The sequence below is a fragment of the Lissotriton helveticus genome, chromosome 2_2, assembly GCF_964261635.1.
Source record: "Lissotriton helveticus chromosome 2_2, aLisHel1.1, whole genome shotgun sequence".
NCBI lineage: Eukaryota > Metazoa > Chordata > Amphibia > Caudata > Salamandridae > Lissotriton > Lissotriton helveticus.
This window is the reverse complement of record NC_136060.1, coordinates 38,423,077-38,495,165: the sequence shown is the minus strand read 5'-3', so window position 1 is coordinate 38,495,165 and position 72,089 is coordinate 38,423,077.

The following is a 72,089-nucleotide window of genomic DNA, read 5'->3' as shown; positions in this document are numbered from 1 at the left end:
GCTGTCAGTGCCACTTCTTTGATGAATGTACTAGCAGGTCAGGGGTTCTCCTCCAAATCTCTCTTTTATGCAGCACTATAATTAATTGGTGCCACCTCTCCATATGACGATGCATGGTATAGTTACCATAACTATATTTTTTTTCGGTTCCTCTGGAGAGTTCATCGTGGCAGATGAAGCGTGTAACGTACCGGGCATTTACCTTTTTTTGCATGTACAGGAAAGGAAAAAAAATCGAGCGTCCGAGTTCTAAGGTGTCCCAGGGCCATTTTAGTGGACCAGGCCCAAATCCAAAGAACAGGCCGCCATTTTGAGAGTCCTGTTGCAGCCGCCTGTCGCTGTAGCATCAAGAGCAGCCGAAACTCAGCTGAATGGCAACTGAAACGGTAAAGGGGCGCCCCACTACAGCAGACGAGCCTCCACCTAGGAAGGCCCGTTCACGCCGCCTCCCCCCCCCCCTTCGGGCACCCCACGCCGTTATTCGGAGCAGTATTGTAGGATGGCCACACCAGTGCGGCAACTTGCTAGACATCACCTCGGTGGTAACCGAATCTCAACGCCTTGTGGTGTCTTCTATTCAGAAAACATTGTTATGCTGCCTTCGACCTATTTGCCGCAAGTGCGCACACAACTCAACTGCATAGCTTGCTAGACACCACCTCGATGCCATCCGGATCTTGGAATCTCAGCGCCTTTTGGTGTCTTCTCTTCAGAAAATATTGTTGCGCTGCCTTTGGCCCCATTCGCACATCGGTCCGCTACTGACGCCATCTCACAGGCTAATGGGGCGCCCCACGCCGACTTTCAGCATTGTAGGATGACCACACCAGTACAGCAACTTGCTAGACATCACCTCGGTGCCATCCGGATCTCGGCGCCCCACTGCAGATGAAGTGCCTCTCAACTATGAAACCACCACGGTGACATCCGGATCTTGGCGCGTTGTGCTGCCTTCGGCCTATTCGCACATCGGTCCGCTACTGACGCCATCTCACAGGCTAATGGGGCGCCCCACGCCGAGTTTCAGCATTGTAGGATGACCACACCAGTACAGCAACTTGCTAGACATCACCTCGGTGCCATCCGGATCTCGGCGCCCCACTGCAGATGAAGTGCCTCTCAACTATGAAACCACCACGGTGACATCCGGATCTTGGCGCGTTGTGCTGCCTTCGGCCTATTCGCACATCGGTCCGCTACTGACGCCATCTCACAGACTAATGGGGCGCCCCACGCCGAGTTTCAGCATTGTAGGATGACCACACCAGTGCACCTTACTAGACACCACCTCGGTACCATCCGGATCTTGGCATCTCAGCGCCTTGTGGTGTCTTCTATTCCGAAAATATTCTTGCGCTACCTTTGCCCCATTCACACATCGGTCCGCTACTGACGCCATCTCACAGGCTAATAGGGCGCCCCACGCCGAGTTTCAGCATTGTAGGATGACCACACCAGTACAGCAACTTGCTAGACATCACCCCGGTGCCATCCGGATCTTGGCATCTCAACGCCTAGTGGTATCTTCCATACAGAAAATATTGTTGCGCTGCCTTTGGCCCCATTCGCACATCGGTCCGCAACTTAGACATCACCTCGGTGCCATCCGGATCTTGGCATCTCAGCGCCTTGTGGTGTCAGTCAGAAAATATTGTTGCGCTGCCTTTGGCCCCATTCGCACATCAGTCCGCTACTGACACCATCTCACAGGCCAACAGGGCGCCCCACGCCGACTTTTACCATTGTAGGATGGCCACACCAGTGCCACAACTTGCTAGACACCACCTCGGTGCCATCCGGATCTTGGCATCTCAGCGCCTTGTGGTGTCTTCTATTCCGAAAATATTGTTGCGCTGCCTTTGGCCCCATTCGCACATCGGTCCGCTACTGCCGCCATCTCACAGGCCAACGGGGCGCCCCACGCCGACTTTCAACATTGTAGGATGGCCACACCAGTGCGGCAACTTACTAGACACCACCTCGGTGCCATCCGGATCTTGGCGCGTTGTGCTGCCTTCGGCCTATTCGCACATCGGTCCGCTACTGACGCAAACTCACAGGCCAACGGGGCGCCCCACGCCGACTTTCAGCATTGTAGGATGGCCACACCAGTGCTGCAACTTGCTGGACACCACCTCGGTGCCATCCGGATCTTGGCGCGTTGTATTGCCTTCGGCCTATTCGCACATCGGTCCGCTACTGACGCCGCCTCACGTGCCAACGTATTTTCTCCGCATTTTATACCCTATGCCGCATAACAGGTCATGTGACTTGTTTATAAAACTTTTCATTGGTTCATTTTACTTTTGGTTTCCTAATGATGGAAGGCTTGATCATATGACCTAAAAACAACACTTTTCATTGGATGAAAACTTTTTTTTTTTCCCAAACGATGAAAGCCCCACCTTGTTTCTGGATGTTTCAGACTGAAGCTGGCGTCAGCATGAGAGCACCACCATCTCGTAGCTCCGTCGTGGTCATTCCGCGAGCAATCATGGCAACCGCTCCCCACCAGAAGCCTACAGGAGTCGGGGGCCCCCAAAACTTTTGATGAATCCTCAAGGCGGAGGGGACGCTTTCGAGAATGGGGTCCAAGACCTAGCAGACAAGCGTCCGATTTCCAAGGTGTCCCAGGGCCATTTCAGTGGACCAGGCCCAAAAAGGAAAGAGCCTGCCGCCATTTTGAGAGTCCTGTGACAGCCGCCTATCGCTGCACCGCAAGAGTGGGCGCAACTCAGCTGAATTGCGGCTTTTGACACAGTGGACCAAAAACGGACGGAATGGCAACTGAAACGGTAAAGGGGCGCCCCACTACAACAGATGACACTCCACCTGGAGAGGCCCGTTCACGCCGCCTCCCCCGGGGCGCCCCACGCCGTTATTCGGAGCAGCATTGTAGGATACCAAAACCAGTGCGGCAACTTACTGGACATCACCTTGGTGCCATCGTTCTGCTGCCTTGGAACTATTCGCACAACAGTTTGCTACTGATGACCCACCCCCCGCGACGCCCCACGCCGGAAATCTGGACGTTGTGCTGCGTTGGGACTATTCGCACAGCCGACCGCTACTTCGTTGTTTTTCCCTAAAAATGTTTATATGTTATTACTATTTTTGTTTTCTTGTATATATTTATAAGTTATTAAAGTTTTATAATCTTACTACTTTGTCGGAGTGCTATATATTTTTAATGTGACACATAATTGTAAAAACTTTGATATACAAAGAGTCATCCCTGGAATCTTCCGCTTCAGGCTCGGTCCCCTCCCCAATCACAATACAGGATGGTTTTCAGATAATAGGAACGCGTCTGCTGTGACGGATCTCATCGAGTGTGGGCCTTGATCTACTATAACTCCTTTGAAGAGGGGTGATTCTTTACAGCTGGGGCCATAAACTACATCTGCAGGGCTAGCTGATACCCTAGGACCAGCCTGGACAATCGGACACAGAGGAAAAGGAGTGTCAGAGGGTGCGGTAGTGAATAGGGCGAAAGGGAGGTGTCGGGCGGGCACAGGGTGTGATTCTCAGGGAAGAGCAGCGCAGATGGGGGGAGGTTTATTACCCATGCATAAGACAGAGAGCGGGGGTGACCACTGCCTGGGGGAGATGCTTGCGAGGGTGGGGAGCCATGCTAAGGATCGACAGCGTGCACAGAGTGGGTCTGGTCAAGGCATCTAAAATGGCTGCCGTGCACGACAAAAGTGTGGCATTTGAAAAAAGACAAGATGGCGCAGACAATGTTTTTCAACACTTCCTGATTTCCTTCTAATCGAACGTTAACAGACGTTGGGGCATATTACCAAAGTTAAGCGATATTTATCCCTAACGATGCTTAGCAACGATTTTTTTACCGCTAAGCATCGTCAGAAATTATCGCAGATAAACCTTGCTATTATCAAGGTTTATCGCAAATACGATAATAAACGACCGCAATGCATTAATATCGCTGAAAACTCAGCGATATTCATGCATTACCGAGCTAATGCTCTTAGCCATGTTATCCACCTCCCGTTGGATAACATGGCTAAGAACTGCTCAGGGCAGGTGCTAGCTTTTGGAGATATTCGCGCTTATCTCGAATATTTCCAAAAGTTGATAATAGGAGATAGCGATGTTAGCGACTGTTTCCAGTCGCTAACATCTTGGCATGCCCACTTTGCATGTCATTAGTGATAAATATCACTCACATGCAAAGTGGGGCCCAAGATGGTCGCTATCTCCTACTAGCCGTCGCTAACTGGTGTTAGCAACAGCTAGGTAATACAGATATAATTTTATCTCCGCGAAGCGGAGCGCTGTTACAGATATATATCTTGTTTTTGAACGTTAATTTCTCAAAATCCACTGAAGCACATATATTGAGACCTAGCAAAGGCACATCGAGCTACCAGTCCCTACAATTTTGCCAAGTTTCGTGCAAATCCATTCAGCCGTTCGATTATTATTATTATTTTTTTTTTGCCCCGCGGGGCCCTTTTAAAACCTGCACATCAAACCTAAGAGGTCAAGGAGGATCTACTATGCCCCCTTATGGTCATTTGCCCCTTCGCTTTGGCCTCCTCTTGTCTCTCGATCCTACCGAGAGACAAGATGGCGGCCGCTACGGACTGTTTGCAATGTTTACAGACGCCGGAGAACCAATCAGCTTCGCAAACCTCCGTTACGCGAAGCGGAGCGCTGTTACAGATATATATCTTTTTTTGAACGTTAATTTCTCAAAATCCACTGGAGCACATATATTGAGACCTAGCAAAGGCACATCGGGCTACCAGTCCCTAATATTTTACCAAGTTTCGTGCAAATCCATTCAGCCGTTCGATTATTATTATAATTTTTTTTTTTTGCCCCGCGGGACCCTTTTAAAACCTCCACATCAAACCTAGGGGGTCAGCGAGGATCTACTATGCCCCCTTATGGTCATTTGCCCCTTCGCTTTGGCCTCCTCTTGTCTCTCGATCCTACCGAGAGACAAGATGGCGGCCGCTACGGACTGTTTGGAATGTTCACAGACGCCGGAGAGCCAATCAGCTTCGCTACGCGAAGTTCCGTTACGCGTAAAGTCCGCGAACCGGAGCGCTGCCCGGTCCGCTGTTACAGATATATATCTTTTTTTGAACGTTAATTTCTCAAAATCCACTGGAGCACATATATTGAGACCTAGCAAAGGCACATCGGGCTACCAGTCCCTACAATTTTGCCAAGTTTCGTGCAAATCCATTCAGCCGTTCGGGCTAAAAGTGAGGCCAACCGCCCTATGGAAAACTCAATGTTAAAAACACGTTTTGGGACCCCCCTTTTTTCTCGGCCCCCCCTTGACGAACCCCCCCCCAAATTTTCAAGGGCTGCTCAGAAACGAAATGTGCCATTTTCCTAATAATTTCAGCCAATTCCGTCCACAAACGCCAAAGTTATTAGACATAGAATTTTCAAAAATCCCATAGAGAAAAAATCCTAACTATATATACCTACTGGCGACCGCCAGTAGGTAATAAACAAATGTATGTATGTCTGTCTGTCTGTCTGTCTGTCTGTCTGTTTGTCCTTTATGCATTACTACACCATTCATCCTATAGGCATGAAACTTTGGGAAGTTGTTGAGTACACTCCCGCAAAGGTTTCTGGCATAAATTTTTTTAAATATCGGCTCCCCAGGGCCCTCATAATCTTTCGAATACTGATTTACGCACAAGACGGAAAAACAACAAATTGTGTATCCACAAGCACTCGCATAAATAAATAGAATTAAAACACCATTCATCCGATCGCCATGAAACTTTCGGAAGATGTTGAGTACACTCCCGCGAAGGTTTCTGGCATAACAATTTTTTTAATATCAGCCCCCCAGGGCCCTCATAATCTTTCAAATACTGATGTACGCACAAGACGGAAAAACAAAAAATCGTGTATCCACAAGCACTCAAATAAATAAATAGAATTAAAACAGCATTCATCTGATCGCCAGGAAACTTTGGGAAGTTGTTGAGTACACTCCCGCGAAGGTTTCTGGCACACATTTTTTTAAATATCGGACCCTCAGGGCCCTCATAATCTTTCGAATACTGATGTACGCACTAGACGGAAAAACAAAAAATCGTGTATCCACAAGCACTCAAATAAATAAATAGAATTAAAACAGCATTCATCCGATCGCCAGTAATCTTTGGGAAGTTGTTGAGTACACTCCCGCGAAGGTTTCTGGCATAACAATTTTTTTAATATCAGCCCCCAGGGCCCTCATAATCTTTCGACTACTGATCTACACACCAGACGGAAAAACAAAAAATCGTGTATCCACAAGCACTCGAATAAATAAATAGAATTAAAACAACACTTTGAAATGTTTACCATATTAAAATAAATAAGTTTCAATAAAAAATGACACAATGTAAATTGACTGTTATCATAACGAGTTTCCTTGAATTTCCTTTCTTCGGAGATCGCAGCAACGCGCGACGGGTAAGCTAGTCATTTATAAATAAAAGAGATAGCTCACTTCTGTCTCCAAATTTTGGTATCAGTAGCCAGAACCAGACCCTAGATAAAAATGTATGATCAAAGTCTACCTTTTCTTATTAGAGCCTCCGTTATGGCATACTGGACCACATTAGACACAATTGGTTGTGGCAAGAATTGATTTCACTGCATGCCACATAACCTACTCCTCAGCAACTAGTCTCTGGCATGGTTTAGAACTGTTACAGTCTATATACCATGTGTTGGTTTTTAAACTTTGACACCTTCCATTGTCAGGCTGGGGGCTTGCAAAAGACAGGCTCTTTCCAAAGTAACTGAAACTGCCTTGGGTGGGGAAGGGCTATAGATTTTAGAAGAGGAAATAGATACAAGGCTGGGGGAGCAGCATTACAGAGCAGTAGTTCTACATCAAGATCAGGGCAAAATACAGCAGGATGTGTCACAGTACATCAGATGACATTTCCAGAACTGAGGCCCTCGGAGCTGGAAGCCGTAAACTAGATGTAGCATTTAATGGTGGTAGCAATACTGCAGAGACGGCATAGAGAACTAAACACAGTATTCTGTGATAGCTCCTTGGACCTTCATACGGTACTCCAAATGAGACATTAGCAATGGCGTGCACACTTTACAGCTCTAACACAATATCCCTTTACGGTTCGATACATTGTCTCTTAATCTGCACTATAATATTGCTTTTCCTCTCCCTTCTTCTCGTCGTGGTATTTACCCACTTTGCGATCATCCAATTTCGAAATACAGGGATACTATAAGTGCCGGGGCCTTCGTGATGAGGCCACCGCACTTTGCACCACACATGTCCTCTGCCAGCGCTGCCAATAACAGAACTTACACAACTACTGCTCATCACACTGCTACAAGTGTGAGAATTCAGACTGTTCAAGTCTCCAAGATTTAAAAATGGTTTAGGTGGCTGGTATTGGTTGTTTTTAAACATGTATTGAATTAATAAATAACTGTTTTCCTGCTCATCTTTAAATGAGCAGCTGTTCCAAGTGCCAGTGCTGGCAATTAAGTTCAGGGCCGAGCACCTGCTCAAATTAAGCACTGATTTTAGAACAAAATAATCGTGCTCCGACACTGTAGGGTAGTTGTCCTCTCAGTGCTGCATCTGTTCTGTGTTTCCAAGGAAAGCTTGCACATTTGCGTACATTCTGTAAATGTGCTGTTAATGTTAATAAAAAGTCACAAATGTTTTCACCATACACAACCCAAAGATATTGACACTGACTGCTTGTTATAGCAGCGCTCGTTTTACACACAGCTGTTGTGTGTTTAAAATGTTCCTTTCCCACCTATATCAAGATCTAAACCGCATTCAACCCTGAATTTAGAAGCCCTTCACTGTTAACATGAGAATCACTTGTATCCTTCCTGCATTTCATGTAGTGCAGTAACCTGACTCGTTGGCCTGTAGCTCACCTCAAAATGTTGATGCTTCACAGTCTGTTTTTGTGTTGAGGGTAATGAAAAAGCAGCATTCAGCCGTCAAGTTGAACATTCCCACAGATACTGAGCAGCGCTAATAGCAGGGCTTTAGGTGGCATGTCTAGGGGGTCTCTCATAGGGGCGTGGCTACAACAATTAAGGGCGTGGCTTAAAACATCTAGGGCTAGGCTAAACATCTGTGCCTAGTATAGTGTGCAGCCCGACTGGTACTTTGCTGCTTCTGTCCTTTCACCCAGATATATAACACAGCAAGTAACACTACACCTACAACACGCCATAACATTTGACTTTGTCAATGGTTGTAAGTTGCATAAGATAAATAAGCAACAACTATCACTTAGTTGCATATAATATTAAAAATGTTTCCGTTTTTGTGGGCGAGGTTGTGGCGTATGGGTAGAGCAGCTGAACTTCGAGCTGAGAAAACCGTTTGGAACCTGTCATCCTGTGATTCAAAAAATAAATATGCCCCTGTGTAATGTAACTGGTGTTCCTGTAAAGCTCTCCAAGTTTGCCCTATATAAAACTGCAAAACGAGTCTCTTTGAAGTTACATCAAAGGCAATGAGGGGTTGCACTATTGCAGAGTTAAGGTTTTTTATTTTCACCATGAGGGTAATAATGGAGATCCCGATAGGGAATCGTCTCGGCACCTGCTTTTAAAACAAGCATTAGAAATGCAATCGGGCTCGGATTTATTTGAGTTTGAGCTAATGGCATTGTAAATGCCAATGTATTGTTGCTATGTGTTATGGAGTGTGTTCATGTGGTGTGTACTGCCAGTGATCTCCTTGTGAGTGTGAGAATATTGCACCACTTGCCTGTGATGTCCTTCTTGTGAGTGTGAGAAGCTTGCACCTCTGCTGCCTGTGGTCTCCTTGTGAGTGTAAGAAGCTTGCACTGCTGCTGCCTGTGATGTCGTTCTTGTGAGTGGGAGAAGATTGCACCTCAGCTGCCTGTGGTCTCCTTGTGAGTGTATGCACTGTCATCGCTAGCCTGTAGATATGCACTGTCATCGCTAGCCTGTAGATATGCATTGGCTTCACTAGCCTGTAGATATGCACTGTCATCGCTAGCCTGTAGATATGCATTGGCTTCACTAGCCTGTAGATATGCGCTGTCATTGCTATACTGTAGATATGCGCTGTCATCGCTAGCCTGTAGATATGCATTATCATCGCTAGCCTGTAGATATGCACTGTCATCGCTAGCCTGTAGATATGCTCTGCCATTGCTATCCTGTAGATATGCGCTGTCGTCGCTAGCCTGTAGATATGCATCATCATCGCTAGCCTGTAGATATGCACTGTCATCGCTAGCCTGTAGATATGCTCTGTCATCGCTAGCCTGTAGATATGCTCTGTCATCGCTAGCCTGTAGATATGCTATGTCATCGCTAGCCTGTAGATATGCACTGTCATCGCTAGCCTGTAGATATGCATTGGCTTCACTAGCCTGTAGATATGCGCTGTCATTGCTATCCTGTAGATATGCGCTGTCATCGCTAGCCTGTAGATATGCACTATCATCGCTAGCCTGTAGATATGGTCTGTCATCGCTAGCCTGTAGATATGCTCTGTCATCGCTAGCCTGTAGATATGCACTGTCATCGCTAGCCTGTAGATATGCATTGGCTTCACTAGCCTGTAGATATGCACTGTCATCGCTGTCATCGCTAGCCTGTAGATATGCATTGGCTTCACTAGCCTGTAGATATGCACCGTCATCGCTAGCTTGTAGATATGCACTGTCATCGCTAGCCTGTAGATATGCACTGTCATCGCAAGCCTGTAGATATGCATTGGCTTCACTAGCCTGTAGATATGCACTGTCATCGCTAGCCTGTAGATATGCATTGGCTTCAGTAGCCTGTAGATATGCGCTGTCATTGCTATCCTGTAGATATGCGCTGTCATCGCTAGCCTGTAGATATGCATTACCATCGCTAGCCTGTAGATATGCACTGTCATCGCTAGCCTGTAGATATGCGCTGTCATCGCTAACCTGTAGATATGCTCTGTCATCGCTAGCCTGTAGATATGCATTGGCTTCACAAGCCTGTAGATATGCACTGTCATCGCTAGCCTGTAGATATGCTCTGTCATCGCTAGCCTGTAGATATGCATTGGCTTCACTAGCCTGTAGATATGCACCGTCATCGCTAGCCTGTAGATATGCTCTGCCATTGCTATCCTGTAGACATGCATTGTCATCGCTAGCCTGTAGATATGCACTGTCATTGCTAGCCTGAAGATATGCACTGTCATCGCTAGCCTGTAGATATGCATTATCATCGCTAGCCTGTAGATATGCACTGTCATCGCTAGCCTGTAGATATGCATTGGCTTCACTAGCCTGTAGATATGCGCTGTCATTGCTATCCTGTAGATATGCGCTGTCATCGCTAGCCTGTAGATATGCACTATCATCGCTAGCCTGTAGATATGGTCTGTCATCGCTAGCCTGTAGATATGCTCTGTCATCGCTAGCCTGTAGATATGCACTGTCATCGCTAGCCTGTAGATATGCATTGGCTTCACTAGCCTGTAGATATGCACTGTCATCGCTGTCATCGCTAGCCTGTAGATATGCATTGGCTTCACTAGCCTGTAGATATGCACCGTCATCGCTAGCCTGTAGATATGCACTGTCATCGCTAGCCTGTAGATATGCTCTATCATCGCTAGCCTGTAGATATGCACTGTCATCGCTAGCCTGTAGATATGCTCTGTCATCGCTAGCCTGTAGATATGCATTGGCTTCACTAGCCTGTAGATATGCATTGGCTTCACTAGCCTGTAGATATGCACTGTCATCGCTGTCATCGCTAGCCTGTAGATATGCATTGGCTTCACTAGCCTGTAGATATGCACCGTCATCGCTAGCTTGTAGATATGCACTGTCATCGCTAGCCTGTAGATATGCACTGTCATCGCAAGCCTGTAGATATGCATTGGCTTCACTAGCCTGTAGATATGCACTGTCATCGCTAGCCTGTAGATATGCATTGGCTTCAGTAGCCTGTAGATATGCGCTGTCATTGCTATCCTGTAGATATGCGCTGTCATCGCTAGCCTGTAGATATGCATTACCATCGCTAGCCTGTAGATATGCACTGTCATCGCTAGCCTGTAGATATGCGCTGTCATCGCTAACCTGTAGATATGCTCTGTCATCGCTAGCCTGTAGATATGCATTGGCTTCACAAGCCTGTAGATATGCACTGTCATCGCTAGCCTGTAGATATGCTCTGTCATCGCTAGCCTGTAGATATGCATTGGCTTCACTAGCCTGCAGATATGCGCTGTCATTGCTATCCTGTAGATATGCGCTGTCATCGCTAACCTGTAGATATGCTCTGTCATCGCTAACCTGTAGATATGCATTGGCTTCACAAGCCTGTAGATATGCACTGTCATCGCTAGCCTGTAGATATGCTGTCATCGCTAGCCTGTAGATATGCATTGGCTTCACTAGCCTGCAGATATGCGCTGTCATTGCTATCCTGTAGATATGCGCTGTCATCGCTAGCCTGTAGATATGCATTATCATCGCTAGCCTGTAGATATGCACTGTCATCGCTAGGCTGTAGATATGCACTGTCATCGCTAGCCTGTAGATATGCTCTGTCATCGCTAGCCTGTAGATATGCTATGTCATCGCTAGCCTGTAGATATGCACTGTCATCGCTAGCCTGTAGATATGCATTGGCTTCACTAGCCTGTACATATGCACTGTCATCGCTAGCCTGAAGATATGCATTGGCTTCACTAGCCTGTAGATATGCGCTGTCATTGCTATCCTGTAGATATGCGCTGTCATCGCTAGCCTGTAGATATGCACTGTCATCGCCAGCCTGTAGATATGCTCTGTCATCGCTAGCCTGTAGATATGCACTGTCATCGCTAGCCTGTAGATATGCACTGTCATCGCTAGCCTGTAGATATGCATTGGCTTCACTAGCCTGTAGATATGCACTGTCAACGCTGTCATCGCTAGCCTGTAGATATGCATTGGCTTCACTAGCCTGTAGATATGCACCGTCATCGCTAGCCTGTAGATATGCACTGTCATCACAGGGCATGGAGAGGAGAGGGAATGTTTTCATCTACATTTCAGAGGTTGGCAGAAAGGGGCCCTGAATGTCTTTTTTTATTCGTAGTGGAAATGCACATTATGGCAAGGCCACTGAAATTATGAGATTGTGCGATCGTTGTGATTTTTGCATAATTAAAAATGTACTACATTTGCCAGATAATCCATCATCTATTGCATAATCTGCAGATTTTAACAACAACAAAAGTTTGTTACTAGCTCAAACGGGTCAAAAGTTACTAAAACGCAGCATCAGTGTTGCTGCACAGTGGAAGGTCCTTTGCAAAAGTTGACTAGTCACATTTCTGTAGCTTCTTGCTGTGTTTGGGTGTTAAACTGACTAATGAGGTGCAAACCTATGCTCAGACAGTATTAACTTTAAAAATGACAAAATATGTCATAATACTATACCAAAATGTGCTGCATAATTAGCCTTTTCTTGCCGCATAATTTACTCAGCCCTGGTGCATAATGTGGCCCTACCCTACAGCATAATTCCAGCGGCCTTGATTAAGGTTTATACATTCCTTTTTTCATGTTTTGCCTTCTGGTACTGGTAGCCTTGTACCATAATAAATACAGAACTTCTCATCCCAGAATGCAAAGCAAAGTGGGTTATGCTTTTCATTTGTAACGAGAGGCATTGACTTTTTCACATACCTTAACATCTGTCTCCAAACCTGCCACACAGGGACGTCCACCCCTCGGGCCAAGAGGCAAGAGGGTGATTTACGGTCCATTCCCGGTCAATCCTTAGCTTTTCTGCTTTGATTACCAATTACTGTCAATTATCCCTGTAAAGTTGTTTAGTACTCCTTCCTAATCATCAACTGCATTTTTTTGCTCATGCAGAAAACCGGTAGCACGAGGCTGGATTTACCAGCGAGCAGCATCTAGAGAAGACCACATTTAACTATGCACACGACTAAACGCATAACTTTTTAACCCAGAAATCAAGATTAACCCAATCTTGCCTCCAAAACTCTAAAAAGGTACACGTGTAGGCTAGAAGGGCTGCGAACATAGGTTTAAAAATCTAACACTACAGAGATGGCTCGTGACCTAAGGTTACTCCCAGGACAACTGGCAAAAGCACATTTATTTTTGTTTGACAGGTGCCAGTTTCACAAGCGTCAGCTCGGTGCGGCTTCCCCAATTTAAATAAACTGACCTCAACATAAAGGCTGCCAGCAGCCTTAAAATTACACCCCATTTAGAGAGTCGACAAGGTCACCAAAGCAAGACCAGGAAAAAAAAGATCGCTCAGCATGAACAAAGTCGATCTCACACTTGTCAAAGTTAGATGGAAGCTGCGTTGGCGTGAACATGCTGACGCACCTTACCTTTTGTGATTGGCAGGATCACATTTTAGAGAAATAACGTCGATTAATTACTTTGTAATCTAGAGCCTGTTGCGAGTCCGGGGACCCTACAAAAAATGCCCATGGAATAACATTCTAGAAACAAGTCATTAAAAGATAGCTTGGAACAGGCGGTTGACAAGGCCAGATCTGTGACTCAAGGGCGCCTTCCCTTCATCCCTCCCCCTTGTGCTTTTGATGTTGAAGGAACAAAAGGCCTCACTCACCCCCTTCTGAGGTGCTCAGGAGAGGAGGGGCTTTGCAAAAGGGATTTAGGGGGAGCTAAGATTACTTCTCCCCCACTGCCAGCGCCGACAAGTTCCATGAAAGTGAAAAGAAGAAAAAAAAAAAAACAACGGCAGCAGCAACCGCATACCAGCCTTTCAATACCTTGCTATGCAAGTTAAGAGAGCGCAACAATAGTCAACATTTAATAAAAATCCAGTTAGGAGCGACTGAAGTGGCGCCGGTCGTTAACGTGTGTTAATAATGTTTTTTTTTCCTTTTCATTCACGGAGGAAGAAGAGACTTCGCATAACTAAAACATTGAAATACTCGCATTTTTAAGCAAGGATGCAACAATTGTAAACATTGCACACACAAAAAATGAGATACTCGCACACAAGAGTTTGCAGGTATGAGTGTGCCAGGTTTGTTGCACCCCAACCTCTTAGATGCTGCAAAGAGCGAGGAAAAAAGAAAGAAAACCGCCCGCACTTGTTTGCATGTCCGCCCCACTTTCCTGGGCAGCATATGTAAGTCCTCTTTTATTTCAATGGAGACTGCAGTAGCACTACCCCTCCTTCCCCCATGAAAGCAGCAGCCACAAGACAGAACAGGCATTTCATTCAATGAGGGGGCGAAACGTTTATTCTCTTCCTTACAAAAAGGTGCATGGAGTACTGCTCTGAGCAGGATAGCTCAGCACACCTTTCTGACGTCACGCAGAACAAGCCACCCCTCACAACACTGCCCCTACTGGGGCCGGTGTTGTGCAGTTACACGTATCCCCTATCTTGACTCTTTTTCGTCCTTGAATTAAGACTGAGCACCCCCGCAATGGATTCCTGCGCGGAGCCCGACTCGACCTCCCTGCTTGGCATCGTTCATCCCGCACGCTCCCTGCAAACAGTCATAAAAGTCCAGGTCCGGCCAGTCAGAGCCGACGGGGATGCATCTGTGAACGGGCAAGTGCGCCCTTTGCTTGCGGGGGCCCCTCAGCCCCTGCTGCGTGCTCCGGAAGAGCCCCTTGTCTCGCAGGGCAGACCCCTTTTGTAGCAGCAGAGATAAGGCAGCAGCCGGTGCGGGCTGCTCACAGTTAGGTATCCCATACGCTTGTCTTGCATCCTCCTCCTCTTCCCCCCTCCCTCCACGGGGCTCCCTCGTCGCGCCTGCGTACACCCAGTACACACAGGCCATGCTTCCCGACTCAGAGGGGGTGGAAGGGGCGCTGAGGAGAGAGGGAGGACATCTGCGAGCTTACCGGGTCACTGTTCTGTTGCATGCAATGGTGAACGCGCTCGCACCATCTGGATTGCATTACACGGGCACTCTGACAGCTCGTAATTAAGATTAATCACTCTGCCGTGCTCGTTCTCGCACACAATATGCCACATCGGGCACGCGTAAATTACTTACAGCCTATCACGTCAACGCTACTACATACACAACACAGCGAAGACGAATCACTAGGCAGATGACAGAATACACTAAGGAATGTGTCTGTTCAGAGCCCTAGAGATCCTTTCTTTCTTCTTTAGTATTAGGAGCTCGAAGCTCCACCCCCTTCGTGGGCGTAGGCCGAGCCCTAAAAAGGACCCGGCCCACTTGATGCCCTGGCTAAAAAAAGTTAGTTACCATAATGCTAAGTGGTGAACTGGCTGCGAGGTGAAGCAGTGTGCTCCCATCCCCCTGTTGTTTTAAAGGCTCCCTTGAGCCATTGAGCTCACAAGCTTTTGGAGATGCATCTATGCGCCACAGAGAGGTACTGAGACCTGAGAGAATTGTGGCAGCTTTCTCAGCAATAAAGATTGTATTATTTCACATGACTGTTAATCCCTCACTGAGATTGAACAAATCAAGTACAACGCAATTGTTTTTGATTTATTGCAGATTCTGCCCCCGAAGAAGGGCCAAGGGCCCGAAATGCATAGGGCACTACAAAGAAATGTATATGTATTTCACGTAATAATTGAGAAAGTGATAATGTAACCCAATGATGTATACAATTGGTGTATAAATGTGAATTCTTTCGTCTAAAGTATTAAGCATTGAATAGTAAAGTTTTTTTTTAAAAGATTTTTTGCTTTGCAAATGTTGATTGAATAACGTATTGTCAGACATTGTTTGTTAAAGAGGATTGATTATTTAAACAGTAGCAACCCAGCAGGTAAAGCAACTGTGCGCATTAGGACAAGCGGTTTCGCTTGTAGTATTGTAGCTTTCTCAGCAACCCCAGATGAATATTGTTATTTTTTAAATCTCTACTGATGAAGGATAATATCCAGAAACACATGTGTCCAGAGATTCACAACACTAACCTGCACCAACCTCAGTGCTTAATTTGTGCCAGTGCTTTCCGGTGCTTAGCACCAGCACTTATTTATCAGGGCCGGGTCTACAATAACACCATGTGTCTGCAACTCTGCAAGTCACTCATAAGGCAATGTGAATGTGGCGTAGACTAGAATCTATATAAAATTAAATTACCTCACTCACTCGGCGCGCACATCACGTATGATCATTACTGTCTCTGATCCAGACCGTCCAACTCATAATTTATTTATTCCAATATGTCTGATCAGATCAGTCCACGTCCACGTCACATGATTCAGTAATGGTAATGCGCATTTTGAATTGTCTTTAGGCGGCCCTTGGTTCAGGGTTGCTGCTGGTGGGTGGGACTCTGATTGTGCAGGGGGCTGGATTTAGTTCTGCGGGGGTAGGGCTCTGAGGCAGGCAGCGTGTGTGTAGATGCCACGCCCGCCCCCACCCCCCCGCACACACCCCGCACCCAGCGTCATCAGTGGTTCAGGCAGACAACTTTGAGTGCAGGCAGCAGCAGGCCTGTGCCACCCGGCCTTTCAAGTAAAGGCAGGCAGTACCACCACCAACCGTAAGTACTGTAGCAGCCATTACCAACGCTGCTACTGTACGTCCGAAATCAGATTTAATTTATAAGCCATCATCTCTAAACTCTGGAACTCCACAGAGAGGGCCACTTTATTGTAATGGGCAGAGAGTGTTTATATATCACTGCTCACCCCTCCCCATTTCGTCAATGTTCTGTCTTGATATAGCAATAGATATCCTGATGGCATCACATAGGCAGTGACTGATCCATATCGAGCAAATAGCTGGGACTCAGATATCAAGAAGATATCAAATTTAGGGTGCAGGATTAAACCATTGATCTGGGCTTGATGATTGACTGTGGGAAGAGTGATACATAAAGCACAAATAAATGCAGAATACAATTCAATACAAGTGCTGGACGTGGCTTTTTTGCAGGGTTATCCCTAAATGTTTTGCCTTTCTCCTAGCCTTTCTGACATGGTGTTGGTGGTTTTAGGACTCTGGGCACTTTAGCTCTGCTGTCTAGTGTAAAGTGTGTGTGCTCTCTGTGATAAATATGGTAAGATTGGTCTACACCTGTTTGGCCTATTTAATTTACCTGTCAGTCCCTTGTAAAGTGGTATTTCATATACCCAGGGCTGGTGAATTAAATGCTACTGGAGGACTTGCAGCGCTGATTGCGCCACCCACCAAAGTAGCCTTTCAAACCTATCCCAGGCCTCTGTCATTGCAGGACCTGTGCGTGCAGTGTTACTGCTGCTGTGACGTGGCACCTAAAGTGTGTTCCGTGTCCGTGACCCCCCTTTCACTACATGTCTTTCACCCCTAAGGTAGTCCCTAGCTAGCCCTATGGGCAGGGTGCATTTTAGGTAAAAGAAAGGACATGTACCTTAAGTGTGTGACATGTCCTGGTAGTGACAAACAGCCATTTTGGTTTCTCACTACTGTGAGGCTGCCTCCCATATGAATGCATTGGTGATTCCCTGATAAGCGTTTCAGTGGTAATTCTTGATATGAGAGGCGCAGCGTGGTCACGTTTGTTATATTTGGAATAGTGATCATAAATGCTGCGCAATGGTGTGCGCAGATTAATTACAACTATTTTAGAAATGCCACTTTTAGGAGTTGGCATTTCTGTGTGCTATGTGTCTGCCTGCCTGATGTGAATTGCATGTCTGGCTTTTGAGTGACAGGGGCTGGTGAGGTGTGTGGGGCTCCAGGAGGGTCAGGGTGAGTCAGCGTGAGGCTGAGTAGGACATCTGCATTTGGAGTAGTGGGAGGAGTAGTCCCCTGACCCTGAATTGGATTGTGCCTACCCTAATGAATGCAGGCTCTGCACCCGGTGGTGTGTCTGATCACCGAGCCCTCACCTGACAAAGGGGAAGAGGAGCAGGGTAAACAGAGTTGTTGCAGGTTCCCCCAAGCCCTGTAAGGCAGACAAAGAGGAATGTTTAATATAAATATAGGGGCTGTGACCCCAGGAGTTTATGCTGTTCCTGGACTTGCAGGGGCTTGTTGCTGCTGGGGGCCCAGGAGGAACCGCCATGAGGGCTTGCCGCCCTGCTGGAGGGCCCTGTGTGCTGGCCTCCCTGGGTCTAGCTTTTCCCCCCTCAAACTGTGGACCTTAGCGCCTCGTGAGCGCTGCATTTTTATTGCTTCAAAGAAGAGCGTGAGGGCTCTGCAGAGCTGTGCTGTGAAGTTTTCTTCAGGGAGAGTCCCTCGTGCTGTTGGGGAGCAGGAGCCCACCCCACATTTTGCCAAAAAGAGCGGGTGCCCACCCCACACTGCCGGAGTAAGATGGTGTGCACGATAAGAGCGGGAGCCCACCACGCTCTCCTGCCAGTGAATTGGCGAGAGCCTACCTGGCATGGATGCTTTGTTGTGGCGGGGGCCCACCCCTTACTTTCAATTTGCGCAAAGAAGTGGGCCGCCGCAGAGACGAGCAGCGGCCTGAAAGCCAGGCAAGAGCTGCCTGACTATGGGCGGAGTTGAGGGAAGCCCAGGAAGTGTCCCGACGACGCGAGAAGAGGTAGGGTCGTGATTGGGAAGCCGGCAAACATGTGCCGGTCTGTGCGGGGCTCCCGTGAGGAAAGGGTGAGCCCCGCGTGTGGTGAAGAGTCTCAGAATAGGAGCCTCCAGGGCTCTGGTGGCTGCAAGAGCGAGCGAGGCTGATCTGAAGAGGCCCCAGGAACGCAGCCTATTGAGGCCCATTGCAGTGCCTGAGGCCCAGCGGTGAAGTTGAAGAGAGGTCCTCAGAGCAGACCTATCGGGGCACATTGTCGGTACCCGTAGATTATCCGGCAGGGTCCCCCCAGAGAGCCCGGTGAAGTTGTGTACCTGGTGGGGGGGAGGTGTCGAGGACAAATAAAATTACCTAGGTCTTGTAATTAACATGATGCCCAAAGGCGTCAAACAAACTTGCAGAAGGTTGTTTAACCCGTTCCATGCTTGCGTCGGCCAACGTGAGCACTACCTCACGGGTGGTGCGTACGACCGTTGGCGGACGCAGCCCCGCCCGCGCAATAGAACGCCCGCATCGCGGCAGATAAACAGTTGAAATCATCAAGCCACAAAACTACACACTTGCTGGTGCGACCGCAACTTGAGCGTTTATCGGAAGACATCTAACAGAGAGAACACGCTAATGGACTTCACGAGAAGTAAGTCCTCCAATATGCCTTAAGTAAGCGGCAACTTGTAACGTCTTTCAGAATGACTATTTGTCTTAATCGCCCCTCTTAAATTGTTTCATCTTAAAGAACTGAGTGTTGCTGGCATTTTTCAATACAGAAATAGAAATGTTCCCTAACCGTGCATGGTGATAAAAAAGTCTTCTGTTTGTTTGCTCTCCCCTCTTCTTAAAGACTTACTTGGCAACATTGTTATGGGAAAATTCAAAAGTGAAATACAAGGCTACAATGAAGCTGCGCCGCGTCTAAATTCCACTATGAAGTAAGTCTTGAATCTAATGCATTGAGTAAAAAGACACAAACCTCAAAGTGAAAACTTCAATTAATTGAATGTTTTTCCACGGTAAACCCAGGAATTGAAAACCTGAGAATAATTGCTCTGAAGGACTAAACCAAGAGTATTCACAGGACTCTTCAATCAAAAAGTGCAGCAAACACAGTAGAAGCAACTCATGTAAGGCACACTACGAATCGATGCCTTTTGAAAACACAATGAAGAACAAAACTGTTTTTTTAACCACGAGTGGAACACAAATCATAATAAAGGTAACTTAAATCAACTACGAGAGGCTCTAGTTAAATGATAAATGCCCACAAAAACAATGAGAATTTCAAAAATAAATGTTTTCATTTATTTTATTTTCAGTTATAGCCAGTCTTGGTCCTGAGGAGACCCCAAAATCGCGTTGACCTCCACGTATTATGACGTTTTTGGACTTCTCAACTACATATAGACAACTGTTTTTGTAAAATGTGGTGCTTTGTCTTGGTACAATTAATGAGTTGGTACAACCCCTGTACACGCTTATCCTAGGAGGACAGTTGAGATACAATAAAGAACTCCTTATGTTTAAAACTGTGGACTGGCACATTTTGTATGTGTAATGCACTGTTAAACACTGTTTTTGTTTGTATAAGTAATGATTTTGATTTCTGAATCAAATGTGGGCTTAACAAGCTCATAATACTTTTTGCTGTGTCACCCATTCTTTATGATTTTATACGTAAAATAAGTTCAAACAAAGATTGAACATTTATTATTTATATGATACGTGGTCAAGTTAATTAAATTTCTTGATCATTAAGGACTGAATTTTAGTGTTAGTTAAATAGTTTCAGACAGCATATATTATTTTTATTGTAACCTTCTAAAAGTGGCATTTTCACAATTGAATGAATGAATGGAGTTATTATAGCGAACAGCTGTTCTAGGAGTGTCCTGGTGCTTCAGCAACATAGGACCAGCAGAAAGAAGAGCATAAACCAGCATCTCCCCACTCCCTAGATGCTGAATCGGTAAGTCTTCAGACCTTTCCTGAAACAACCTTCTATATTCATTAATCTCAGCTGTATCAGTAGTTCTTTCCCCAATCCTGAGGCCAAGACCATAAAGGAGGGGCCCCCTATACATTGCTTTTTGAAGCACGGAACCTGAACTAAAACCGCCTGACAAGAGCCTAACTATCTCCGCGGCTTGTAAGCCTTGTTTCTTTTGTTCAAGTTCAAAGGTCCCCTATCATGTAGTGCTTGGTGAGGCCGAGTCTGGACATTATTTGCGTTTGCACAGGAAGCCAATGCAGCTTCTTGTGGTAGAAGGATACAGGTGAGTACCTAGGAAGCTTGTATAGTTAACAGCCCACTGCATTTTTAACCACCTGCAGGCACTGGATCCGATATTCTGGAATGCCCAGGTATAGAATATTAACATAATCCAGCCAGGATAATATCAGTGCCCTGACCACTGAGACCTGTGCCCCCATCGGGCTCAGATATCGGAATTTCCAGAGCAAGCAGAGAATTCAAAAGCAGGATTTTACCACTAATGAAACTTGCGTCCAATATCAGAATTGTGACTTAAAATCCAACTTTACTGTAAACGAGGGTTTGAAATTCCAATTACTCAGACTCCAAACATGACATTCCCACCTGCTCATTACCTAAAGTTATCACTTGCTAAATGTAATAAGGTAACTCAATGTTTTACCAAGGGAGAGATAGTGCTTACAATGATGAAAAACAAATTTTAGAGTTGTTCACTACTAGGACATCTAAAGCTTAAACATATGAAGGGGCGAGATTTTGATCGATACCTTATATCTATTGATCCAAACCTCGATCTGGTCGACTGAACCTTTGTTGCCTGTCTTGGAAGAAAACAGTACACCTATCTGCAAGTTAGTTCACCCAATAAAGGACTCTACTCTCAAAGATCACGGACAACTTCTAGGTTTCAAAAGTTTATTGTAAAGATATAATGAGCTGCAAATACAGACATCTCAGAATGAGATTCACGAGATACACAGGTCCAATTACATACATGTGCTCTCGAAAAGCCCTCAGACGAGCAACAGAAATCACTAACACAAGTTCTAAAAATAGTAAAGCTATCAGCATAGACGCATATCGCTCCTTCATTTAGATTGGAGGAAAACAAACACAGGTTAGGCGTCCCTACCCTGTTCTAGATGGTATCCCTACTTAACCAAATCCCAACCTAACAAAGGTGTCAGCAATGAATGACCCCCAAGGGAAGTCACCCACTCTAAGTCTCTTGGTGAAAACCTAAAGTTCTCCAGTCATGACCCCTCACTGCCTACCCATCCACTCTCTTAGGGGTCCTCAGGTCTCTGCTCTAACTCCACCCAGGGGTGCTGTCCCTAATACAAAACAGTCAACAACATTTGAGACGCCCCTTGTGGAACGCCCCTCACGTGGTGCAACTTCTGGCTTTTTCCATGATGCTTTGTCTTGAGCCTCAGACGTTAGAGTTGACCTTGCTTCTCAGATTCTTCTCCGGCCCGCTGATACCCCTTAAACATTCCAAAACCCTCCTCCATGTCTGGGCCGTCTACTGAACAGACCTCTATTCATTCATTTATAATTGGATCCCCCCTTTCCTGTTGCAGACAGATATCAGTAGCCAAGAACCCAACTCTCATATACTTCTAAAAGAAAAAGGCTTGCAACATTTCTCAGCCCAGACATGTACGTGTAAATCAATGCTAAAACATTTCAGGCCTACAATATTTCTCATTATGATTATAGCATTCAACTTCTTCATTTAATTAAAACATGTTAATACTCTTATTCTATTATTAAGTAAACATTTCTATAAATCATGGCCTATTTAATGCAATGGCCAAAAACCTTAAAACAATCTGTGTCGTGAAAAGAACCACCTTCCCTTTCCCTCCAGCTCTGGCCCTGAGGCCTACCACGTTCTGCGTTTAACCGCATACCATCTCATGTTTTAGCAGCTTCACGACATGGATTCAAAATAATCACGTCTAATAAAGTCATATAATGTCACACCTTTCTGTATTAGTTCCACTTCTACTTAAATCTCTACATTAGCTATACATTTTAGGATATATTTGCAGATACTATTAGCACTCATGGCATTTCTCCTCATGATTTGTGCTTACTACAGGTAAGTGTGATGTACTCATATATTTAAATCAGTTTGCGCTCTCTCAGTTCCCCCCTTTGATGACCTCTCGGGGTCATCACTAACATTTAAACTGCAGTTATTGCTGGCATTCTCTGCGCTTCCAGAGCTCTCAGGCTCCTGTACTGATTATCTTGTATGGCAGCCAATCTCTGCAGCTGCTCTCTTTGGGCCCTTTCTGCCTTTCTTGCTCTGTACCATTTGAATACCCTCACCAATCCCCACAATATTATCCCACAGATCAATATTATGATGATAGGCTTTAGGATATACCATATAAAGCTTTTTCCTAAGGTGGAAAACCACCCTCCAACTGCACTCATTCCGTGGCCCACCTTTTCCCAGACATTTTCTCTACTCAAGTCTTCGATCTCCTTGTGAATATTAGTTATGTTCTTAATAACTTTCTCAAGGGGTTTCGAAAGGTCTGGAATGTAAGTGCAACATTCCTGGACCTTCAAAGCCTTACAGACTCCGCCCTCTTTTGCTAATAGGACATCTAATGCAAGACGATTTTGAAGAACCATAGCCCTTATCGATTGCATCTCTCCTTCTACCAGCATTAAGGACTGAGCAGTGCTGGCAGACAACCTGTCGACAACTGTTGCCAATCGTCTAATTTTAACATCATTAAGGATTATTCCCAAAAGAGGGAACATAGCTCCAAAGACATCTCCAACCATTTCGGCATCACCTACATCTCTCCTTCCCCTCGATGATGTCTGACCCTCAATGATCACTAAGTCTTGTGCATGATATATTTTGGGGAAGACAATTGCCAAGTAACATGATCCATACCAGTTGTCAGGTAGTCTCACGTAAGCATTTCTTCCACATACAAAATACACATTTGGAATCACTTGCATTCCCTTCAGGAAATCCTTAGTGTAGTACTCTAAATTAAAAGCATGTTCACAGTCAACTTCACCCACGTATACATTTTCATAATACGTTTTGGCTCGGTGAAGACATAGCTTTCCTCTCTGCGCTTTATCTAAAGCTATTGGACCACTACTACCCTTTCTCTTATGTGACTTCTCTTCCTCGGTCCAATCTAATTTCCCTTGTCCTGATTTTTTCAAAATCTTTTGTCTCCTGTAACGATCATCCACCTGCCCTATGAACTTTTTCTCGACTTCTGACATCTTGCATGTCAGATTATTTCTACGGGCATGTGAAGTATCTAAGGTAATCCAAGGAATGAAGAACTTGGCCAATCTGTCTTCACTCTTCCAGTAATCCCATTTGTTCATCTGCTTATAATTTGGGACTTCTGGCAACACTGAATCATAATTTGAGAAATAGTATTCAAAACTATCTCTCTCATAAAATATACTAAGCAATAAGCTACATGTAATGCCATATGTCAGAGGGAGGTGATGATAGCGAATTCCTTCATCTACAGACGCAGGCAACTGCATGCAGACGTAGCAATCCTTAACCTCCATGGCATCCACGTATTCATATAAAAGTTTAGCATAAGCATTTGACCTAAAGTCTCCTTGGGACTCGTCTACATGTAACCTGCGGGCTTCTGCAGCCAATAACGCTTTCTCCTGAGTGTTTTCCCTTTTCTCACCAGCAACAATAGGTGTAAGCGTTACTACAGAACTCACATCAGTTACCTTTACCTCTTCTTCATGTCCCTTTATATAAGAAATTGTTACCACTAAAGCTATTAATATTATCACTCCTACTATTAGTGTACCTATTATACATTTAGCTCTGCGGTTCGGGGTGCCGGCCTCCATTTCGTCAGATACTATAGCTCTCTCTCTATCTTTGCAAAAAGTTCCTTTACTCTCGTTCCTTTACAGTCTTTTTTTTTTTTAAATCCTTTTTGTCTTTAGAATCCACACAGCTGGAGGCTGACAGCCTTTTTCGCAAAAGTCCTTTAACAGTTCAAAAAGACAACCCTAGCCCTTCTCCATCAACTCAAGGGATTCCCTAAAATTCTCTGCTTCCTGGGCGCTAGGTAATCTTCTTTTTCTGCTTGCTTTATTTACAAAATCCTTTAACAGTCAACTATCAGATTTGTGGTTGCAGCTTCAATAGCATAGTTCAATATTTCCAAGCGAAGAGTGTGCTCTTCATGTGCTGTTATCGTTGTACCAAAGTCGGGGAATTGCAATTCTGTAAGAAACATATGTTTTAACTTGCTGAGGCGGGGAGGTCTGGGGAGCACGAATGTTAGTGACCCTTCTTGTTCGACACCGGGTACCAACAGTCGTATTTCCACGGTGATAATGGGCTCAGAACTGGACACCACCACCGCTCGGATCCTCCCTGTCTCCGGTTTCACAGACATTTGTCGCCAGATATGTCCACTCAGGTGTGGAGTATCTTCTGTTAGGCACACGCACTCTTCTTGACCTTCTTCGGTCCGGTGCCTCAGCGCCCTGAGCACCTTCTTCTGGGTCTGAGTCTTCTGATATCGGAGGAAGGGTTGCTTCTGGAGTTGACCTCAGGCTAGAGCTCCTTCTTTGCGGCCAATTAGCTTCTCCACGTGCCCTTCTACTCCTTCTCCTTCTGGTCTGTTCTCGCTCTCTTTCAGACCTGTCAGGGTCAGACTCGTACTCCCAGCTACTTTCTCCTTCTGTAGCGTCTTCAGTTTCGCTGTTGTACTGACCGTCTTCAGCTTGGTCAGACTCGTTCCCTGCTTCCGCGGGCACCTCTACAGCTTGACTAGCCCCCTCTATGGCTTCTTGGTCCTCAGCTGGACGTCCATCCGAGAGAGGAGCTGTTTCCAGAGGTGCTGGAACCCTTTTCGTATGTGACGCGTGGATCCAATTGGGCAGGCCTCCCACCTTTACAGCCGTGTTTGTGATCAGGATGACCTGGTAGGGCCCACGCCAACGAATATCCAAGCAGCTTCTTCTCACATGTTTCTTCACCAGGACCCAGTCCCCAGGATACAGGTCATGGCAAGGGCCCTGGCACGCTGGAACCTCTGCAGCCTGCACCTGAAGGGACACAGAACGCATGGCGTCAGACAGCCCCTTACAATAGTCCAGGATCATATCATCTGTGATATTTAACAGTGCAGTAGCTGGAATAGATGGCAGCCTCATTGCTCTCCCCATTAACACCTCATGTGGTGACAACCCTGTTCTTCTGTCTGGGGTACTACGAAGGCTCATGAGGACTAATGGCAGGGCATCAGGCCAACTCAGGGTCGTTGAGGAACAGACTTTAGCTATTCTGGACTTGATCGTTCCATTGATCTGTTCCACAATTCCTGAGGCTTCTGGTCGGTAACTGCAATGGAGCTTTTGGTCAATATTTAGCGCAACACAAATCATCTTCACAAGCTCGCTGTTAAAATGTGTTCCCCTATCTGATTCCAAAAAGGCCGGCACCCCGAAACGAGGGATAAGTTCTCTAAGCAGTAACTTAGCCACTGTGAGGGTGTCGCACCTACGTGTAGGATATGCCTCAACCCACCTGGAGAACACACAAACAACCACCAGGACATAGCGAAGGCGGTTGCATCTTGGCATTTCAATGAAATCTATCTGCATTCTATTGAATGGACCTCCAGACCTTCCTATGTGACTTAGTGCAACTGGTGTTCTTTTTCCTACGTTCAGCTGCTGGCAGGTCACACAACGCTGACACACTGCTTCTGCTGCTATTCTAAACTTAGGGTTGTACCAAGTCTGTCTAAACACTCTCAGCATAGCATCTCTCCCTAGGTGTACTGGACCATGTATGAGTCTAGCCATTGGACTCACCATCTCATTGGGCAACACTGCTCTGCCGTCTGCTGAGACCCAAAAATGGGTCTCACCCATTACACATCCTGCCTTTTCCCATGTTTCTTTCTCAGAATCAGGAGCATTTTCTTGCATGGTTGACAGTTCATCCCAAGTATCAACAGTTTCCAGAATCATGGCTAATTCAGTTCTTACATTTATTCCACCCACATCCACCTCTGTGAAAGAGTAACCCTGTTCCGCGCAATACCGTGCAACTTCATCAGCATATCTATTGCCTTTCGAAACAAAGTCCTCATTTTTGGTATGTGCGATGCACTTTACAACTGCGATACTTGCTGGACATTGCAATGCTTCTAACAACAGGCGCACAAACTCTCCATTGCGAATGGGAGAGCCTGAAGAAGTCATGAACCCTCTTTGAGACCATAACTGCCCGTAATCATGAACTACCCCAAACCCGTATTGGCTGTCGGTGTAGATGGTGACTCGAATTTGATTGCCTGCTAAGCAAGCACGTGTCAGGGCAATAATCTCGGCTACCTGAGCGGAGTTTACTCCTTCCAGGCACCCTGCTTCCACAACTCCTTCAATTGTACAAACAGCATACGCTGCTCTCAATTGCCCAACTTCGTCTCTTACACATGAGCCATCGACAAAGAAAATTTCATCTGGGTCAGTCAGTGGCTCATCCACAATGTCGGGTCTGGGTTTGGTGCATAGTTCAGTCACATCGAGACAGTCATGGTCTGTATATTCATCATCATCCTCAATATCATTTGGAAGTGGCATCAAGGTAGCAGGGTTCAAAACAGAGCATCTCTTGAGGGTCACGTTCTCTGCAGCAAGAATAACTTGCTCATAGCGCGTGAGCCTGCTATTGGTCAGATGCTGTGTTTTGGTCCTGGTCATCAACAGTTCAACAGAATGTGGCACGCACACCTCTAACGGGTGCCCCATGACAATATTTTCACATCTCTCAATGCTGACACCCGTTGCAGCAACGGATTTGAGACATCCGGGCAACGCTGCGGCTACTGGGTCTAAAGTAGCCGAGAAATAAGCAACTGGTCTACGGGCATTCCCATGGATTTGGACCAACACAGACAACGCACAACCTTCTCTCTCACAACAGTAAAGAAAAAATTGTTTATTGTAATCAGGCATTCCCAATGCCGGAGCACGACACAGGTCCTCTCTCAACTGTAGGAACGCCATCAAACAGTCTTTGTCCCATGGTACCGGATCACTCACCTCTTTGTGCGTCAGTTTTTGCAAGGGCTTTGCTTTCAGTGAAAAGTTCACGATCCACTGTCGGCAATAACCCACCATCCCTAGAAACATCCTGACCTCTCTCTGTGTCGTGGGCGCGTTCATTTTCATGATCGCCTCTATCCTGTCTGGTGACACCTTTCGTTTGCCTTTCTCAATTCTGTGTCCCAAGTACTGCACTTCTGTCAGGCAGTACTGCAATTTTCCCGGGGACACCTTGTGCCCATTGGCAGCTAGGTGATTTAACAAAGCAATGGAGTCTTCCCTGCAAGCTTCTTCTGTTTCTGACGCCACAAGGAGGTCGTCTATGTACTGGACCAGAACTGACTTCTGGGGCAGCACTAGACTTTCAAGATTTTTCTTCAAAAGCTGGTTAAAGATCGATGGGCTCTCTGTATACCCCTGAGGGATACGACACCATGTTAGGACGCGATTTTCCAGCTTAAATGCGAAAAGAAAATGGCTATCTTCGTCCAAAGGGATCGAAAAGAAAGCCTGACAAAGATCGATCACAGTGAACCACTCAGCTTGGAATGGAATCTGAAACAGTATCACTGATGGATTCGGTACCACTGGACAACATGAAACGACTATGTTATTAATCTTTCGAAGGTCCTGCACTATCCGAAATTTCCCATTTGGTTTCTGCAGACCCATAATCGGGGAGTTGCATGGACTACCCACGATTTCTTTCAGTATTCCCTGTTTAATCATAGACTCGATCACGGGTTTTATGCCTGCAATCGTTTCTGGAGTCAATTTGTATTGGGGTGTTCTTGGGAACTCAGCATGCGGCTTCACTACAATTTTCACTGGGTCTACCCCTTTGACCAATCCAATTTCTTCCCCAGTGAAATCCCATACTTCTGATGCCACTGTCTCTCTCAAGTCCCAGGGAAGCTCGTCTACTGTCAAAGTAGGGTACAGCTCCACGCATATTCTAGAGTTTGCAACTTTGAAATCTGCATCATCATCATTGGTCAATACCTCCACTCCCTGAGGTGTACAATATATAGTACAATTCAATTTACACAACAGGTCTCTTCCTAGCAGACACACAGGGCTTGAATCGCAAACCACAAACTGGTGCTCATCGCTGTACTTCCCTATTTTCACCTGCACCGGTTCTGTCAATTGGCTGGTTATTCTCCTGTTTGCGACCCCTACCACCTGTATGGTCTCTCCAGACATGGGCAGGTCTGGAACTGCAGCTGATCTGATCGTAGATCTAGTGGCTCCTGTGTCCACCAGAAATGTCGTAGGGCACCCTGCTACTTCTGCTTCAACATAGGGTCCCCTCTGATCTACCTCTAAGGCTGCCCCAAGGGTGCAGTCTTCTCTTTCCACTCTCTGTCCGGTTAATGGGTCCACATAATAGCACTCTTCCCCTTCCACAAACAGGGGCATTTGTCTATAGGTCTTACCCATACTCCCTACTCGAGGAGGTTGCGGGAACTGGGCTCGGGGAGGAGCCCCCCCCCCTTTGAGCACCTTTCCTTGGTATGGCGTTACCCCTCTTGTAGGTGCGCTCTGGACCTCTTCCTCCTCTATCTCTTGCTCTCCTATCTCTACATTGTAGGGGCACTCGCGTTTCCAATGCCCCAGCTCGTTACACTGGTGGCACCTAGTCGTTTTCTTCAAGGTAGCGATGTCTATTCTGGGTCTAAAGGTGGAACTCTCCTCATTACCCTTGTTCTGACTGTACTGCTTCTTTCCTCCTGTACCTGTCCCTTGCTGCTGTTGCTGTGGTCCCCCCTTCCCGGCTGCTTGCATCTGTACCACCATCAACTTTTCTTTTAGTTTCTTAGCCTTGGAATCTATCTCATCACAGCAGTACCTGGCATATCTCAATATTTCGTCTAGGGGTTTACTTTGCCAACAGATCGAGTGTTGCTGAATCATTAAACTAATATCCGGTCTCAGTCCCAGGACGAACTTGGACACGAATTGCCCTATGTCTTTTGGATCCATTACATCCAAGCCGCTATACTGTTTAAACGCCTTCAGCAATCTCTCGTAATATTCATGAACTGTCTCTTTGGGTTCCTGTCTTGTTCGGTCTATTCTGACCCAATCTATGTCTTGCATTGGCACCTTCTCTTTCAGCCAAGTCATCACTCTCTCGAATTTTGCCATCACAATCTCGGACGGCCCATTAGTCTTGGCATCTCTCTCTGGCTCCGTTGTGGGCCACTCAGCGCTAACCTTGCATGCTGTCCATAGATCGCCTGGTACTACAATGTCAAACAACGTGTTCAGATCTATCCATAGGACCTTGGAAATTTTTACAAACCTCTCGACTTGCTTGTACCACTCCACAGGGTTCTCTCGTAACTTGGGGAAAGAAGTGGTAAAAGCAGCTAAATCTCCCCTACTCCAAGGGACATGTACATAATTCCCATTTGCAACTTCACGCAAAGGGTAAGCTTCTATTCCCTGCTGTCCTGGTGTCATACCAATCATGCTTCTTCTGCCGGTCCCTTTCTTGGACCACCTCTCTTCCCACTTATCTAGTGCCCTCCATGTCCTAATTCCAGTAATCAGTTCCCTTATGTGTGTTTTCAGCCCAATCGTTCTCCTCTCATCTAGGTCCCGATCTGAGTAATGTAGCCTGTGGTTACCCTGTAATGCTTTGGTTCTTGACAAGTCCACCATATATTTGCCTGCTAGTTCGACTAACTTCTCATGGACTGCTCTCGCCTTTCGAGTGATGTCCTTTGCCATATACAGTATTTCATCCTGCTCATACATTTCCATTCTTTCTAAAGGCAGGGTACCATCTACCATGTCATCCAGGTCTGACCTTAAACTGGAGACATCAAGTCTCTTGGCTTTTATCTCAGCTCGCAATATGTCTTTCGAAGGGGGCTCGCTGGTCTCCCTACCATCCCAACTTCGAGCTCTGCGTTTGGGCTCAGGAGAGTTAATGGGTGGCCTCCCTTGCTCCCATCTCTCCAGGTCCCATGCTCGGCCATCCGATCTTGGAAGGTGATGGAACACGGGCCTGTTATCCCTACTCTCTCTCTGCCCACTCTCGTCTTCTTCTCTCCTCTCACCGCACATCTCTCTGTTATTTTCCCTCTGGTCGCTACACTCCCTTTGCCTCGTATCGCTCAGTATCCGATACGATCCTTCCTGGTTCCCCATATTCCCTGGGCTGCGCTCATTTCTGTCATCACAGGGACTATGGTGCGACCTCTCACAACTCCCATTCTGTTCTCTGGTGCCAGGCACACAGTGTGGACACTTAAAGCTGTTCCTGTACTCTTGCGCTCTCCTCTCTCCCTCACTGAGTATTGGGCGCGCCACCCCTTCACTCCCGGGGCCCCCGTTTTCTAGGTCTGTTCTACCTCCACTCCGGGCCCAATGGGTGACTCCCCTACTCCCTCTACAGTCCCACTCCGGGCTACTCTCCCCAGCCCCGCAGTGAGTCCGTGCTCGGCTGTCCTGACTTTCCCTTTCTGCTTCTGCAGCATTGATGCACTTTTGAGCCTTCACTGCCTCATCCCACTGCTTCATGTACTCATTTAGCTCTTGAAAGGATTTTCGTCCAGATCCCCTCAGATCCATTGGCCATCTGGGGCCCCCAGGATCTCCCCCTGGGTCCCCTGCTGTGTGCATCGGTGTACTCCATTCTCTGGGTATCGGCATCTGACTTGGGGAATTAGTGGTATCGTTCCTCCTAGCCTTCTCTGCTCTTTCTCTGTCTTTCCGTACCCGTTCTTCCCCTCTTGCTCTTTCTTGGTCATATATCGATATTATAGGACCTATGGTAACAGGTACTTGTAGTGCATCTGGTAATGGGTAGGATGTGGCACTTTCCGTTTCCGGCGCTCTTTGTACCACAAACCTACCGACCACCTGCTGCACCTGACTAGGCTGGAACAGCTCTTTCTTTGGCTCAGGATCCCACTGCGAACTGGGAAGCGGTCTATGCTCTCCTGCAATGCCCCCCTTTGCTCCTTCAGTATTCTCGACCTCTCCCCCTGCTCTATTATACGGGGGTGGCCTGTCTGTCAGTAATCTGTTTATCAAGCTATCCTCTGTTTCGCTTTCATCATCTTCTTCTAGGGGACTTTTATTTACTGGCGCCTCTAACACTGGGTACAGTTTATTTATTTCCAAATTATGCACTCTCCATCTTTTAGCATCCGCGTCCCACCTGGCATCCTGCACTGCCCTTACCGAGCGTTTCACCCTTTCTTGTCGTCTGTTCATATTCCTTTCATGCGCTGCCCTAAGCCAGGCATCAAGGGCTTCGAACTGGGTTGGTCTAGGCAAGGGTCTCTTTGAGGTCATGACTGATTTCAATCGATGTAACACCTCTAATCTGAACGTCCCGTACTTCGGGAACGTCAGTTCCTCATTTCCTTCAGTAATCTTACTCCACTCTGATATCCAAAGGATCGTATGCAACCCAACATTCACTGCCATATAACGAGCTGGCGTACCCTCCGGCGGGGCTTCTTCCCCTTCATACGATCCTCCCTTCTCTTTCTTAAACAGCGCTTTCAACCATTTAAAACACTTCATAATTATGCGCACAAAATCCAGCCTCGCTACTCTGTTTACTTCCTGATGACAATCCACCAATCCTGTCGCGGCTTTGCTAGCTTGGCCTATCACAGCGCGGTCTTTCTTCTGTCGGCCAATCACGTCGCGACCCTGTCTGACGTGTTCGCTAGCTGGCCTATCACAGCGCGGTCTTTCGCCGGTCAGCCAATCACTGCGCGACACCACCTGACGTCACTTTTCTCCGCTTCGCAGCAGCACCCCTCCTTTCTCAACTCGTCTCCCGGTTATGCATGCGTCCCATTCATACACCGAAAAATGACTACTTCCGACCAAGCGGTCACTTCTCTCGACTGTACGTCCACAGTCTATCTGTAATTGTCAACACAACTGACGAGATGTCTATCGTCTCTCTGATAGGTTGCTTACACACACAGTAACTTCCGACCGGCGTCCGTTACTCACGCACTCACTCTTACGTTCCCCCTATCTCGGTCTCTTGGGTGATCAATGGTACCTCATGACCCCCTTCACACTAGTTGACAATTACTCTGGGTGTCCGATACCCCCGAACCACTTAAGCTCTCCTTGAACTTAAGATTTCCACCGGTTGCGCGCGCTCACAACCTGTTCCACAGTCACTCTACAGACATTCAACTCCGCCAGACATTACAACATAGATACAATACAAAAACACCGCAATCTAACACGCATAACCCTTTATACTCACTCTCGACCGATACTGCTGCTTTTTCTGTCTCACGTCATCCGGATCTTCTTCTGCGGGCTGTTCTTCCGATCATCGATTTCTAGGGGCCTTGGGGTAAGCTAACCTGGCCTAGGTCACCGTCCTCAAGAAGGCAACCATCCTCTATAGCTACCAACTGAAGGGGCGAGATTTTGATCGATACCTTATATCTATTGATCCAAACCTCGATCTGGTCGACTGAACCTTTGTTGCCTGTCTTGGAAGAAAACAGTACACCTATCTGCAAGTTAGTTCACCCAATAAAGGACTCTACTCTCAAAGATCACGGACAACTTCTAGGTTTCAAAAGTTTATTGTAAAGATATAATGAGCTGCAAATACAGACATCTCAGAATGAGATTCACGAGATACACAGGTCCAATTACATACATGTGCTCTCGAAAAGCCCTCAGACGAGCAACAGAAATCACTAACACAAGTTCTAAAAATAGTAAAGCTATCAGCATAGACGCATATCGCTCCTTCATTTAGATTGGAGGAAAACAAACACAGGTTAGGCGTCCCTACCCTGTTCTAGATGGTATCCCTACTTAACCAAATCCCAACCTAACAAAGGTGTCAGCAATGAATGACCCCCAAGGGAAGTCACCCACTCTAAGTCTCTTGGTGAAAACCTAAAGTTCTCCAGTCATGACCCCTCACTGCCTACCCATCCACTCTCTTAGGGGTCCTCAGGTCTCTGCTCTAACTCCACCCAGGGGTGCTGTCCCTAATACAAAACAGTCAACAACATTTGAGACGCCCCTTGTGGAACGCCCCTCACGTGGTGCAACTTCTGGCTTTTTCCATGATGCTTTGTCTTGAGCCTCAGACGTTAGAGTTGACCTTGCTTCTCAGATTCTTCTCCGGCCCGCTGATACCCCTTAAACATTCCAAAACCCTCCTCCATGTCTGGGCCGTCTACTGAACAGACCTCTATTCATTCATTTATAATTGGATCCCCCCTTTCCTGTTGCAGACAGATATCAGTAGCCAAGAACCCAACTCTCATATACTTCTAAAAGAAAAAGGCTTGCAACATTTCTCAGCCCAGACATGTACGTGTAAATCAATGCTAAAACATTTCAGGCCTACAATATTTCTCATTATGATTATAGCATTCAACTTCTTCATTTAATTAAAACATGTTAATACTCTTATTCTATTATTAAGTAAACATTTCTATAAATCATGGCCTATTTAATGCAATGGCCAAAAACCTTAAAACAATCTGTGTCGTGAAAAGAACCACCTTCCCTTTCCCTCCAGCTCTGGCCCTGAGGCCTACCACGTTCTGCGTTTAACCGCATACCATCTCATGTTTTAGCAGCTTCACGACATGGATTCAAAATAATCACGTCTAATAAAGTCATATAATGTCACACCTTTCTGTATTAGTTCCACTTCTACTTAAATCTCTACATTAGCTATACATTTTAGGATATATTTGCAGATACTATTAGCACTCATGGCATTTCTCCTCATGATTTGTGCTTACTACAGGTAAGTGTGATGTACTCATATATTTAAATCAGTTTGCGCTCTCTCACATACATCTCCAACTTTTGAAATACAACATACACTGCCTTATAGGCTGTTTAGGGCCTATCCTGTGGCTGACTTATATGTACTAAAATTGAAACTTTAGCCTGGCAAAAAGGTTTATTTTGCTTGGTCGAAATGGCAGTTTAAAACTGCACACACAGACTGCAATTGCAAGCCTGAGACAGGTTTTAAAGGACTACTTAAGTGAGTAGCACAATAAGTACTGCAGTAGATACTCATAGCATTTAGTTTACAGGCCCTATGTACTTGTCGAACCAATTTGCTAGGGACTCATACATAAATCAAATGTGCCGATTGGGTGCATGCAAATTTTACCATGTTTAAAGGAGGTATCACAAGCACTTTAACACTGGGTAGCAGTGGTAAAGTTCACAGAACCCTAAAGCCAACTAAAAAAACTAATTCAGCAAAAAAGAGATGAAGGCAAAAGGTTTTGGGGTTATCCTGCAGAGAAGGCCGGGTTTTCTCTAGCATAAAGCTAGGGTTGACTAGTCAATACCTTGATGGACTTCTCTGCTTAGGCAATATAATCAGGACAATGGCCCTCTACTGCAGAGGCCCTTGCCAGTTCAATGCCCCTCCTGAATTCAGTTGGATCCCTCTGTCTGTATTCTCCTGAGTAGGGCTGGGCGTAGTTTGCGAAGTAGTACTATGCGTAGCTACGCGAAGTGCACTTCGCACTACGCGAGCTACGCGTATCACTACGCGAATTGCGTAGTACCCTGTTCGCACTGTGCAAGATGCCATTTTCAATTATTGCACAATGTGGAAAAGCATCAGGCACTGTGCAATAATTGAAAACGGCATCTTGCAAAGAGCGAGCTGTAGTTTTCTGCCGCTCGTGAAGATTTTTACTCAAGTGGCAGCTTTCTCAACGCGGACTGGTAGTTTCTCAGTGCGAGCGGTCGCGAGCATACCCGACCACTCGCAATGAGAAACCTGACCTCCCCGCGTTGAGAATCTCGCTGGGAGGTTTATTTTCCATGCTCGCGATTGGCAACTTGATGTTGCTGATCGAAAACGAGGAAAAAGTCTCGCAGGGATGTCATTTTGCTTGCTCGCGGTCGCCACTTGAAGCTGAGGACCACGAGCAAGCATAAAATGACCGCTGCACTACGCTACGCTAAGCGTGTTTGCACTGTGCTAGCGGAGTGTGAAGTAGCACAAACTTTGCAAACTACGTGAGCGTAGCATAGTGCTTTGCCCAGGGTTACTCATGAGCTACTGAACCAACCCATGGGGAACCCCTCTCCTTCCCTGTGGGCTCCATCTTTGAGGCAACTAACCTTACCTTGGTCGCAGATGCATCCCAGTAGGCAGACAGTACTACCATGGCCAACAAGGTAATGTGGCCCATTCTACCCCTTGGGTCAGACATCTGTCTATAACCAAAGGAAATCTCTGCCTATACGGACAGCAACCAACAGAGGCCACTGACAGCAGTGTTAAGAGGTTGGACTTGGGTCATACAGGGTTTTCTAAGGCATCTCAGAGTTGGTGGTAACCGCCCTGGGCGTTAGGTGTCCTCTTTTGTTTTACAATTTCAGGTGTGGTAAACTGAGACTGGCTCTTCAGCTTAGGGTCTGTACCCTGAGACTGAACAGGAGGCAGGTGTGAGTACTGTCTCTCCCTGCCCCTCCATCTGGGCTTCCATGCCCTCCACCTGGGAGTGATATTCCCAGAAATCTGAGCCATCAGGGCGCCCTCGGTGGCCGCCCCTCCCAGCTCAGCTAATACTGGTGGAAATTCATCACCCAGAATGCAGTCAATGGGCATCTGGGGACCAACTACCCCTGTAGAGCTTCCACCAGTGGGTGGTTTCCTACGGCATACAGTTTCCCCTGCTTCGGTCCTGTTGGAAATTGGGAAACAAGGTTGAGGGGGTGAAACCCCACTCAAACAGCAACCACAATTCTTGTCAGGGTGAAACACAAGCAAACCTCAAATTAACCTGTGCTTAACCCTCTGATAGCTTGGCACAAAAGTAGTCAGGCTTAACTTAGAGGCAATGCGTAAAGTATTTGTGCAGCACTTCGAACTGTAATAAAGTGAAAACACAACACAAGAAAAATCCCACATTACTTATAGAAAAATAGAGAACCATTTAATAAATGATTTGAGTCCAAAGTGACAAAATTCCAATCAGTAGAATCGGAGATGTGCATTTTCGAAGATTTAAGTGAAAATAGTGCCTGGAAGCAAAAAGCATCAACTGTGGTAACCTGGTTGCATCTGACAGCGACAAAGTCAAAGGTGGCCAACTGTGATGGAGCATGGGCCGGATTCAGGGACCAGGTTAGGCCTGATGAACAAAGTACCTTAAATCCTGGTTATGCAGAATATTGAAATAACCAGTGTCTGATGATGTGTCGGCAGTAACGAGACAGCTGTTTTAACATTGACCAGAACCTTACTCTTATCCCCCACATAAAAAATTCGGTCAAAAGCGCTGTCTTCCCTCTCCATCACCTAAAGAAAAAAAAAAAACTTAATTCCTGCAGATGACTTTAAATTAGTCGTCCAATCGCTGGTCTTGTCGAAAATTGACTATGGTAATGCCATCCTCGCTGGAACTCCTAAAGCCCACCTAGCCCCAATCAAATCTGTTCTGAACCTGGTCGCTAGGCTCATTACCGACCTCAAACGGTTTGATCACATCTCCCCTGCCCTTAAAGCCCTCAAGTGTCTTCCCGTTGAAGGAAGAGCTATCTACAAGACAGTTTGCATTACGCACAAAGCTCTGCATCAATGCTCCCCGCAGTACCTCTCAGATAAACTTCACAAAGCTGGCTGCTCTAGATCATCGAGGAGCTTCAACACCCTCGCTCTTGTCCCTCCTCTGTTAAACCGGAAAACCTCTCAATCTCGCTCCTTTTCCGGGAATGCGCCTAACATCTGGAACTCCCTCCCTAAAGATCTTTGTTGCAACCCCTCTTACGTCAGCTTCAAAAAAAGACCTCAAACTTCTCCTGCTCAACAAATACTGGGGTCCTTAAACCCTCCCCTGGGCACTCATCCCACCCCGACTTCCTACTGTTCTCCTCCCCCTCTCTCATCTTCCTTTGCCCACTAACTCCTCCCACTAGCCTTTCCCATAGGAACTGCTTCGTCCCAATTGGTATTGCCTTAACCCCCCCTCCTCAGCCTCTCCCCATTCACATAGCCTTCCCCCTCTTGTCCATCGTTTCCCTCGCACACTATGCTAATCTCTTGGGACTTGCTGTAGCCCATTGCAATACATGTAATTTGATCATCTAAAACGGTTGTTTTTACTGTCTAGATGGATTTTGAGTACAACCTCATTGTAATGTTAATTTACAATTAATTATCCATGTATAGCGGTTTGATATTGCCTTAACCTACCCCCCTCCCTAGCCTCTCTCCATTCCTATACCCTACCTACCTCTTTTCCGTCCTTTCCCTCTCTCACTAGCCCAATCTCTCAGGATTTGCTGTAGCCCATTGCAACTTGTGTAATTAGATTGTGTAATATTTAAACTGCTTTCTACCGTTTATATTGGTTTTTGAATACTACCTCATTGTAAATTTTGCTATATTGCAATGAATACCCATGTAAAGCGCTCTGATACCCTCCGGTCCAGCCAGCACTATATAAAACATTTTAAATAAATAAAGCTGTGGGGCTGCAATGTAGAGTCCTGCATCATTATCAAGGAGCCATTGATGAGGGACTTGCGATGTGAAGGCCTGCGTTGAGGATGCATTGCACACTGGTGGTTCCATGGAGGCTGCGGGTGCAATGCAAGGTCCGGCATCAGGAATGCATAGCTTTGCAGCATTTCTGAAGAGGAGCTGTGAGATCATGCATCGCGCTGCATCGGTTCTGCCCACAGGACCACAGTTAGGTTGGCAGAGCACCTTCAGGTCCACTTCTAAGGGTCCAGGAATGGGGTGGTACCACATGGAGGGCAAATCTCACAGCAGATAGAGTCCAGGTGCTGGGTTCAAAGTGGTTGGAGCCTTTCCTATCCATGAGGCTCTGATCAGGAGGCTACCCAACTAGCCCTTGCAGTTACTCTGGTTGTCCTGGGATCAAGATGCAGATCCAGTCATTTTCACTCGGGTAGCAGGTAAACTGACAAGCAGTCCTTCTTGCAGGGCAGCACAGGAGTCCTTCTGAGTCTTGGAATTCCCAGCCTCGTTGCCCTGTCCCCAGCTTGTCTGGGCTCACAAAAGACTAGTGACAAAGCCCTGGAGGTGTGCTGAGCAGAGCCTTTGTGATGTGCAAGATCCTCCCCTTCAGCAAGTTAGAGATGGCTCATCCTGCCAACACCTATTCTACTTTTGCCCCTATTCGGGAGCAATACACAAAGACCAAATGCCAACTACAGCTACTCATGTGACCAAGGATAGAGGCTGCCTGGCACCAACTGGTTGGGACAATAAAATGGCAACTTTCTAAAAGGGATATTTTCAGTATTGTGACTTACAATCTGACTTTACCATTAAAGAGGGTTTTAATTACAATTCTGTAGACACCAAAGTCGATATTCCTGCCTACTCCCAATTGAAATTTATCACTTATTAAATGTAATAAATTAACATAATGTTATCATATGGGAGAGGCAGGCCTTGCAGTAGTGAAAAACACATTTAAGAGTTTTCACTACTAGGACATCTACAAGTTACATTGCATCCTGCCCTATGGGCTATTTAGATGTAATACAATGGAAGATTTGGGCATGACAAATGGTCTATTTTACTAGGTCAAAATGCCTGTTTAAAACTGCACATACAGGCTGCAATGACAGGCCTGAGACATGTTTAAAACGCTACTGAAGTGGGTGGCACGATCAGTCTTCTAGGCCCATTAGTAGCAGTTGATTTACAGGCCTTGGTTACAGGTAGTACCACTTTACTAAGGGCTTACAAGTAAATTAAATGTGCCAATAGGGTATTAGCCATTTTCACCATGTTTAAAGGAGAGAGCACAAGCACTTTAGCAGTGCACTGGTTAGAAGTGGTAAGATGTGTAAATTCCTAAAGCCAACCAAAACAAATTCAGAAAAACAGAAGGGGCGAAGGCAAAAGGTTTGACCGTGAACCTGCAAAGTGGGCCTAGTCCAAGAAGTAACCAGAGCAAAGCTCTTGAACTCTTTGCTGGCCTTCCTACCTGCTCAGCAAAACCTAATTGTTTCATACTTAAACCTAGCTTGATTTGCAAAGTGGTCTCTTTAGCTTGTGCCAAAAAGTGTGGAACAATGTTAATAGCAACGATCAGCTTTAAGTTAGCCTTAAAACACATAAAACCTTTATTCTAACCCCCAGATTAAAACTGTTGCCAAGAGACCTATTTAAAGCGATGTGTGCCTCCCAGGTGCTATCAATCACTCATCAATCCAAAGACGTGATCTTATATATCATAGAAATTAGGGGCTGGATAGGGCAGGGGAAGCGATGTAGTTAAAAAAGATTCTCTTTTAAATGATCAGATGCAGTAGACGGTAATTGGTATGTTGTGCAACAAAGAGCTCCTTGCAGATATGTGGCATGCAGTGGGGAGCGGTCTACAGACACTCTGCATGCGCTCTGTAAAGCACAGGTTAGCTACCTCTCGTGCTCTTTGATGTGCATTGGAGTACCGTTCTCGTTTTTTCTGCAAAGTACGGTTGTTATTATTCATTATATGCTAATATGCACAACATCCAAGGTCGTTAAGGCAGGCACTTTGCTAATTAACTGCCCAATCACCCCGTGAACCTTTTAGATTAAATGCATTGCCCCACTTTCTCTAGCTATACAAAATGACACATTTGGACGCCTTCTCTTGGTATTTTTTTTAAATAATTGTGCTGAGGCCACGGTCTAAAACTGCACTTCACTTGCAGACAGTGGCTTCTGGACGCCACTTAATTCAGTTGCTGTGCCTGTGCTGTGATGAAGTATTATAAACTAGTTTGCATCACCTGGCCTGTGTACGTTCACGTGGATGATGCACTGACACAGAAGTGTGAGAACTGCATTGTGGTCCATTAATATTTATCCACTGTCCGCAGTGTACCATTCACGAGCTGAGTGCATACATTTGCACATTAAAGGGCCACAGGACATAGTCACAAGTAAGTGTCTCACACAGCACTAAAGAATGAGCTACTTCTCCTGCTGATGATTTATTTACGAGTTTTGAATCGTGCACTTGTTTTATACTCCTATGCTTGTTGATTTGTGGAGATTAATATATTGTTTGCTGAGGCTGTGGTGCAGGGCAAAATTGCCCACCCTTTATACGTCACAAATACTTAATAGATACGTAACATGAACGTGCACTTAGCACGTTTCTTGAGTGGTTTAACAAATTAATGTAAATGTTGCACTTCACTACATTGTTAAAAAGTGCATTCACTCTAGGGTTAGAGAATTTACTCATATTGTGTGTTTTACTCTGTTTGAGATTTTGTTTGAAGTCTTGAGAAATTCATAAACCATATTTATTTAGCAGATAATGTACTTACTATAAAGATGAAATGTGACCCTTCATAATGTGTGCTTGAATACCTTGAATGACATTCATGGATCCGCAAACTACATAGAAACCATCCTCATATATGTAGAATGTGATTTCACTAGAAACAATAAAAAAAAGTTAATGTATTGAGGTGCATTATTATTTCATGAACATGATTTAAATATAGTTCTTACCCATACTTACACATGATTATTTTAAAGATTTACTGAATTTTACGTGCACTAGAAATATATTCATTTGCACCCCTAAATAAATGTGCACCAATAAGGTAATACTTTAAGGGCCACAAGTATCACCCTACCAATTTGCGAGTAGCAAATTGCGTTGTTTTGCGACTCGCAATTTAGGAATGTACAACAGTGTCCCAGACACTGTTTGCGATTCCTAATGGGATTGCAAATTGCCTGCCTCATTAATATTCATGAGGCAGGTGCAACTTGCGACCCCGTTAGGAATGGCTAGCACTCCCAGGGATGGTGGCCTGCTGGGGTCAGCAGACCACCATGTCTGTGACTGCTTTTTAAATAAAGCTGTTTTTTTAAATGCAGCCCGTTTTCCTTAAATAAAATGGGATGCATTTAAAAAAAGAAAAATTAAACGTTTTTGTTTCATTTTTTAAGAGTAGGCAGTATTCCATGGGACCACTGCCTGCTCTTAAAAAATATTTTCAGTTCCAGTTACAAAAGGGAAGGGGTCCCATTGAAATGGATGGTAAACTGTGAGTGTTATGTGGCCGCAATTGTGGTCGCACAACAATGATACATACCATTGGGACTTGCTATTAGGAAGGGACGCCCTTGGCACACCCCTTCCAAAGAGCAAGTCACAAACCCTATTTTGCAAGTTGGTAATAGCTTACCAACTCGCAAAATAGTGTTTGTATATAGGGCAGACCAATTTTGCAGTCGCAAACGAGCCGATAACCCGTCTGCGACTGCAAAGAACTGTTGTGCATCTGGCCATAAGTTGTCTTCAGTAGGCCTATATTTTACCATGTTGCATACATTAAGTTTTCCTTTTTCTGCCAACGTGACATTTCTTGTAGGTATTCACATGCATTAACAGTTGTAGAATAGATACATTACGGTACTAGCGATAGAGGAGAGAGCCAAGAAGATGACCTTGATGAAAGAACACGAGAAACCAGAGCATCAACTGAAAGGCCTATTAGGCAATGTTGCGATCTAACCTGTGCGTGAGAAGGAGATTTTGTTCCCATGTTCGGTGTTGAATATTTGGAAGATGCTTCAGTCTGCAACATCTGAATGGATGATGATGCTTACAAAGGGGGTGTTACCTAGAGGACATTGTGTGTTATAATTTACTGTTCACCTCGTTAGAGATTCTGATGCCCCTACGACTTTTTTCAGATGCTTGCTGATCCTTTAAATGTAAATGTAGGTGTATTTGTAAAGCGCACTGATACTCCGGAGTGTCCTGGCGCTGTACTCATACCGCTAGGGAACCCTTCCTGGTTTTTCCCCGTGAAATGTCCACTCCTGGGCATCCCCAGGGTGCAACCAGGCATCCCTAGCGCTGTAGGGGGCCGTTGTGGAGACTAAGCAAGCTATTGCCCAGAGTTGTAGCGTGGGACCCATGCTTAGAGTAGGCACCGAGGCGAGAAATCAGGTCCGAGGAATTATGAGCCCAAGATCCGCCGAGACCAACCGAGGCAGGAATTGAACCCTGGTCCCGGGCCAGACCTCTGCATCAGGGTCTGCCGCTCTAACCATTGAGCCACACTTCTCCTCTTTAGGGTTCCCTTACCCCAGATTCCCTGGACTTTGAGAGGCTTAGACCTGAATTCTTACTTGTAATTCTTTCCTGAGTGTGGCTTAGGCTAACACTTATATCCCAACCCATAGAAGACTCTTGACTGAGCTTTTGAATGCTGACACCTTCCGTACTTAGTTGTCTTTTTTTAATTTCCTTTAAGGAAATGTCTGGTTTAGAGACTCTTTAGATTTTTAGAACCATTGTTTAGGTAGGCTACACAACAGAACTTGGATTTTTAGAACCATCCTTTAGGTAGTCTAGACAAAGAACATGAGCCTCTATTCTGAGCACCAAATATTGTTTTTGATCTTTTGTATTGCTGTTACTGAATTTCTTGTTTGCCTTATATTGGTCTGCCACAATTTCTTCCACAGGTTAGGACTGCCTGTGGCTAATTTGTATTTCTATAGCATGGTTTTAAGAGTTGTGTACCACCACTTGATTTTGAATTTGTGATACACCTTCTGTTAGAAATGGGGGACTCTAGTTGGCAATGGTTTGCAGCTTTCTCCAAGTAGCAACCCTTCTTCCTAATCAATAAATTGCACTCCTAAAATAACCCCTGCTCACCCCATTGGTAGCTTGGCACGAGCAGTCAGGCTTACTTCAATGGCAGCATGTAAAGCATATGCACATAACTAACAGTAATACAGTGAAAACACTACAAAAGGACACCACACCAGTTTAGAAAAATATCCAATATTTTTATATATCCAAAACAAGACCAAAATGGCAAAAATCCAACATACAGTACTTTAAAAATATGCACTTTGCAAGTTTAAAAACATAGTTCCTGGAAGTCGGTAGCTCCATCCGGTGGTACTGCGGTGCTGTAAACAACAGATTCCAACAGTTCCGTCTGACTGCTTTGGTCAGGGGAGTTGACAGACTCGTAAACAGTACCTTTTGTGTTGCGGCCGATACGCTGGTGTGGCAGTTGCAATGTGAAACATTGCAGTGCAGCGTGTGGTGCCTTTAAAGCGCAGTCTAGACAGCGGCTTTTGAGGTTTGCCCATTGGTGTCGGTGAGACAAAGGCTGCGGTGCGTAGTGAACACATTGCTCGATGCGGTGCTGCCAGATCACGGTGCAGGTGACAGAGCCGGTTGCAGGAAGCTGGCGTCGATCCGTCCAGACGGCAATGTGGGACTGGGCGGGCAGTGCATTCTGTGTGGCTTATGAGCTGTGCCCCCAAGCCACAATGCGGTCACGGAAGTCACCGTCAGCTCGCAGCAATGGCATCGGTGAAACCAGGGCGATGAAGTGAAGCAAGGTGGTGCTGAGTGCACTGCCCACAGGTCATGGTGCAAGCAGCAGCTCGGTGGCGGCGGCAGCAGTCATCATCTGTGAGACCAGGGTTGCGATGCAAGATACGTCTGCAGTGCCTTCAGGACACAGAGCCAGCGAACGACTCGGTGACGGAGTTGGTGGCTTTCCCCCCTCATTGGCAATTGAAACCACAGTTCCAGAGGCTTTATCCAGAGGTCGGTGAAGTATTTGCAGTCCCTGAGACTTCAGAACAAGAGGCAAGCTCTACTTCAAGCCTTGGAGATATCCAGCACAAGTAATGAAAGTTCTGTCCAGTCCTTTCACTGCCCAAGGCAGAAGCAGCAACTGCAGGCCAACCCAACAAAGCAACAAAACAGCAAAGTGACAGTACTCCTCCTGGTAGTTCTTCCAGCTTTTTTTCTTGGGAGGTTCCTTGATTCCAGTGAGTTCTAAAGTTCTGCGGTTAGGGTTCAAATACTAATACTGCATTTCTCTTTGTTTTCTTGAGCAGAGAGTGTCTGTGTCCAGCCCAAACCAGTTCTGTCCTCTCTGGCCCGGCTTCCTGGCAGGAGGTGGAGACAGCATTGTCCAAGGCAGACCAGCCACATTTAGGTGCAAGGAAATCCCCTCCCACTACTATAAATGCGGCCCGGGTCTATTCAGTTCAGCCCAACTCATCCAAGACAGGCAGAACACACCTCAACATCCCCCCACCCCCAGTGGCTGAAGAGAATGCACATCTCCAGCCCCTGTCACTTCAAAGCCAGGCAGTCAATTCACAAGCCCAGCAGAGGCACATAGGATGGCTAAGCAAGAGAATACCTACTTTCTAAAAGTGGTATTTTCAAACAGAGAACATGAAAACCATCTAAAAGATGCATTTTTATATTCTTAGTTCAGGCATACTAAACCCTGTTTCTCTATCTTGTCCCAATGGGATGATATGCTTATAAGATGCTATTAATGAACTATCATTCTATCCTATGGGACAGATAGCCTTTCCATAGTGAAAAACGAAGTACACTGTGCTTCACTACCGGAACACGGTACACACACCAGTACCTGTCCTACCTTTCATATACATTGCACCCTGCCCACATGGGTACCCTGGGCCTACATGAGGGTTGACTTATATGTAAGAAAAGTGAATATTAGGGCTTGGCAAGTGAGGGCACTTGCTTGGTTGACATGTCAGTGTCAAACTTTGCCCAGACACTGCAATGGCATGTCCGAGAACCCTTTTCAGGGCTGCTTGTGTGGGTGGCACAACCAGTACTGTAGGCCCACCAGCAGCATTTGATTAACAGGTCCTGGCGCTCTCAGTGCACTTTACTAAGGACTTGTTATCAAATCAAATATGCCAATCATGGAAACACCAATCCTTAACACAATTTACAACTAGAGCACTTGCACTTTAACACTGAACAGCAGTGAGAAAGTGCGCAGAGACACTAAAGAAGCAAAAACAGGGTCAAAACCGAGAGGTCAGAAAGCAAAAATACAGGGGAACACACCAAAAGATGCCAGGTCTAACACCTTCTTAAACCATAGCTACCAATTCCTAGTCCTCATTGTATGGCCAAATGGGTTGCACTTTTAATTGAATTTGATTGATGTCAATTTTAAATTCCATCACCTCTCAGTTGGAGAAAAAAGGCCCATCGGAGGACTAATGGTAAGCAAGTGGGCCCAGAAAACACTATCAGTTATTTTGGTGCATCTGAGGATTCAGACGTCTGATTACCTGCATGGTCTCCTCAGGCATGGTTTTCAGTCCGGTTCAGGACCTATTAACAAGAAAGTTATACTTCCAGTGGGGCCAGTCCCATTTCAGAGGCAACACTGCAGGGTCCTGTGACATCAAGCCAGATTTCAATAGGAATGTTCACTATCATTAAGTGCCACCGTTCTCTCTTTTCATTGGCCAGTATAAAGAAGGTTATTAGCTGTAGTGTTTTGATGATTTATATCTGAGAATATATTTTAAGTTTTCTGTATTTGGGCTTCTATATGAATGCTCAAATTGGATTTAATAGTTAGGATATGAAGGCACACCTTGAGCTCAAAACATTATTTATTTGTTATCAGTCATTGGATTGTTGCAGCTTAAGCAACAGATTTCCCGTTTGTCTTAGGAAATGTAATTAAAATATAGTATCCAATCCCTGGTTGACTCAAGATTTAACAAAAGAGGATCCCCTATTGGACCAATCAGCTTGCAGACCCATTGTTACCTGTTGGACTTGGCCTTTTTTGCGAGGTAGCTTATTTAAATCCCTGTTTTCCAGAGCCATGCCAATACAAGGGTAGAGTGATAGTTCTCTGATCCCAGGGAGCTTGCACTGGAGGCAGACCTTTTGGTGGATTCCAGAGGTTCTGAAGAGGCTTTTGGGAATGAGCCTGAAGGGGATGGCTAAGGTGCTCCCCACCCTGGTGAGGTCGGGGAGGTTGGTAGTGAACCAAATAGGCCCCAGTGTAGTGGGAAGGGAGGGGTCAGATGTCCCGTCTCTGGAGAGAGACGGTGGCAGTGGGCTGAGTCCCAAGGTGCCCAAAACCCAGTCCCAGGCCCTGGTTGGTTCCCTGAGTGAACACCCGAAGGGGTGCCTAGTCTGTACCGGGAGGTCATCGCCTGAGAGGAATTCCAAGGTATCAGTTGGGCTGGGGGCGAATGCTGTAATGAGTGTCGCACCAGTTCTGGTGTCTGGCAGCCCTGCTCGAGTTGGGAGGGTGCATTTGTCCAGAGAAAGGTATGGGAGGGGTTGATACAGTACCTAGTGGAAGGACTAGTGGTTCAGGGGTTGCCAGCTCTGAGGTTGGAGCATTCCAGGACTGACCCTGGTGAGGTCTCTTCTGGCCTGGGGGGTCGTCATGCTCTGCCAGGTGGACAGGAGGCTGGAGATCTGTGCCCAGCAGACTCTTGCACAACTCATGAAGAGTTTTTTTTCCTTGGGAGGAGAACTCCCCTGGAAGTCCTGGCCTGCCAGGCACATGTCCAGCCTATGGGTTAGGGGGCCAGGTTCAGGGTGTCCCCGTTGACCTGGAGGAAAGGGTGACTGCTAGCAGTGACCCTACCTGATTGTGTTCTGGGGTACCGCTACAGGTGGGAGAATGCAGAGCCCGAAGAGGGGGGCTGAGAGAGGGCAGCCTCACCCCTGACCTCTATTCAGCCTAAGGGTACATACCCTAAGCTGCTGTACCAGTTGCAGGATAAAACCCCTGAACTGGTGGGAGAATTGTGAACATAATTGATTGTCCATGATTGGCATATTTGATTTACTGGTAAACCCCAGTGTCCAGGGCCTGTAAATCAAATGCTACTAGTGGACCTGCAGAACTGATTGTGCCACCCACATTAGTAGCCTTGCAAATGTAACTTAGACCTGCCACTGCAGTGTCTGAGTGCAGTTTTGAGCTGCCATGTCGACCTGGCAAGTGCACCCACTTGTGTGGCCCTAACCTCTATTTTATCTACATGTAAGGCACCCATATGGTAGGCCTAAGGTACCCACATGGGCAGGGTGCAGTTTATGTGAAAGGTAGAATATGTACCGGTGTGGGTGACATGTTCTTATAGTGAAATACAGTGTATTTCGGTTTCCCCTATTGCACATTGCTATCTCCACCTCCTGTGGTCATACTGCACCAGCTAGGACAGAACTGGTTTGGACTGGGCTCAGAGACCCGTGCACAAAGTAGAACAAAGACAAAATGGGGTATAAATAGTAGACCTTAAACCCGAGAACTTTAGATCACTTCTGGACTCAAGAGGAACCTTTGCCAAGGGGAAGAGCTGGAGAGCTGTGAGGATCAGTACTGCCCCTTTGCTGTGTGCTGTGTGGGTTGGCCTGTAGTTACTGTTTCTGCCAAGGAAAGGACAAAGACTGGAACTTTACTGAGAACCTGCTCGAAGAAGAATCTCCAAGGGCTTGTGTGTGCTGGCCTCCTGTTCTGAAGTCTCAGGGACACAAAGACTTCACCCCCAGCTCCCCTGAGCTCTGTTGCTGAGAGTCCTGACCTACCAGGAGGTGCCTTTACCAGTTCTGTCCTCTGGAGGTTGTTACTGCTATTGGGAGCTGGAATAAACTGAAGAAGTTAAGAAAACCGACGCATCGCCCTTCTTGCAGCTGTTTTTCTAATGCAGCACCGAAGTGCAAAAATAATCTCCACGCTCCACCGCCCTTCCACTGCAGAGACAACGCAGCACCTGGCTGCAACTGCAAGAGTCGATGCATCATGGGATCGTGGCTGAAGAAACCGATGCAGCGCCCCTTGTCGCATCGATCGCCAACGCATCCCGTATTGCCACGCATCACACCTGTGCAGCAAGTTTTTTCAAACACTTCACCCGCAGACCATAACTGTCTTGGAATCAACATCACTTCCCCCTACAGCCCGGATTCGACGCATCACTTCTTCTGCGTGCAGCAGAACTGTTGCATCATCTCCCTAAGGACTCAGGAACTTAAGCATTCCCTTGCTTCTCGATGCTTCCCTGTCTGCGGCTGTTTGGCCTTGTGAATTTTGATGAATCAACAGGTACTTTGGGTAAAATCACGCATTAACAGTTTTCGATGGAGCAAGTTGCTTAAAACTTTTTTAAAGTTATATTCCTATTACACAAATGTTGGATTGTTGTTGTTTTGGTCTTGTGTTGGTTTAGATAAAGATACTTTATTTTTCTAAACTGGTGTGGTGTCCATTTGTGGTGTTATCACTGTATTACTCTGTGTACCAATACTTTACACATTACCTTTGGGATAAGCCTGTCTGTTCATGCCGAGGTACCAAGGGGTTATCTAAAGTGTGTATCCCCATACCCTGACCAGAAGCAAGGGTCACTACTTGGAAAAAGGTACCTACCTCTGAAAACTAGAGACCTCCATTTCTAACATTGTCAATGGAAGAGAACTGGGCACCCTTGGATCCACAGAGTGGATGGAAGGTCTGGGGCCAGTGTGCGAGATAGGGAAGTCTAAAACTGAAATGTCACAAGCACTTGTTTACAGAAAATTGTAGGGTTTTCTCAAAGGGTCTGAATCAGCATCTTTTCATCTCTATTAACTACCTGCCTAAAGTTGATGGTGATGGAGATGAAACCACTGGAGCTAAGAACATTAACAAATTTCCTTGGATAATTCAGGAGTTTTATGTTAGGATCAGATCATTACTCTACAGGAAAGTAATTCCACAGTTGGGGAATGAGGAGACAAGGCTGACTTCATCTAGAGGCGAGGAGGTAAATATCCAGAAGATACTCCTCAATCTGTCGGCCTAAACGAGGAAAGGTTTTGAGACTTCTGAGGCCAACCAAAGAGAGATACATGCAACATGTGCTGCCTTTGAGAAAAAGTAGATATTTTAATGATTTGGACAGAAGCGCTGGAAAAAGGTGCAGTGTCTTAATATAACACTCAAAGAGAACACAACAGAAATATCCCAATTGTAAAGAAAATAGAGAGATGTTAGTAGGGTGATGTTAGATTGGATAGAAAGGATAGAGAACCATGTTAGAATGAATTATATAAGAATAGCAAATGGCACAGAGGGAGCTGATGGGAATGATCTCAAACAGTTGGGGCCCAATTCACAGAACTAACTTAAGACAAAATCCTAAACTTACTACCATTTTGGTATTCACAGAAGGCACTCACTCATTTTGGTATTCACAGAAGGCACTTACTCATTTCGGTATTCACAGAAGTTAGGAGTCCTAACTTTAGGACGCCTAAATGCCCTCTGTGAATACCGAAAGTCTTAAAGTTAGGATTTTTCTCAGTTTTGGAGTAGTAAAGTTAGGATTCCTAACTTTAGGACTCCTAAATGCCTTCTGTGAATACCGAAAGTCTTAAAGTTAGGATTTTTCTCAATTTAGGAATAGTCAAGTTAGGACTCCTAACTTTAGGACTTCTAAATGCCTTCTGTGAATACCGAAAGTCTTAAAGTTAGGATTTTTCTCAGTTTAGGAGTAGGAAAGTTGGAACTTTAGTACTCCTAAACTGAGAAAAATCCTAACTTTAAGACTTTTGGTATTCACAGAAGGCATTTAGGAGTCCTAAAGTTAGGAGTCCTAACTTTACTACTCCTAAACTGAGAAAAAGCCTAACTTTAAGACTTTCGGTATTCACAGAAGGCATTTAGGAGTCCTAAAGTTAGGACTCCTAACTTCTGTGAATACCAAAATGAGTAAGTGCCTTCTGTGAATGCAAAAATGAGTAAGTGCCTTCTGTGAATACCAAAATGGTAGTAAGTTTAGGATTTTGTCTTAAGTTAATGCTGTGAATCGGGCCCTTAGTAACAAACCTATTGGGGGAATCTGTGTTACCTGCAGATTCACCAATTGACTTACTGCATGAAATACAGAGGGTGTATCGGGATCCTTTCAAACTCAATCTGGACCAAAAAAGATTGAGTGGCAGGTACCAGATATTCCCTTCCTTATATGGTCAGATATCTCATGCCCCACAGAAGATGGGCAGTTGGAGCTAAGGAAGCAAATGGATGAGCTAAAAAACACTCGGGCAAAGGTCCAAATGAAATTCCTATTCCCTGCACTACTGAAAGTCATGCACAACAATGAGATGCACAATCTTAGGGAACCTGAGAAAATTAATCCATTCATGTAAAATCTTAAGGCCAAGAAGAACTGATCATGTGATAATGAACAGCCCATACGTGGGCTTCAAAAGGGACATTAGAATATGGTCAGAAACAGAGTGAGAAGATTTATCCAGGGTAGGGATGCACTAGATGGAAAGCAGAATGGAACAGTTTTAAAAATGTAGTCCTCAATTAACACAAGACTGCAGTATACCCAGTGAGTCAGGACAATTTATAACTTCCCAATAGTATGAATTCAGACCAAATCATATCAGTCTTCACTTAGAATGTTAATGATCTGAGAATGAGAAAGAACCAACGCTTTGTCTTTCAATGCCTTAGAGACCAAGGATCATCTATAAAGATACCACAGGAAACATACCTATTAATGGCTGAGCTGATGAGTCTTTTTAATAAACAGAGCTGGCTCTCCTATGTAATATGTTCAAATTGGGCGTGTTATTCCAAAGGAGTAGCCATCCCTGTGAGACAAAAATTGGGAGTGGCCATACTGGTGTCTATAGCAGATGATCGAGGGAAATGGGTATTTATCAAGAATAAAATACAACTACCTTTATATGTGTTGGTTTTTATGCCCCCCATATTTATGACCCAAATGCCTTTAGGGAGATTTTTTAAATCTACTAGAATATATTTTCCAGATCGTTTTAGAAGGAGTACTTTCTCATCCTAGAAACAGATGGCAGTGGTAATGGAAGAATTGTCAGCACCGCGGTAGTGTTTGCAATTATTTGTATAGGGAAAATAACTTTTCCATATACTTACGTAATCAAAATTACAATACAGAGCACAGCACCAAGGTAATTTCAAGCGGACTCTGTTGTCAGTTAAATTTATTATCAATAATACACCAAGGAAAAAAGGTGGACAGAATAATATAGTCCAGATATGAGTACAAAATTAGATAAGTTCTGGATAAGTTGACACGCAATTGAAGCGTAGATGCAGACAGCCGACACGTGTTTTGTCATGTAGACGACTTTCTCAAAACTCAAACTGTGACTGTTACGTCTGTGATTGTAAATTCATATTAGATCCAAATCCCCTTGGTGTACTAGGGATTTAAGAAAGCACAAACTTCAAAATTGTCCTGGGTGCAGCGAATAAAATTCCAAGTACAAAGTTGTCTCTCAAATACGAGAGTCACACTTATACAAGCTAGGGTCTCTCGGCTGTCCTTGATGTATTATTGATATTAAATTTAACTGACAAAACAGTCAGTTTGAAATTACCTTGGTGCTGTGCTCAATATTGTCATTTTGATTACTTTATCATCCTGTTGGAAAGTAAGATAGATTAACAAAACACAACAAAATGAGATTCACAAAATCCCGCTCGTAACTGTCCCTCCTGATGAGAGAGTTTGATTGCAGCACAAAATTGCCCCAAAGCGATTTCTGGGCCAGTTCAGTTTTTATTTTTGCTTTACCTGTTACTTGTTCATTTTGTTTTTTTTGTTATTCATTATTGTGTGGGTTATTACAATCATTTAAGTTTATCATTTCATAATGACAGGGAAGAAAAATCCACTATTTACTGAGGGAGAATTGTCAGTCAGGGCGCCCACACATGCGCATTTTTTGTGAGAAATGCGCGGGCGCCTGCGCATGCGCATTTGTGAGGAAGAAGTCGGCGATAAACCAGGAAGAGGGAGCCCCGGGATGCCGCATCTCAGGTATGTCGTTTTCATTACTTTTAGAATGCTTTTAATGATTTTAAGGGCATTTAGAAGAGTGCGGGAGTGAGGCGGGCGTCGCGTAGCAGGGCTGTGCGAAGTGTGTGGGTGTGCGTAGATTCCCCCCACCACGTGATGCTTCGCGTAGCCCCACTACGCCTAGGCCTAGTAGTTTCACAAATCAAAGTTTGTTGTCCTAAAATATTTAAGGCATATACATTTGTATGCTGAATATAGGTGGCGTATGTGAAAACTTCACTCTGTACTGTTTATATGACGACTAATGCTAAACATCCCTCTAAGTTGTGTAAATATCTGTCTTTGTAGCCTGCTAGACCTTGGAATAGTTAATTTCATATTTCTCCTCTCTACTGCGTTGTGCTGAATTTTTGGTACATTTCATATATACTTACTAATTAATTTTTTCATTTCAGGACATCTTACCTGTTTATTTGAAGTAGTCTTATATGAAATATAAACTGTTTGTGTAATTACTTATAATTCCACTGAAAGGCCTAATCATGATATTCAATTCCATCTCCCTTTTAGATTGCTATATTTTGTTGCTTAAAACTCATTGGATGTATAATCCACACTTTTACTAAATATTTATTTTTTTACATTCATAAAACGTCCAACAGCCAGAGCATGTTGCCAAACATCTGTCACTCAGGATGCCTTCACTCAAGCCCAGGATCAAGCCTCCAGGCTACAGCGAGTCTCATTTGGCCCACACCTACACCTCCCATCCCAGCTGTTATAACACCTCAGCTTACAGATACCTCCACTTCCTGTGTCCAAAGTAACATCACACAGATCTTGTGCCCCCCAGCCCTGGTTGCTGCTGAGACAACACCACCACTCACACTGGGTCAAGGTCACAGGGCAAGGCAGTTGGGGTCATGGGAGGGATTCGGTGGGCCAGCATTGTGAGGCCACTGGGATCATTGTCACCCAGGCCACCATTAACCAAGCCTTAGGATCCCTCCATCAGTCACAAGACATGATGGGCCAGGTCCTTACAGAGCTTTGGGAAATGATGCAGTTGCAGATGGAGCACAATGTACTGATGGAGAATCTGAACTCCAATTTGGGCTCCCTGACTTGGGTGCTGCAGGACTTACCACATTAAGCCACTACATTAATTTGTTTTGTAAAAACAAATTAACATTAGCATTGTCTACATGTGGTGACGCAGTCACAAACACAGTATTCCACAATCTAAAATGGTGGCCACCAGACCTCACCGCCAGGACAATTGGAATTAGTTTTCCGTGGCAGAAGTTGACCGCCTAGTAGCTGTGAAACTCCACAATGGACCCAGTCATAGGTTAACATGTGTGAAACCAGCATTAGGCAGCCAATTGATGTGTCCATCACATTTGACGATCGCATCGCATACGTTGTGTACATGTACGTGGTGTTTTTAAAAAAAAAAGCTCACTTGCTTCCTAACACTGCAGCCAAAAACACCTCCTCAAATGTTACTGCTCTTTCCGGCCTCTGGGAGTCACAATGCCAGGAAGAGCTGTAAAAGGGCAACAGCCTGCTCAATAGAGGAGCTGGATTTGCTGGCCACGAGGTGCAGCTCTATGGCTCACCAGAGGAACTGGTAAATGTTTAAATTGTATTTGTAAATCTGTCTGTTTTAGTTTTTTTTTAGATCACAGGATAGAATGTCCCTTTGAGTTTCCAAATGGGGCACAGTAGATCACAACAGTTCCCTTGCCTCCATATTGACACATACTAGGAATAAGGTGGCCATCTGCCTGGATCCGCTGGCTGACCAGGCTGCCATTAAGACTGTGTTTTTGGGTATTTTAGCCAGTATTAACCAGTCACTGAGGTGGGCCAGCCGTCCTACTAAAGCTGACACTAAGGACTGGTTTGATGTAAGTTGTACCAGAGCATAGAATGAACTCCATTAGGATCTCCGCACCAAGCCTAGAATATTGAAATACATTAGGTCAGTATGTGAGCTCTGTAAAGAGGCCCAGGAGACTAAAAAGACCCAGAGAAAGGAGGATACCTGAGAGATTCTTCAAAAGGCCAGTGAATTAAAAGAAAGAATAGCTTTTGGAAAGTAATTAACACCCCTTATTTTAAGGACTCCTCTGACCCGAACATTGAAGCCACATACAAGGATGAACTGGGTGGATTATTTCTCTAATATATATAATGTGGAGAACAAGGAGCAGGTCTGACCTGTTGATACCCGGTATTCTCTCAGGGGTCATCTAATTTATTATCTGACATTCCAATTAGAGTACGTAGAGAGGGCCTTAAAAGAAAGTAGAAGGGAGAAAGCCCCAGGCCCTCATAAATGTGTTAATTGCAAAATATATATTGCTGTTTATCTTATGCTTCATCTATGCACGTATGATCTTTTTAAGGTGATGTATTCTTTTATCTGTTGTGCATTTATGACACAGAAATGTGACAAAATAAAGCTTGTATGACTGAGTGACTGGCTGAGTTCCCGAGTGAAGTGTAGTGATTGAAGTGGCGTCATTTATTTTTTTACATACAATTATGATGGAGTGAATTGTTTTTCATTTTATGATTAGAGAAAAAAAACAACCTTAGTATGTGGTCTATGCTTTAAACCATGCATAATATTTGGTGAGTATTTAGAGCTATATCTATGTATATGTATGAATTTCCTGTGAAATTTATACATTTAACACATTAAAAATGTAGAAAACATATTTTCTTTACAATGGTACATATCTATGTACTAATGATGTTTGCTATGTGTATTATCCCACAAATCAATCCGCCTGGATCAGGTGTCACCACCAGACATTTTGGAGATACCAGCAGCTCTCAGACACCTTCAGACTAGCAGCCTTGAGATTTTATTTCAAATGAGCACAAGGTTTTATTACCCTTTCAAAGTTAAGGGAAGGCTGTGTTCTTGGTACATCATGATCATCAGGCGGCAGATAGTTGGGCCTGTCAAGTAGCAATGCTCAGTCAGATATGTCGGCCACACTGGGGCTGAGTCTCAGAGGTGAACAACTGAAGCACTGAGGTATTTGACTATAATTAATTCCTTTTCAACTTAACCGCTTAACCGTGGTGGCAATTCCGCCGCGGTGCGGCCGTTCAGAGGAGTGGGCGGGGCATGCGTCGGCCAACGGATGTGCGCAGAACTACGAAGGTAGTGCTCGCAACGGCCGTTGGCCGACAGAAGCATGCAAGGGGTTAAAATTGTGAACAAAATGAAGCTTTAAATTGTTTTAAATGGAAGAAAAATGAAATGGAGAGTTATTAAGTACACAAACAGTATACATTTAGCAGGCTCCCAGTCACCCATACAAATACATCCCCTTCACATGCACACATGTTCATACATCCCCAAAGACCATGCTCTCACTGACACGTCAGCCCTTTCCTAGTGCCCTTAGTCATAGTATTTAGTTCAAACCATAGTATTTGGCTCTATGGATATTAGACTTCAAATCAATGAAGCTGGGCGTGGGGATGTCTGGTTACAATACACAAGTTGTTTAGCCTTTAGTATTTCACAATGATATTCACTGATGAGAAGTAACTCTCATTTCAGGAAATGTTGGAGGCCCATGGCCTAGATGATGTCACTGGCCTGGGTTATTGAATTTAGGAAATGGTAAGGGTTAAGTGTAATCAATAGGTTATAACAAAAGCATTATTTATTGTTTTATTTTAGCAAAATGAAACACAAAAATATATTGTGTAGTGACTCGTGGCTACTGCTTGTGATTGATGTAGTAAAATTGTGTTACATCAATATAGGCAAACAACAAGTCACAAAACAAATCTTTATTTCTTTCATTTCCTTTATTGTAACAGCCCATTAGAAAAAGAGCATTCGGAAGGCCATCGCCAAGAAGGTACGAACCCTTGGGGCAAAGGAGTAGCCAGAAAGTTAAAATACCCCCCACTTCGAAACAAATCTTTAATGATACTGAGTGGGTGAAGCAGGTATCCCTGGCACTTCCTTGAATTGTTCTCTCTTGTTGTACACCTTCCTATCCGTTCTTACACTGTTCCACCCTTCTATTCCTCCATTCTTTGATCCTTCACCACGTCCTTTCGTTATTCCAACAATCCATTGATATTCCATCCATCCATCCATTAGTTCACTGATAGATTATTTTATCCTTTCACTCATAAATCCACCCTTTCACTTTTCCATCTGTTAGAAATGGGGGTCTCTAGTTGGCAGAGGTAGGTACCTTTGTCCAAATAGGGACCATTGCTTCTAGTCAGGGTAAGGGGGATCCACACTTAAGATAACCCCTGCTCGCCCCCTTGGAGCTTGGCACGAGCAGACAGGCTTATCCCAAAGGCAATGTGTAAAGTATTTGTACCAACACTCACAGTAACACAGTGATAACACCACAAATGGACACCACACTGATTTAGAAAAATAAAGCATCTAAACTTCACAAGACCTAAATGAAAAAACTCCAACATACAAGTACTAAGAAAAATGACTTTCAAAAGGTTTTAGCAACTGAGTCCATAGAAAACTATGGATGTGTTATTTCCTGCAAAGTACCTGTCATTGCTACAAAGTTCAGCAAGCCAAACAGCCGCAGCGATGGGAAGCGTCAAAAAACAAAGAGATGCGTTGATTCCTGAGATCTTTGTGGATGTGATGCGACAGTTCCGCTGGACACCGGGAAGCGATGCGTCAAGTCTGAGACGACTCCGATCCGCGGGCGATGCATCAGGGAAAACTTGCAGCACGGGGACGAAGTGTGGAAATTCGGGATGCGTTGGTAAATGATGCGGCAGCGTCATGCGGCTCTGCATCTGTTTCTGCAGCCGCGATAACTTGACGCGTCGATTCTTGCAACGGCGCCAGGTGCTGCATCGGTTCCATTAGCGGTGCGGGGAGATTTTTATCGCACCACGGCGCTGCATCGGAAAAACTGTCACAAGAAGAGCGATGCATTGATTTTCTGGTTGTTGCGTTGCTTTCCAGCTCCCAGCAGCAGAAACAACCTCCAGAGGCCCCACACAGTGAAAAGCACTCCTTGGCAGGTCAGAAGTCCCAGCAAGGGAGTTCAGGGGAGCTGGGAGTGAAGTCTTTGTGTTCCTGAGACTTCAAAACAGGAGGCAAGCTCTATTCAAGTCCTTGGAGACTTTCCTCAAGCAGGGGACACAGCAAAGTCCTTCTCCTTTCCTTGTCAGAAACAGCAACTGCAGGCCAGACACATAGCAAGGGCAGTACCTCAGTTTCTCTAGCTCTTCTCCTTGACAAAGGTTCCTCTTGATTTCAGATGTAGTCTAAAGTTCAGGGGTTGTAGGTATAATACTTATACACCAAAATGTATTTGTTCTTCTTTGTGCAAGGATCTCTGAGCTAAATTCAAACCAGTTCTGTTCTCTTGTGTGCAGCTGCTCGGCAGGGAGTGGAGACAGCATTTTGTAAGGGAGACAGGCCCTATTCAGGTGCAATGGAAATCTCCTTCCACCACTCTAAATGCAGACCGGACCTGTTCAGGTGCTAGTGAGAACTACCCCCCCCCCCTACTCTGAATGCAGCCCAGGTCAATTCAGCACAGACCTGACTCATTCAGGAAAGGCAGGACACACATCAACCCCCCAGTGGCTGTCTAAGAGAATGCACCTCCCCAGCCCCTCTCACTCCAAAACCAGACAGTCAATACACAAACAGGCAGAGGCACACAGAATGGTTAAACAAGAAAATGCCTACTTTCTTGAAGTGGCATTTTCAAACACACAATTTAAAAACCATCTTTACTAAAATATGTGTTATTAAATTCTGAGTTCAGAGAGCCTGAACTGTATTTCTCCATCTTGTTCCAATTGCAAGTTACATTTATAAGATGTTATAAATAAACTCCTATTCTCTCTTATGGGGCAAGATAGCCTTTCAATAACGAAAAATGAAATTAGCAGTATTTCACTATCTAGACATGCCACACACACCAGGGCATGTCTTATCTTTCACATACACTGCACCCTGCCCACAGGGGTACCTTGGGCCTACCTTAGGCGTGACTAACATGTAAGAAAAGGGAAGGTTAGGGCCTGACAAGTGGGTGAACTTGCCAAGTCGACATGGCAGTAAACAACTGTGCACAGACACTGCCGTGGCAGGTCTGTGTTATCTTTTCAGAGCTACTCATGTGGGTGGCACAATCAGTGCTGCAGGCCCACTAGTAGCATTTGGTTTACTAGCCCTGGCATACTTGGTGCACTCCGGGTAGTTATGCGCTATAGAAATGTAATTTTCATTTCACTTTACTAGGGACTGACCAGTAAGTCAAATATGCCAATCATGGATAACCAATCATTTACACAATTTGCACAGAGATCAAATGCACTTCAGCCCTGATTATTAGTGGTAAAGTGCCCAGAGTCCTAATACCAACAACCACATGTCAGGAAAAAATAAGAGGAAGAAGCAAAAACTTTGGGGATAACCTGGCAAAAAGGGCCAAGTCCAACACCATCCATGTATCCATACATCCTTTCATCATTCCATCAATCCATCCAATGACCATTTCCTTCACACATCAATCCATCTTTTCATACTTCCATCCATTTGTCATTACACCTGTCGTCCAACGTTTCATCCACCCTTCCAACCTTTCACCAATTGATTCTTCCACCTCCCCATTCAAACTTTCCTTCTTCCAGCCCTCTATCCTTGCATCATCTATTTGTTTTCAATCTTCCTTTCTTTACCTATACCTTTTGTTTTCCAATTGTAGCTACTATACCTTTTCCATTTTCTCATATTTGTTCTCACATTGTCCTTCATCCCCAACTCACTCTCTTTGCTCCTTTGTCTGTTCTTTTTAAATGTGTTCATCATTTTCTTTTCCTTTATTGGGTCTCACTTCACAGCACTCTCCCAGCCCTGCTCTTGCCTTGGAAAGTTTCATGGCACTTGTCTGCTGGCCTCCAGAATAGGCCAAATATAAAACGAATCAACTTTCATTGGCACACAGATTACTGTGCCATGGGTGCAGTAGTGACCTGCTGGACCAAGAAGTCATCATAATTCCAGCTCAGCAATTTCTCTCAACGTGGGAAGCATTTGCGCCACACCCTGACTCCCTGCCTCCCAATGGTCTGCTTACTCATGGGTGCCTATCCCCAGCTTGATGAGCAGTTGAGGACCGAACAGCAGCATGAAGGGGGTAAGTTCAAGTTTGAGTTCAACATGTGAAATAACTAATTTATGTTACAGCAACTAATTTTGTCATAAAAATTAAGGTTCACACAGGTCCAACACAGAAGAAGAGTTCTTAAAGTTGTAAGTTGTGCTCAAGGTGTATGATGATGTGTTTTGTTTATAAAATTATGGAAAAGGAAAACCCCTGATTTATTTTCTCTACCAAAGGACTGGTTTTAGTCAAAACATGCCTGCCTAAGCAACAAATATACATCAGGTTTTTTGACATTGGAAGGGGCAGTTGTTGTACCAAACAGGCCACTAGTCTTTATTGTGCCAGGTGTAGTGCTCCTTCACTATTGTGAATGATGTAAGGTTAGCCCTATTGCAGATGACATAGCATAAAATGATTTTTTGATATAGTGGATCTTCCAAACGTCACATTGGTAAGTTGGTTTAATACACAAACAAGAGTGAGCAAGTGAGCCAAAATGTTTAGTAATATCAGATTAGATGGCTACTCTTTTTTATTCAAAGCAGATCCCAGATTTATAGTATTTATTTCATGTTAAAAGTGACAGTTTTGCAAGTGTCTTACTCCTTCAGAAATGTACATGTAAGCCAGTCTGTTTACTGGAAAATATTTGTGAAAGGCATACCATTTTCAGAACAACACAGACAGGAATGTGTACACATTGTTGACAGAGTAACACATACACAAAGCCTATTTTCAATCTCCTTTGTTATGTCTAAATGGTAAATCAGCTATGGAAAAAAATGGGATAGTTAAAGGAACTTTTGGAGATGGAATGTTCTTTCACACATATGTTGGAGTATCCCATCTGGTAAACTTAAAATCTGGCCCAAGTCATCATTCATGCAAATTTAGAAATGAATCAAGGTGTAATATGTTGCATATTGTGGATTACATTGGAATATTTGATGTAAAAAATATGTATGAATAAATGTATGTAAGGTTTACTGTGGTATTGTGACAATTTTTGCCAAATGTGAAATCCAGCATATATTGAAAAATAATTTTACAATGATAAAACAAACTTCTGTGCAGAAGTGGATTAGAAATGTATCAATGATTATGTATTTACTTATGCTGTAGAAGTCATTTTTCAATCTACCCAAAAATATTTCCCTTAACTTCTTCAATATCATACGTATTTACACAGAGCGTGATACCTTGATAAGCTACTTCAGAACTGAATCCATATCATAGTTTTACATTTGAACTATTCTTTAGTTACTTAAAGTAAGTGTTACCAATGTGAAATGCCCAAAGTAGACTGCCTTTTAGTTCATACTAGTGTTGGTACAATATTGTAGTAGTTGTTGACACACATTTATTAATATATTACTCTTTGTGAATGAAAATAATGCCTATTTTTTAGCCTTGTAAACACACTGTAAAAAGGTATTTTTGCTTTTTATCCTTTTTTGTGACATAAATTCACTGCTCTAAACAGGCGCAACTTTGTGTGGGTGCGAAAAATAATTAGCATATACTGTGTTGGGGGCTGACTTTTAAAGAAACTCATTTAATTGTCAAAACTTTTATTTTTCCCTTCCGTATTTTGCACTTCTGGCAGTGTTTGCCTGTTAGAACGGCACCGCCGTTTTCTAACACTAGCCAAATCCAGTTGTTGCTGGTCTAATTGATGCTGGGAGGATGCTACATAAACAGAAGGCTGGCGGGACAGTGCTGCATGACTGTGTGTGGGCGATAGAACTAAAGAGCATATAGTGTTTTAGGGGCTATGTTTTAAAGAAACTCTTTAATTGTCTAAACTTTTCCTTTTTCCTTTTGTATTTTGCAGTTTTGCACTTCTGGCAGTTGCGCCTGTTAGAACAGGACAGGCATTTTTACCACTAGTCCGGTCCAGTTGTTGCTGGCCTGGTCGATGCTGGGAGGAGGCTATGTTAACAAAAGGCTAATGCGACTGTGCACCTAAGGCAAGCTAGCCTGCACCCATCCATGCACCAACTGCGCATAGCCCCAGCCATGTTGCCAGTTGCCTTCCAGAGGTCCAGGGAGATGATACATTTCTGGCAGATACAAGAATAAGGTATTCAAGAGAGCAACTCTTATCAATTGGTAAGCAGTCCCCGTTATCCCAACCGGTCATAAGGGCAAAATCTGAGTCTAAGTTGATGTCATATACTTACTCTTCAGAGGTTAGAATGCCCGCCGGTTTGAATTGTGGATTACTTAATGCTAGGTCCCTAGTAAAGCACTCAACCTGCTGCTACAGTCAGAAATCCGGGATGCTTTAAATATTACAGAAACCTGGCTACTATTGTCTCAACAGTAGATCTAGGTAGAGCTTAGCCTTTGGGATTTAAGGACCTCCACAAACCCTGACTAAATGAGAAGTAGGGGAAGTCAACATTATATATAATGAAAAGTGGAATTTCCCCAATTGTCCTATTGATGAGCCTGTAGGATGGGAAGTGCTATGATTCTCTTTAAAATCTGACAGGCGTAATGTCTTCTCAGGGGCCCTATGTTATAGGCCATCTGGATCCCTACATTCACATCTCCAGCCATTAAAAGAAGTGCTATCTAAAATTGCTCTTTGGCACTCCAACATTTTATTTTATGGGATTTTAATTTATGGGGGGTGCCAGTCTCCCTGCTCTCAAGGAATTATAGAGTGTATGTGAAATTATTGGTCTCCAACAACTGGCGCATGGTCCTACTCATCAAGGAGACCATACATTAGATCTTATCTTTGTCCCAAATGTTCTGATCACAGTAAAGGAAGTTCAGGAATATGAATGTCTTGCCCCTAGGAGAGCTGCAATCTCTGGAAGAAAGGGGAGGGAATGGCACAAAGGTGTTAAGCATTCTTGTGTCTTTGACTTTTCTAATACTATTAATCTCAATGGTTCAGTTGAAACTATTTGCCTACATTTTTTTGAAAAATAAACAATTGATGACGGAATGTTGGACAATGCAAACATTCACCTCCAGTCACAAGGATCTGGGTAAATCTATCATTCTTTTGCTCACCACACCATCCCAGTTTGGACCCAGCCACATACAAATCAGTCTTGACCCTTTTAATGAAGACATTTTAGTGACTTTGGACAAAATAGTCCCCATTACTAACTTAAAACTCGGCAATCGATTGCCTGCCACGTGGTACAACGAGTCATTAAAAATGAAAAAACAAGAGTTTAGTCAACTGGAAAGGAATTGGTGTCGGTATTATATAGAAGAGGATAAACAACATATAAAGTCAGTATTAAATAAATATAAAAAGGAGGTACATACAGCAAAAGCTGGCTTCTATACGGATACTATTTTAGCTGCTGCTAATAGCGCAAATAAGGTTTTTGATATTTGCTGTGGTCTATCAAATCCGCACTGCTTAAAACAAGATATTATCCCTACACAAAAGTTGTGTGATGATCTTGAAGTCTTCTATGAAGATTAGCAAGATCTTAGAGGAAATTGGAAATTCTTCATATGTGAATTTAGCACCTTCCATTGGTAGCACTGTCATGAATGTTGTTTCCTTGCCTAACACAGATTGTTGATAGACCGGATCACTCTGAGAACATTAATTGGAGGATTAAATTCTTTGAACCATTCACAGAGGAAAATCCTAACAATTGCCTTGTCCACAATGTTTGGATCCCCATTAGAACCTCTTCTGCTTAAACAGTGGAAAAAAATGGGCGGATGAGCTAGTGCCGCCATTGTTATTACTCTGCAATTAATCCCTAAAACCAGGCATAGTACCACGAAGCTGGAAGAAGGCTGTAGCCGTGCGGGTTGCTGAAGAAGCCGTCAGAAGACCCAACGGTCCTCGTTAATTATAAGCCTATTTCCCTCCTTCCCTTTCCGGGAAAAATTCTGGAGCATCACGTTAGTAGGATTCTATCATCTTACTTGGAGTCCCGCTCACAGCTTGGAACAAAACAATTTGCCTTTAGACCTGGCCATGGTACAGAGGCAACTCAACAGACTGCTATGGATGAGATCTGTATGAGCGTAGGTAGTGGCCAGTCTACAGTTCTTGTCCTGCTGGATCTGTTGGCCGCTTTCAATGTGGTCAACCCCAACACCCTATTGACAAGGTTGGCAGCCATGGGTGTCGGGGGGCCATATAGAAGTGAATAAAATGTTATCTGCAAGATCGCTGTCAAACTGTTGCTTTACCCTCTTATCATTCTGATTTTAGATGTATCAAACATGGGGTGCAACAAGGTTGGGCACTCAGCTCGGTGCTATTCAACATTTTTATGAAGCCACCAATTTCTTTGATAAAAACGCACAACATTTCCCTGGTTAACTATACAGATGATACGCAGCGGATCCTGCCTCTTAGCAATAATCAGCTGGATGCTGTAAAACCTCTTCAGACCTGTTTAGTGGACAATGGATGAGAGCAAACTAAATGGGGATAAGACAGAATTGCTATGCTGCCCAGTGAATAAGATCCCAATACCACTACCCTCAAATTTCTGGGCAATTCCTACGAAGACAAAGATGAGCTCCTCAGAGGCATACACAATCTTGGAGTCACTTTTGAAGGCTATCTTTCTTTAGAGAAGCATGTTAACAAAGTGGCTGGTGTTTGTTTTGCACTACTTGGTGGCCTTAGAAAGGTGTTCCCTGTCCTACCTGCTCATACTAAAGCCTTAATTAAGTGGAGTGTTATACTCAGTAGATTGGACTTTTGAATAGTCTCCTTTTAGGAGCTCCTGATTACTTGATTAAGAGACTGCACAAAGCCCAGGTGGCTGCAGCTAAATTGACATTAAACTGACCACGGAGATCTTCATAATCCAATGCCCTTAGGGAACTTCATTGGCTCCTTGTGGAGCAGAGGATTTTCTTTAAGTCAATGTGCATTGTGTTGAGGTCCATCAGAACAAAGGCCCTATACTGCTGCAGCGTAGACTGAAAAGATATGCTCAGGGGAGGGCTCTTCGGTCAGCAACGGCTAATCTTATTCAGGAGCACAAGTTTCAAAAGATTCGACAAGGAAGAAGCACCTTCACAGTGAAAGCTTCCCAGCTTTGGAACAGGTTGCTGTCTTATCTGAGAAGTCTGACAGAATTGCTGAGATTCAGGACCTTGTTGTTCCCTAAATAATTGCTGCATTTAGCGCCAGGATACCAATCTGATAACAAACAATAGCAAGCTGGCTTTCTATTGTTTGTTATTGGATGTGGCTCGGCCCCACTGAGTATGAGTCCAAACCCTGGTTGTTCTATATATAGGATACTAATCTAGTCACAGAGCACTAAATAAATACTATAAACAAAATAAATAAACAACAAACCCCAACCATTCAGAGGTGTTCAACAGTTCCTGTAGCAAACTGAAAATGGACAAGAGACAATATCATACATGATATAGGAGAAAAAGCAAACATAGTATTAGAAAGAAAAAATGCAATAATAAGGATGAAACTAAAACAGCCGTCATACCGAAGGTAGTAACTTAGAACAGCCTGAATGAGAAAGTAACAGCAGGTAGACAGACAATAAAAAATAAACGACAGAGTATACAGGGGTTACCTGGTACTGCAAAGGCTGGTTTATAAACAGAGGCAAAATGCCAGACAGCGATATCCTAAGGGCACCTGATTATCTAGATGGAACAATGTAGTGATACAAGTTAATCGAGAAATGGATCAAGGAAAAATTATTTGCGCACACTAGCTGGTCCCCACGATCACAAGCCACTGGCTCACCTGAACGGAAAAAATTGGGTCCCGGATGGTAACCCACAGGGAAGGATGCAGAATTGGCCAGGGGATCTAACGTAGCTGGATATGTACAGAGAGAGAAGGTTTCTCAAGGAGATAGCAATGAGACTTCTTCAAAGGGCGGATAATGTAAATCACTAAAATACACGAAGAAAAAAAGGGTTACTAACTATAGGGGGAAATTGCCAGTGGTCAAAAGAGCCAAATGGGGCTGCGCAGATAGTTACCAGCGGTCAAGAGTAGGTCCAACGTCACAACAAGTAACTTGAAGGGATCCAGAACGATGACAAGGCAGAGAGGGGCTCAAAGGAAATCCTTCAGTCGCGAGTACTCCTATGCATTAGTTCTAAGGGTCAAGGGCAACAAACAGTAATGAGGAAAAAAACAGTCAACCCAGGGTGGCGGCTAGACTAAACAGATGAGGGGTCATAAAGGGGCAAACAAAAAACTTACCAATAATGGCGGCTTCAAACAGAGAGAACGGAATAACAGCGTCCCAGCGCGGGCGTGAGGAGGCTACCAAGCCGCACAGGCACCGAAGGCGCAATGTATAGGCCAGCCAATGCGAAGAGTCAAAAACACTAGGGGCGTTCCGTAGGAGGACGCAAAGGCGCGCTGGACACGGAAGAACAGGGATCTTCTAAAAATTACGGTACCACGGGACAAAATGAGAAAACGGCAAGGGATCTCCTTAGTCTACAAAATCGAATCGACAGAGATACTTAAAGTGCATAATTAAAGAAGAAAAATTATCCGATAAGAACCGGGCCCGAACTGGGGATTACACTACGATCACTCAATAAAGATATGGTCCCGAGGGTACACGGGAACAAGGTGCTTATAGCTGATAAAACAAGGAGGGGGGGCGGACCAAATTTCAAGTCAAGGCAAAAGGATCCATACAAAAAAACGAATGAAAAGGGGGGCATGCTGGAACAGATAGGCAAGGAAGATAAATAGCTAAACAGAGCCAATAAGGATGCCAGGGAGTCCATTCAAGGACAAAGTCAGACAAGGAAGAATGACGGAGGTCTTTTAATGGATAGCATTCTCCCAGGGAAGGTGTTCATTGAGACCCTCATCTTTGGTATTCAAAGTGTAAATCCAAAACACCTCTCTCTTTCTCCTTATCGTTAACATGTCATTGCCCTTGTGGTTGTGGATTTTCTCAAGAATAATCCAACGAAGATCTGATTCACTGTGTGTAATATCGTGCCAATGGGAGACCAGGGGGGCTGTAAGTTACCAATCCTAATGTTCGATTTATGTTCACTCATTCGAAATCTGACCTCCCTGCCTGTTTCTCCAACATATGCTAGGCCACAGGGGCAGCAAACGGCATAAATGACATTAGCCGTCCTGCAGTTAGCCATTTGTTTTAGTACAACCGTATGGTTGTTAATGGCATTGGGGCACGCCTGACAAGTCCCACACCTGTGGTTTCCGATAATGGGATTGGAGCCGGTGATGGATCTTTGGGAGAGCCGGTTCTCCGTCGTGTCTTGGTTCTAACCAGATAGTTTTTGAGGTTTTTGTTCCTTTTGAAGGCAAAGATAGGTCTGCCTATAGTCTGTGTCTGGGTTTTAAGATTCAGTAAGTGCCATTGGGAGGTTATTATTTGTCTGATCTTCTGATCGAATGTAGAGCATTTGAGTACACAAACTATTGATCAGATTGCTTCCTGAGTCGAGGTTGAAACATGCTTTCACGATTGAAATATCTCGCTCGTTTGAATGACTGCTTAATGATTCTTGGGGGGTACCCTCTTAATAAGAGTTTTTTCTTCAGGATTTCAGAGTGGGTAATGAAATCTTGGATAGAGGTGCAGTTTCTGCGCAGTCGCAAAAACTGGCTAAAGGGGATGCCATCTTTCTGGTGTCTGGGGAGAAAGCTACTGTAGTGAAGTAGCCTATTTCTTGCCGTTGGTTTGGTAAAAAGGGACACTCTGAGTTGATGGTCTTGGTGCCCAATCCAGACATCTAGAAATTCCAGTTTGAAGTTGTTAATGTGTGCAGTAAACTTTAGGTTAGAGTCTGCTAGATCGATCCATAAAATGAATTTGTTATGGGCTTCTTGGTCACCCTTCCAGACAAAGAAAATATTGTCTATGAAGCGTGACCATAAAAAAACATTCTCGCTAAATGGTGCCAGTTCATTGTAGATGTTGACAGATTCGAAATGGCCCATACAGAGGCATGCCACCCTGGGGACACATGCTGCCCCCATGCTGACTCCATTGAACTATCATGGGGTTTTTCTAAACTGTGACCAAATGTTGCCTACATGTATAAGGTAATGATAATGTTCAACCAAGTTTGAGAGCATTGAAGCAGGTGAAATATAAACACTTGGAAAATGTTTTATGATCAAAGTTCATGATCAGTTCTATTTACACAGATACAATACAACTATTATAAGTGTCTTTTCAGCATCATCAGGGGCAGGTGGAGGAGAAATTGGCCAAGGATGCAAGAAAGCATCTGGCGAGTGTGTTTTGGGTGCTGAGACCACCGACACTGATGGACACATTGGCACAGAGGGTAAGGGGACTGTCACAGAGGCCACCGGCTCTACATCTTCTTCTGAGGTGTCCACAAGGGACCAGTCCCTAGTAGTGGTGTACCCTACTGCTACTGTTCCACCTGCATCCTTGTCCACCACCCAGATACTTATTCCCGCCCTCCCTCCTGCCCCCCCCCCAGTTGGCAAACCCTTCCCACAAAAGAGGTGGTGTCTCCTTCATTACAGGCACCTTACCCAGCTGAGCTAGTTGAGGAGGCTTTTGACCTCCTACACAACATTGCTGTAGGCCAGACTGCACTCCTGAATGTCATTCAGGGCCTTAATTGCCAAATGGGACAAATGTTAGCATACCAGGAAGGCATTCATAGTGCTATGTCTGGTCTGCAGAGTTAATTTACAGGCCTAGACTCCTCACTGACCACAGCCTCCCAACTAGCCCAATCTTGTGCCCAAACTTAAGCCCCTTCCTCATCTCAATTCCCAGTTCCCAGCCTTGTCCCAAGCACACGCACTCCTTTGCACACACCCACTCCAACAGACACAAACAGCACAACCACACATAAACACAAACACAGAAAGAAACTAAGGCACACACCCAGACAACATACAGACCTCACACAGACACACACAACATCACCATCACCACACTCACTGTAGTGAGGACACGGGATTCAGTCGGATTGGGGTTCCGGGCACTAAGGTGGGTTTTTGGTACACCACTACACACTGAGGTCTTGGTTTCTTGCGCACAGTTCTGTATATGTGCAGAATCCCTGCAACATGTGGCTGTGTAGTGAGGATATGGGATTCACTGCGGACATTGCTAAGTTAGCATATGTTAGTACAGGCTTGGCTGCCATGTTGCCACTTTTGCACACTTTTCTATATTACATTGTTTTCGCAAAACCAGTGCCTGTGCTCGTCCACATGAGAACCGTCTACCTTTCACGTTTCTTGCTGTACTTTGTGGGTCTTGTCTGCACATGGTGTTCAAGGTTGAAAAACAATGTCTCTCGTTAATCTGCTTTGGTCAGTCCCACACATGTTAGACATAATACACACACAGCTGCACTACTGAAAATCGAGTGCTTATAATAAGGCATTGATTGCATGCATCTTAGGCACTTCAAGAATACCCTTCCAGAGAGAAGAGCTGTGCTTGAACAGAGATATAAACTTTTGCATCTAAACCTAGAGGTATGGGGTCCCCCCTGATAAAGACCAGAGGTCTTCTATAATATACTAGTTCCTAGCACGGGTAAGGTGGCAAGGCACTGTAGTCCTTTTTTCCACTATCTTTATTGAATGATATCCCCGTTTATTTTCTATGGAATTGTTACAATGCTTACTATCTCGTGTTTATGCATTTTGGTGCTGGTATTGGCTCGTATACTGTGTTATAGAGCATGTTAGTTAAAATAAACATTTTAAACTATACATTGTCTCTTATTAGTAATGTTGCGGACAAGTATGAGTTAGTGAGTGAAAGAGTGTTCTTGCTCCTACGATTCCTGGGAGGATCTGAGTTACATGTTCTAGGATGTCTAATCATTGGTAGCTTCACTGTAGTACAGAGAATGAATGAGACACTATAGCTAGTCGGATTGGGATTCAGGGCAGTAAGGTGGGTTTTTGGTACACCACTACACACTGAGCTCCTGCTTTCCTGTGCATAGTTCTGTATATGTGCAGAATCCCTGCAACATCACCACACCCACCACCACACCTACCACCACCACCACACCCACAACCACCACACCCACAACTGCCCCACCCACCACCACCACCACCACACCCACAACCACCACCTCCTCCACCACCACCACCACACCCACAACCACCACCCCCACCACCACCTCCAGTACACCCACAACCACCACCAAATCCACAAGCACACCCACAAGAACCACCACATCCACATGCACCACAACCATGGCAGAATAGTGGGTAGGGAAGGAGACAAACAATAAATGAGGCCGGATGTCCACATGTGTCTGTATCTGTTAACATCTGCATGTTATACTTTTTACATATCGCTACCCAGGTCACGATGGTTGCTCTTAATACTGTGATATTTCATGATCTGCTACAAATGTCCATGCTTCTGCAAGTGACTGAGGCCCTTCAGGCAGTCTTAGTACTGTATACTCCTCCTGTCCGGCTCCAGGAAGCGGAAATCACACAGCTGGCCTCATTTATGGGGATTTGACATAGAGCAGCACTGCAAGTCACCTTTCTACACTGCCCTACGTCAAAGTGAAAGGGCAGGAATGCACGTTAATGTGGTGCATTCCTGTCCCTTTCCCCTGCACTGGTGCCGGTTCTGCAGCCTAGTGCTAACACAGGCACCCTTGCACCATGATGCAAGGGTGCCTGTGTTGCCGACAGGATTGTTTAAGTGTACAAAGGAACACCTTTCTGCACAGAAACAATCCATTGAGGCGGCTTCATCTTTCTATGTGGAGAGAAGAATAAACGTGGAGAAATAAAGTTATTTTTCCTTATTATTTTTCCTTATTACGCCTCACCGTGGGAGACGTATGATTTTGGTGCATCCCCAGGTTTACATGGTCTTGTAAATCTGGGGAAGCATCAAAATCCATGGGTGCTGCATGGGGACATCCACAGCAATGACTATGGAATGACTCTTTATCGCAGAGTAAGGTAATGAAACAAGGTGAGCTGCCTTGCCTTACTCTATAATGTGGAAAAGTAAATTTTGCCATGTTCTGTGTCCCTACGCCTCATCCATCATATGTTATGTGTGCATGACCAATATGCATATGTTATTCCCCATGTCCGATTAATGACGCAATTACAGTTGTGTCCACCTCTGGTATGTCAGTTTCCAGTCCTCGTGAATACTACGAATATCAGGCCTATGTAAAGTAATGTTGCCACGTTTCTCAGTATGCACGTTATTCCATTATAAAGTCCCCGTTTCCAGGCCTCAAAAGGGCCCGGACATCAGATTCAGCTCCTGTCTCCTGAAAGCCTCGCTGAGGAGCGATACAGCCCCACCTGTATCCTCGACCCTTCACTTACTTCCTGCCTCGCAGTGCCCGGTGCAGCTTGGCTCTGCCTCTGAGTCTGCCAAGAGTATGTTATGATTCCAGCTATCAGTTCAGTCCTTCTTCTTTGCATTCCTAAGCTACTGAACTGCATCAATAGTTTCCGTCATTGTCTAGCCTATTCGGCTCCACGTTAGAGAAATACTGTATTAATGGTCATTTAATATTCCTCATCACGCACTACATGTAGAATAATGCATGGTCCAGTCTTAGAATTAAGTTAGCTTTTCCCCTCATGACTTCTAGTTTATATCAACATGTTCCCTAAACATCAGATACCAGATAGGGTTTAGGTACATGTCGCTCCGACCCTCCAGACTCAAGTCTCTGCTCCTAGCACAGAGTTCGTAGCCCCCAGCTTCTCCTAGTAATACGTCATTGCCAGTTTTCGCGCACCATTAGGTTAGAGGTCCCGGCTCCTTAGGTAGCCCCCTCCAATGTTTCCGCCCATTCATGACATATTCTGTTACGTTTGCATCACATGTCTATGTATACTCCCAGTTACACCTACTTTTACTGTTATCTCTCGCGACTGCTACGCGTCACGCCTTCTGCTCCACCCACTGCTACGCCTACTGCAATGTAATGCTATGTGTTTGCGCTATGTATATAAGTTGATGTATTGTTATTAAAAGTTAGCGCGCTCATCCCAGACCAAGCCCCAGCAGCTGCTGGGTCATCCTATGCAGGTTGTCCTGATCCTGTCCTTATGCTGTAATAAACCTGCAGAAACTCCTACTACCTCGAATCTTGACTCTTATTTTATTGAGCTATCTGTTATTCATTCATACATTCAAAAATAGATCCGGTATTATTTATTTATATACCACATAATGGCGCCCGAATAGGGACTTGCCCTTTCCCCACGCGTCGGTGAAGCCACGCCGACCCCCTGACCCTCTGCAGTCGTGACGGAACTCTTCTGCGCAGTGGCAGATATTTCTGCTCAAGTATCCCTCAGGCCCACGGAGGAGACGGAGGAGGCGGTCCAGCATCCGAACGAGACGGTGGAGGAACGCGGCGAGTCCCGACCAGAGCCCAAGCCGAGAGTCCAAGGTCCGAGGTATCCGGAGGCCCACCTGTAACTGAAGTCCGAAGTTCGTCATAGCAGTCCAGTCCCGTCCGAGGCCTTCCGTTCCGTGCTGCCCGGTGAGTACCATTGCTGGGGTAGTATCTAGACAGGACCAATCTAAATTGACTCCTGGTCCGTGGGTTGGTGGTGCCCAGACTCACAAACGAAGTGTTCACCTAGGTGGATACGGGTCTTGATGCGTCCCTTTATGGGACCGGTATGTTCCGTACTGTTATAGCAGTGCATCCAGTAACTCTAGTCTGTTCCGTTCTCGAGAAATTCTGTTCTGTTT